Source organism: Mustela putorius, unplaced genomic scaffold (genome assembly GCF_011764305.1).
Source record: "Mustela putorius furo isolate JIRA1106 unplaced genomic scaffold, ASM1176430v1.1 tig00003850_pilon_pilon_pilon, whole genome shotgun sequence".
NCBI classification, from domain to species: Eukaryota; Metazoa; Chordata; class Mammalia; order Carnivora; family Mustelidae; genus Mustela; species Mustela putorius.
The window spans coordinates 12,805,342-12,870,079 of record NW_025422002.1 but is presented as its reverse complement, the minus strand read 5'-3'; the positions used below and the strand labels follow the sequence as shown (position 1 = coordinate 12,870,079).

Sequence of the window (64,738 nt, the reverse complement as noted above, 5' to 3'; positions counted from 1 at the left end):
GGGTTTTATCAACAAATCTTTCTCTTCACTCATATTGGTTCCTAGTCAGGACTTACAGTGTTGCCTGAGGAGACGGCCCAGGCAGCAGAACCAGCCCCTTTCCCCCAGACACCCCTCTGCCCCCGGGGTTATTTCACTTGGTCCTGTGGGGAGGCCAGACTCCCCTATGTCTCACTTCTGTCTGGATCTCAGCAAAACTCCCTGTCTGTCTCTTGGCACTCCATGTTATGAGATCTTAGCCCACTTCAGAGGGGCTTGGATGAATTCTTTAACTTACTGCAGGACTCAAAAGAAGCACTTACTGAGCACTCTTAGACACTTTCTCCTGTTGGCAGGTGACTTCTCCATTCATCTGAAGAAAATGTGGCTCAGAGAGGTTAAGCAATTTGACTCAACTCAGAGCTCAAATTGAGGTCCCTCAACTCTCAGCTCTGCACTATTTATAAGACTAAACCTCTTTCTGAGAGAAAGATGTTTGTGGCTTGAAGCAAATAAGGTTGAACTCTTGTTGCATCATATAACTGAGGAGTGAATGAGGCAGGCAGGTTGCTGGGAAAGATTGGCATCTCCCAGCTGTGGGAGGAAGCCAAGGATAGAAGTGAATGTTCCATCAAGCATTTACCAAGGAGCCAGGCCATTTGCAAGGCATAGGAGGATATAAAGGCAAGTTGAGCTTAGAGCTTAGAGCTCCAGCTTAGAATAATTTACTTTGTGGGAAGACAGAGCTAAGATTGAGTACCCTCTAGCTGTGTGAGCTTAGGCTAATGACTCAATCTCTCTGAGCCTCAGTTTCTACATCTATAAAATTGAAATAACAACACCCACCTCAGGAGGTAAACTTTTGGCAGAATACTTGGCACGTGGAAAGCCTGCAGTGAATGGTAGCTGTCAGTTTTTGCTGTATTATTGTCATGACACCTAGCAAGGGAGACATACACTGCCATTGTGTGGTGGCTGAGGAAGGATTATGGGAACACAGAGGAGAGAGGTGGAATGTCTGAGTCAGACCTTGAGGAGCGGGTATGTCCTCCAGGCAGAGCACTGGGCTGCCATTCCAGACACACAAGCTTGCATCTGTGCAACCTCAGGCTTCATCACTGGGTATCCTGAGCCTGCCCCTCACACCCACAGGACAGGTGTGTCCTGTGACATCTGGCCTTGAGCCCAGTCTGGACAGACTTGCAGGGAAGTCACTTCCCAGAGTTCTTAGGAGAATTCTCAGGCTAAGGCACTATCTCCTCCAGCAGAAATTACTTATTTCCAGACTCTTAGTCTTGGATCTCAAGATGCTCTCAAAAGCTTCCTCTTTAAAAATCTTCCTCCTGGAGCCTCTGGGTGGCTCAGTTGGTTGAGCATCTGCCTTCAGCTCAGGTCATGATCTCAAGGTCCTAGGATTGAGCCCTGTGGGCTCCCTGCTCAGTGGGGAGCCTGCTTCTCCCTATCCTTCTGCCCCTTGTGTTCTCTCTCTTGCTCTTGCTCACCCCCCCTTCTCTCAAATAAATAAATAAAGTCTTTTTAAAAAACCTAACTTCTCCCATCTTCCCTCCCTCCAGTTCATTTTTCTCTTTTCTTTTTTCTTCTTCCTCCTTCCCATCCTTTCTCCCTGCTCTCCTCTCTTCTTCCCATTCTTTCTTTCCGCCATAGAGGTTAACAACCCACACTTCCCAACGTACAGAAATGGGTGAACCTCTCCTATAGAACATGACTGTACTTGTGGGTCAGACAACACCAGGATGGGTTCACAGTTCACAGCCAGAGGTTCCACGACACTGTTTCTAGCTGGGAATCTTCTGGTGTCCAGTGTCTGATTGCTAAATATTTAAACACTGGGTTTAAACAAAGACATGGAGGCCACAGTCCAGTCACTATTAAAGAACAGGATCTGGGGCGCCTGGGTGGCTCAGTGGGTTAATGCCTCTGCCTTCAGCTCAGGTCATGATCTCGGGGTCCTGGGATCGAGCCCCGCATCTGGTTCTCTGCTCAGTGGGGAGCCTGCTTCCTCCTCTCTCTCTGCCTGCCTCTCTGCCTACTTGGATCTCTGTCTGTCAAATAAATAAATAAAAATCTTTAAAAAAATAAAATAAAATAAAGAACAGGACCTCTCTATCGCTGAGGAATGTGGGTCCAGTGACATACCGCATTCTTTTATTTTTTTAAGACTTTATTTACGGGGCGCCTGGGTGGCTCAGTGGGTTAAAGCCTCTGCCTTCGGCTCAGGTCATGGTCCCATGGTCCTGGGATCGAACCCCGCATCGGGCTCTCTGCTCGGCGGGGAGCCTGCTTCCTCCTCTCTCTCTGCCTGCTTGTGATCTCTCTCTGTCAAATGGATAAATAAAATCTTAAAAAAAAAAAAAGACTTTATTTACTTGGGGCGCCCGGGGGGCTCAGTGGGTTAAAGCCTCTGTCTTTGGCTCAGGTCATGATCCTGGGGTTCTGGGATCGAGCCCCGCATGGGGCTCTCTGCTCAGCGGGGAGCCTGCTTCCCCTCTCTCTCTGCCTGCCTCTCTGCCTACCTGTGATCTCTGTCTGTCAAATAAATAAATAAATAAAATCTTTAAAAAAAAAAAAGACTTTATTTATTTATTGACAGACAGAGATTTCAAGTAGCAGAGAGAGGAGGAAGCAGGTTCCCTGTTGAGCAGAGAGCCCCATGTGGGGCTCCATCCCAGGACTCTGGGATCAAGACCCAAGCTGAAGGCAGAGGCTTAACCCACTGAGCCACCCAGGCACCCCAACATACTGTATTCTTAAAGACTTTTATGATGGAAACTCAAACATACACAGAAGTAGGAAGGGTTGTGTGATGAACTCCCACCTACAAATCACCCAGCTTCAGCTCTTATCAACATTAACTCATTGTGATTCCTTTCTCCTGCTCCCACATTTTCTCCATTGTTGGAATCCTTTAAAGCACACCCCAGACACTGTCATATCACTAGTAATCACTTTACTCTGCATCACTGACAGATCACATTGTTTTTATATAACTGACTGTGCTATCATCACACCTAACAAAAATAACAATGGGCCTTAAATAATCTAATAGTTAATCCACATTCAGATCTCCCAGATTGTGTCCAAGATGTCTATTTGCAACTGGATTCTTAGGAAAGCATATTATCATCCCCATTCTACAAATAAGGAAACTGAGGCTGTCCTCCCTCAAGTCACAGAGTTAGTAAATAACAGATCTGTTTTATATCAAAGACACTGTCCTCAATTTTTATCCTGTACTGCTGATTTAAAGCTTCAAAAGCCCTATGAAAGAGAGAAAGAGAGAGACAGAGAGAGAGAGAGAGGGGGGAAGGAGGGAGGGAAGGAGAGAGAGGAAGGAAGGAGAAAGAACAGCCACTATCATCTGGAAGCTAGCCATGTGCTCACAGTTGGGCTGCGCTATTCTCTGCCAAGACATAAGCAGTTTCATGAAACACCAACCTTAGATAAGGTCCCTCTGGGACTGTGATAGAGACAAAGCAAGGCCACTTGACAACTGTGCTTCAGCCCAGACAAAACAAGGTCCCTGTGCCACCCACTAAATACCTAGCACCCCTCTCTTGGCTAAAATCAGTGGGAGTGCTACATCTTTATGGATCGTAGCTCCCCTCCCTGTAGATGAGGTTTATCAAGATCTCTCATCATAGGCTAGCCCCTCCTTTCTGGCAGCATCCAATCTAGTGAACCCCTGCTACCTCAGGCCCTCCCCCAAACCATCCGGCCAAAGCAGCAATCCTATAAAGGCTCCTTCTAGTACCCTCTATCAAGATAACCCATGGGGGCACCTGGGGGGGCTCAGTCCCTTAAGCGCATCTGCCTTGGCTCAGGTCATGATTTGGAAGTCCTGGAAGGGAGCCCCATGTTGGGTTCCTTACTCAGTGGGGTGTCTGTTTCTCTTTCACCCCCTCTCCTCCTCCCCCTCATCCTACCCTGTATACATACACTTGCTCTCTTTCTTTCCCAAATAGATAAATAAAATCTTAAAAAAAAAAAAAAAAAGACACCCCCCCATGGTTCCCACAGGTGTGTTCTCCCTCATCTCAATGAGTAGCAAACCCACCTTGTTTAACCACAGGTGGTTCCAGTAGCCTCTGGCTGGAGGACAGTGATGGCCCTTGGGGTTCCATTTGGCTCTGGATTCTGTAACTATGGCATTTCCACAGTTTTGCCTCCTAGACCAGCTGCAAGGCACACAGCAATAGGAAATGCATCACATCCCTTCTTCAAAGCTGCAGCTGGGTGCTGGACACAAGTAGGCCCTCAAGATGAGACCAGGTTCCCCCTAACCCAGTAGTGAGTTCAGCAGTCTTGGGCGGGGTCAGCCCTCGCTGTCCTGTTTCCCTGGAGGCCACTTTCTGCTCCCCCCAATTCCCCCACCAGAGCCGCAGGGTTCGGAGTTTTGCCTGTTCTTCCTGCTCTGCAAATGAAGGGCATTGCTATTTGGCGAGAACTGTGGGGCCCCAACTCCTGGAGCCTGGGATTTGAGCCCTCCCCCTTCTGATGGGGAACTTGATTCATTTCTCTTTCCCCTGATTCTCTGACCTTCAGGAAAAACAAACCCTAAGGACCCCAGGGCCCATACTCAGCCATAGGACCCAAGTTCCTAACTCACTTCTCCCCCTTTCTTCTAATGGCACTGCAGCTCCCCAGGACAGAGGACTCCCCCACCCTGTCCCTGATTGTCACTGTTCACTTTTCTCCAAGGAGTGCTGCTTTTTTCCTTTTTTTCCTGCTGGCTGAATGTTTATTCCTACCGGAGCCATTGAATACACCTGATTTCTCTCTTCCTTTCCTATATAAAGCCAGACTCAGAACTGAAAGGAAGGGGCTGTCAGGAGTTTGGTAACTGTGGTTCAACCCCAGATCTCATAATTTCATCACTTTGTGGCCTGGGGCAAGTTACTTAACCCCTCAGGGTTTTAGCTTCTCTCCCATGAAGCTTCTTGTGTTATATCTGCTCCAGGGTCAGACCCTTCCCTCACCTGGAGGAAGGTTCATTTTCTGAACACAGGATCCTTTTGGGAAACTGGCCCATCTTCAGGCGCAGACATCCCTCTTCTTTGACTGAAAGCCTCAATGAGGGCAACAGCTCTAGACTGTGCTTTGAGCACCTGAGGTAACAGTGGAGGAGAGGAGTGTCTCTTTTTTCTACAAAGTGGTGTGATCACTGGGCTGAGGGTCAGGAGTTCTGGGTTCTAGTCCCACCTCTGCCCCCAAACTTTCTACACATCGGTGGTCAGGTCTGTTTAATCTCTGGACCTCTGTTTCCTCACCAGTAAAATGTGTTCAAGAATGCTTGTTCAGGGGCACCTGGGTGGCTCAGTTGGTTAAGCATCTGCCTTTGGCTCAGGTCATGATCCCAGAGTCCTGGGACCAAGCCTGGAATCAGGCTCCCTGCTCAGCAGGGAGTCCGCCTCTTCCTCTGCCCCTCCCCCTCCCACTGCTCTCCTATGTACATGCTTTCTCTCCCAGTGAATAAGTAAAATCTTTAAAAAAAAAAAAAGAATGTTTGCTCAGTTTGCATCCTTGTTCAGCCAGATCCTGAGAACTGGAAGAGAAAATAACTGGCACTTTGAAGGGTGGCCCATGGACTGGGACAAAATATTGGCAAACCACATATCTAACAACTCAACAGTAAAGATATAAACATCTCAACTAGAAAATGGGCAAAAGACATGAGTAGACATTTCACCAAAGAGGATGTACACAGATGGCAAATAAGCACAAGGAAAGATGTCCAACATCATGAGCCATTGGGGAAATGCACAATGAGACCCATCAGAAGGATTCAGGTAAAACATGGCAGCAGCATCAAATGCTGGCAAGGATCTGGATTAACTGGATAACTTGTCCATGGCTGGTGGGAATGCAAAATGGTACAGCCACTCTAAAAAAGATTATGACACTTTCTTAATATACAAACAGGTAATAACCATATAACTTGATAATTGCATTCATGGGCATTTATTCCCAGAAGGGTGAAAATTTATTTCCATGTAAAAGCCAGTATATGAATGTTCGTAACAGCTTTATTCATAATAGAACTGGAAACAACCAAGTGTCCTTCGGTAGGTGAATGGCTAATGATCTATAACAGACCCACACCATGGAATAGGGCTCAGCAATGAAAAGGAGCAAGTTATTGATACAAACAACAACAGGAACAAATATAACAGAGAAGTAAGCAGAATGAAAGAAACTAATCTCCAAAGGTCACAAACTATATGGTTCCTTTATATAACATTCTTGAAACAATGAAATTATAGAAATGGAGAAGAGATTAGTGGTTGCCAAGGATCAGGGAGGGGAAAAGTGAGAAGAGTGGGTGGTGGCTCTCAAAAGGCAGCTTGAGGGATCCAGGTAGTGATGGAAATGTTCTGTATTTTAAGAGTGTCAATGTTAATATCCCTCTTTATGAAACTGTCCTGAAGTTTTTCAAGATGTTCCCATGGGGGAAGCTAGATAAAGGACATATGGGACCTCTGTATAACTTCTTAAAACTGCATGTGATTATCTCAAATAAATAATTATTTCAAATACATTATAAAAAGTTTTATTAAAGAAAAAAATGGTCAGAGGTAGTTTTTTTGTTTAATGTTTAATATTTAATTAATTAATTTATTTGAGAAAGAGAGAATGAGTGGTGGGAAGGGGCAGAGTGAGAGGAGAAGCAGGCTCCCCACTGAGCAGGAAGCCTGAAGAGGGGGCTCAAGCCCCAGAACTCAGAGATCATGATCTGAACTGAAATCAGCTGTTTAATTGATTTATCCACCCAAGCATCCCTCTTTATGAATTTTTATTCACGTTTTTTAAAGATTTTATTTATTTATTTGACAGAGAGAGAGATCACAAGTAGGCAGAGGCAGGCAGAGAGAGAGGGGGAAGCAGGATCTCCGCTGAGCAGAGAGCCTGAAGCGGGGCTCGATCCCAGGACCCTGAGATCATGACCTGAGCCAAAGACAGAGGCTTAACCCACTGAGCCACCCAGTGGGTTAAAGTGCCCCGTCTCTTTATGAATTTTTAAAATGTAACTTTGGTCTTCGTTTTTTAAAGTAGACATAGAGACCCTGGCATCTGAGAGTTAGAAGCACTGTCAGGGTCACCAGGTTCAAACTCTGCCTTCAACTAAGGCTGGTTTTCATCCTGCCCATTTTATAGGCAGAACAACTGAGGCCCAAAGGCCAGCATGAGTCATGCTTAATCTGGATTTAGGAATATTTTAAATTCCACCTCATATAGCATCAGCTGCGGATGTTGGTTCTCAGACTATGGAGTTGCAAAGATTCAAGTCTCTGCCAGAGGCTAACTCTTCAAACATGGATTTCAGTGACATATACAGGGGTTTCTAAACCAGACGTTTAGGTTGGGGTTTCTGCACAGAGGAGTGGAAAAAGTCCCAGCTTTGCAGTCAGGGAAACTGGGTTTCAAATCCTGACCCACCCAGTCAGTTTAGGCTTAGTTATGTGACCTGGAGCAAATCATTTCAGCTCTGATCCTCAGTTTTCTCATCCATGAAATGGGGCCAATGCCCCCTGACTTAGAGGATCCATTTAATATATGTTTCGAGGTGCTTAAGACAGACGCTGTCCTCACAGATATCCGTTTGGTGACTCAGTACAAGTTCATGTAGAGAACCAGGCTCCTGGGTGTGCGTAGTAAAGGAGGACGTTCTTTCCCCCCTACACCTGCATGGCATAACTCTCAGACCTAACAAGTCCATGGGGAGTTCCCATCTGCCTGAGGGATCCCAGTAGCCTCATCATAAGAACGCAGAGGCAGAGTGGGCTTACTGTGTGCAGGCATGCTTCCAAGCACTTTATACCAATCATGTCACCATGGATAGGGACTGCCATCTCCCCATTTTGATGGATGTGGAGACTGAGGCCGAGCTTTCTGTTGCCTCCAGAGTGCACAGTGCACGTGCTTGCTGAGTCAGGTGGGCCCCCAGCAGGCAGTTCTGGAATGCAGGGAAGCCGGATGCCACGCTCAGCTGCTGAGTTGGCTTCCCTGGGGCTGTCAGCTGTGTCCACAGGACAGTGGGAGGTTGTCTCATGAATCACCACCACCCCCATACACACACATAGGGCAGTGAGGTCACCTCGGGAGGGAGCTGAGCGGGGGCTTCCTGAGCACCTCTGGCAGCCCCGCCACAGCCCTGGTCATCTGGCCATGTTGGAGAGATAGGAAATGCCCTGAGGTTGTGCCTCCATCCTGTGTCAGGTCCATACAACCTGGTGCTACAGGTGAGGCAGGAAATAAACTCTTCATTTACTCAGAGAGGGGAAGTACCTTCACCTGGGATCAGGAAGCAACCAGGTGAAACCGGGTTTTTCTGAGCACTTACTATGTGCCAGTCCTTGAAACCTTTAAATGATATGAAGTATTCTTTAGTCCAGTGATCCTTGAACAAACATCAGAAGCACCTGGAGGGCTAGTTAAATACAAATTATGGGTCTCACCTACAGAGTTGCTCATTCAGTAGGACTGGGATTGGACCTGAGAATTTGCATTTCTAAAGCATCTTCACATGATGCTAATACTGTTGGTCCACATTTTGAAAGTAACTAATCAGTTCAACTTTCTTTCCCATGTTTAATAGTAGTCTTTAACTTTCTTCTTAGAAATCTCCAGAGACGGGGGATTCACTGCCTCTTCTCTCAACCTATCCCATTTCTGGATTGTTCTTACTGAAAAGACAAGAATTTTGTGTGTGTGCTTGTGTTGAGATGAAAACTAACTGTATTGGCCTTTCCTTGCAGCCCATTCTTTCTGCCTCTGGATTACAAGGTGTTATCAGCCAGGAGCAGCTGGGAAGGAGAGGAGATGTATAGTTAGACTGAGGGTCTCCCTTACCCTCCCAGTTCACCAACCAAGCCCTGCCTATTCTACCTTCTAGATCAGGGCTGTCCAACAGGAATACGTTGTGAGCTCTATGTACCTACAAAAATTTTTAACTTTCAAGTAACCTCATTAAAAATAGCAAAAAGAGGGTGCCTGGGTGGCTCAGTGGGTTAAAGCCTCTGTCTTTGGCTTGGGGTCATGATCCCAGGGTCCTGGGATCGAGTCCCGCATCAGGCTCTCTGCTTGGCAGGGAGCCTGCTTCTTCTTCTCTCTCTGCCTGCCTCTCTGCCCATTTGTGATCTCTGTCAAATAAACAAAATCTTTTAAAAAATAAAATAAAATAAAATAATAAAAATAGCAAAAAGAAGCAGGTGGAACCAATTTTAATCACATATTTTCTTTAACCCAGTGTATCCAAAATAGTATCTTTTTAACAGGTAACTAATATCAAAAATATTATTGAGCTCTTGTATATTGTTTTTCATAGCATGTCTTGGATGTATTTTACACTTTTAGCACATCTCAACTCTGACCCGCCACATTTTGAGGACTCTATAACCACATGTGGCCTGTGGCTACTGTTGGGGACTGGGCAGTGCCCCTGTCCCTAGTCCTTATCTCCCCTGTCATGGCTTGTGGATACCTGCCCCTCACAGCCTCCCTAATCCATAACATGGCAGCCAAATTGTCTAAATTGTAGATTTGATCATGTCCCCCTTGTGTGGCTCCCTGTTGCTCTCAGGATAACATTTGGCCTCCTTGGTCTGGCTCCCAAGGCCCTGCCTCTTGCTTTCCCTTCTCCCCTCTTCCAGGTCCCACTCTACTGCTGTGCTGAGTTATTTCCAGATCCTCAGGACAAGCAGTGTCTCTTCTTCCTAAACCTTTGCATACATGGTTCCCCCTGTCTGGAATGTCCTTGCAATTCTTCTTCGGCTTCCCTTTCATGTCACTCCTTCAGTCAACAAACTTTATTGAGCACGTACTATGTGTCAGACACCAGCCTAGGTCCTGGAACAAACAATACATAAGGAGGAAATGTGTATTACCAAAAACATATAGTATGTCAGATGACGAACAATAAATCGAGATGATAGGGAAAGGTGGTGCTGGCAGTTACTCCTTGTACCTGGTGGTCAGGGAAGGCCTCTTGGTGACTTTAGAGCAGAGACCTGAAGAAGTAAGGAAAGGAACCAGGTGGCTACTGGGGAAAAAGCATTCTAGGCAGAGGGAACAGCCAGTGCAAAGGCCCTGAGGGTAGAATCTAACTGGAATATTTGGGGCACATTCCAGTCTAGCTGGGCAGAGTGAGAGAGGAAGTCATTGGAACTAAGGTTAGAGAGAGCAAGAGGTGGGTCCCAGATAGTGGAGGGCTATGTAAGAACTCAAGTTTTATCCTGAGTGAGGTGGGAGTCCTGCAATGGTGCTGAGTGGAGGGGGGACATGAGCTGACTTGGGTTTTAACCTGATACTTCTGATTGCCATGATTAGGACAGCTACTGGGCTGAGGGTAGGAGTAGACAGACTAGTGATCATGTTCGCTAGACCAGCATGGTTGCCATGAGGTAGAGAGAAGAGGTTGGTTTGGGGATACATTGATGGGGGGCCAACAGGGTTTTCCAGATATGTCAGATACAGAGTATGAAAGAGCAAAGAGTCAAGGATGACTCAGATCTTGGCCTGAGCTTAGGATCCAAATAACTCCTCTTCCAGGAAGCCCTCCTGGGAACCCACAGCTCTCTGGGCCTTGCCCTAATGTGGCCTGTCATGGCCTGTCTCTAGCTTGCCTAGGTGCTTCCCAAAGCAGTATAGGACTTGTTTACTATTCTGCTTTCAAGTTGTTTGATAAGTGAGTAAGAAGCAAAGGCAGGCTGAGCTGGAGTTATTCTTGGACTCACTGTAGGTTAGTCCCCACCCCTCACCCCCTTGGGACCTGTGTTTTCCTGTCTGCACAAGGCAATGGATATTCTAGCCTTTGCCCAGTTTCCTCACTGGAGATGGCACTGCCAGTCCCATTCACAGGAGTCCCTCAGTCCTCAGTCCACTGGGCCTTGGGTCCTGCTCTATGCCCAACCTCACCCCTTGGGAAAGCACTGGGTTGGCCTACACAGCTGGGTCCTGAGTCAGTCTCACCAATGAGGTGGGATCTGGGACACACCCCACCTCCTCCCTGCTGACAGTTTGGCCCAGCCAAGCCCGGTGCAACCACCCCACACATCGCTGCCCCCTGACTAAGCAGTCATGGCCATGCTCAGGGGCTGGTTCTAGGGACTTAGCTGCCTCATCTGCTGTGCCAGGGGTGTCATGAGGAAATTTCAAATCAGACAGGAAGGCCTGGGGCCCGATAGTACCAGCAGGAAGGAATGCCACCCTGGTGAACGAGTGTGACCCAGGACAACTCATGCCCCGCCCCCTCCCTGTCACGGGGGTGTGGCCTGGCCTCTCCTGCCGCCCTCTTCCCCTGCCCAGTCTGGCATCTGCACAGTCCACACACGGCTTTCCTGGCAGCCAACACGGGGCTCCAGACCACAGGTACTGGGACACCTGCCGGGTGAGGGGCGGGGAGAAGGGTTAATTTTTAGAACAGGCTCTTCCACCGGCCTGATGTTTTGTGGTTCCTAGGTGGACCTGGAATTGCTCTGCACCTTCCTACCTGGGTGAGCACCTCAGTCTCCATCTCTGGAGGTGTCAGGGGAAGATGACAAATACTCACTTCCCTGGGTTGTTTTGAGGATTGGGCCAGCCCTTATCTGGTCATAGCAGGTGACCAACTCCTGTTTCTGTCGCCAGCTTGCTGCGGGACCTTCAGAAAAATCTTTGATGGCTCTGAGCCTGTTTCCCCATTTGTGAAATGAAGGGCCAAACTAGATCTCTGAAAGCTGCGTCCACTCTGCCCTTGCGGGACCAAACACTTGGGAGGACGAAGGTGTTTCCCTCCAAAACATCCCAGTTTCTGTGCTTTGACTAGCACGTGAAGGCAGCTGCCCTCCGGACATCCCCTCCGAAGGCGCCCTGGGCCGTCTGGGCTGGGCCTGATTGACTCGAGTAGATGAGGAGGCCTCTCTGCCTTGGGCTCAATAGCACCTCTGGGGAGAAAACGCTGAACTTGCAGAGCCGGGCCGTGGGGGAAGGGAGCCCTGTTGCGTGTCAGAGGCTCACCCAGGCTGAGGGGCCTGGGAGGGAGCCCCGCCCCCAGTCCCGCCCCCCTCAGTCCCGCCCCTTCAGTCCCCCCTCCCCTAACGCAGCCACCTTGGTCGCGGGAGCCTCTCCGCTGGTAGGGAGCGTCCCAACCCGTCTCCTCAGAGGTGGCCTTCAGGCCTTCAGCCAATCTTTGGTAAGGGGGACAAAAGACGAGAGTCCTGTGCTTATTATTTTATGCTGCTTTGTTTAGAAACTGCCAGAAAAGTTGAGTCAGGAGTGTGTTAGGGGGAGTTGTGGTGAGGGAAGGATGCGGTGTTCTGTGCGGGGTCCAAACCAAGCGGACCTGTAAGTTATGGGCCCTCTCCTGTCTCTGACACCCGTGAAACTGGGGCTAGTGCAGCCCTCTAAAACGCCTCTAAACCTGTGCTGTGAAATCCCCTCAGGCCACTCTCCTAGAGCGCTCTCTGCTCTCCCTCCCGCTCCGGCTCCGCCGCGGGGTCCCGGGGGTGGGGGTGGGGGCGTGCGTGCTGGACCTGGGGGGGGGTCTTCCTCATTCTTTTTTTCGTTCCATAACATCTTTACTGAGATATCATTCACATACCATCAAATTCACACTATTCAAGTGTACCAGTCAGTGTTTTTTTAGTATATTCAGTGTCCTGCACCCATCACCACTATCTAATTTAGAATTTAGAATTTTTATCACCCCCAAATAAACCCCAGACCCTTTAGCAGTCGCCCCACATTTCCTCCTTCCCCTGAAAACCTCTAATCTACGTTATGAATTATCTCTGTGGATTTGCTTATTCTGGATATTTTATATAAATGGAATCATTTAACAGGTGCTCCTTTCTGACTGGCTTTATTTTATTTTTTTCCACATAGCATGTTTTCAAGGTTTATCCATGCGGTGGCATGTCATCAGGACTTCATCCCTCTTTCTGGCCAAGTGGTGTTGTATGATTGTATCACATTTTATTTATCCGTTTATCAGTGAATAGACACTTGGGTTGTTTCTACTTTGTGGCTATTATGAATAAAGCTGCGTGGACATTCATGTGAAAGGAGTTTTTGTGTGGACATAGGTCTTCAGTTCTGTTGGATGTATACCTAGGAGTGGACTTGCGGGGTCATATGGTGAATTTATGTTTGACATTTAGAGAAGTCACTAAGCTTTCCCAAAGGAGCTGTACCATTCTGCAATCCCACCAACTATACATGAAGTCTCCCAATTTTCCACATCCTTGTTAGCACTGGTTATTATCTGGATTTCTTATCGTAGCCATCCTAGAGGGTATGAAGCAGTATCTCGTTGTGGTTTTGTTTTGTGTCTTTTTAAAGTTTTAGTTATTTAGGTAGTATCTGTGCTCAATATAGGGCTCAAACTCATGACCCTGACATCAAGTCATATGCTCCTCTGAATGAGCCAGCCAGACGCCTCTCATTGTGCTTTTGATTTGTGTTTCTCTTAATAAAGAGATGTCAAACATTATTCCAGGTACTACTGACCATTTCTTTAGAGAAATGTCTGTTCAAATCTTTTGATTTTCAAATTAGGTTGTCCTAGTATTGTTGAGTAGTAGGCATGCTTGTTTTTCCAGGGGAGGGCTCTGAGGCTCTGAGAATGAATGTGGTGTGCAGTGATCCCATTTAGTGGAGGGTGGCGGTGGGAACTCAATCCAGGTCTATTGACTTTCAAGACCCAGCAAGCTCCTTCTCTAGAACTGGATGCCTCCTTTCTGGTTTTCACTGTTGCCAAATTGCATCTATGTTGTAGGGAGAGGGGGAGAGAGAGACAAGAGAAAAAGATGAAAAAGAGAGAGAAACTTTGGTGACAAAATGAGAAGGGAGGCTGGAGTGGCTCTGGCTGTTTAAATAGGCACCCACCTCGGAGAGTCAGAGCTCGGGAAAACCTTTTAAGAGGTTTCGGTTTCTTCCCATTAATCTTCAAATGTTGTGGGGGAGGGGCTCAACAATTTTTACAAGGGGGCTCACTGCCCCCTAGTTTTTCTTAGTTCCTAAATCTGAAACAAATCCGATTCAACCTTGAAATCCAACCAGAGAGCAACATCCCCTAGTGTTTAGCTGTGTCCAAGGATCTGAAGCAATGGTTGCCATGCTTTTTTTTTTTTCCTCTTTTTTTTCGGGGGTGGGGGACAGAATATGGGCAGGGACAGAGGGAAAAAGAGAGACAGAATTCCAAGCAGACTCCACACCCAGCACAGAGCCTGAAGCAGGGCTCAATCCCACTACCCTGAGATCACCACCTGAGCCAAAATCAAAAGTCCGATGCCCAACTGAATGAGCCACCCAGGCGCCCCAGTCACACTTCTAGATTGCACAGCCTTCCCAAGAAAAAAGCTTTAGGCACCCCCAACAGATACATATTTATAGATTTGGAAATGATATACAAGGACTGTGATGATTAGCTAATGTCTAAAGGCCCAATATACACTCAGTGTGAATTTAATCACGAAAATAGTGGATGAAAGTCCACATTCTGAGTAGTTTTCCTATAGGAATTTCATTAAGCAATACACATTGTATTGTTATCCATGCTGTGGCATGTCATCAGGACTTCATCCCTCTTTCTGGCTGAATGGTGTTATACAATTGTATTACATTTTTTAAATCCATTCATCAGTTAATGAACACTTGGGTTGTTTCTACTTTGTGGCTATTATGAATAAAGCTGCCATGGACATTCACATGTGTATTGCTTACTGAAATTACCTCTCCACGTGTGTGAGATCCCATTCATTGTTGTTTTCAACATGGTAAGGTGGCTGATAAAGGCCTTGAGTGAGGAGCAGCTAGCAGTCTGTGCTGCACTTTTCCTGCTGCTTGCTTGCACTTTCTGGATTAGAGTTATCTCCCATCTGTGGTTTCTTTGTAGGAACTCTTTGAAGCCATTTTTCTACTCTGTAGAAGTTGATTCGGTTAAAATGCATTGTTTGAGCCTCAAATCCACCCAACCTGGCACCAGTGTATCCCAATATATGGTAATAGGGTGAATCTAGAGAAATGAAAGACAGGGTCACAACAGACCTATTGTGGGGCTTCCCATTGGGCTTGGGATGCCCACTTAGTAGGCATGACATTCAGTATCTGACATATAGCCAAGGGTGTACATCAGGGTTGAACTATATACTGTTAGCTATTTTTAGTTAAAAGTTTAGTAGAAATAGGTGGACTAATATGTCCCTCCTGTACTTTGGAGGTTATAATTTGAGAGACTGGTAGCTTCTGAGCTAAGGACATCTAGGCCAACCTCTGCCACCCTTCATGACAGGGTGCCCATGACCAACCAAAGCAGTTCTCTAAAGAATTTTAGAAAATTGTTCTTATATATTGAGCTGGCATCTGCCCTAGTGACATCCCAGGTCCTGGCCTCTGGAGCTCACAGCCCCATGTGGTCCCTCTGTCCTGCAGGAACCCCTGCAGATACTGGGGGACAGTGACCAAGTCTGTCCACGCAGTGCTTATCCCTAGGCTTCTGTTCCTCCAGCCACTTCTCTTGGCTTTGATCTTAATACCCCAGACATCCCCTGGATTATCTGTTTGTCTAGACCCTATTCTCTTCAGAAGCCAGGATTGAACATAGGATGGGAGATGGTGAAATATGGGTCACCTTCTTCACTGGAGTCTCTGTCTTTCTGTTAATATGACCTAAGAGTGTGTTAGCTTTGTTCTGTAGCTCTATCACTTTGTTGGCTCATATTACACTTTAACAAACAATGGTTATGCACCTGCTATCTGCTGGACACCAAGTTAGATGCTTATGCTAACATTTACTTATCTTTCAGAGGGTCTTTGAAAACTCCTAGGTCTTTCTGTATGAACAGCCTCCAAGCTGGGTTCACCCATCCTCTTTCTGCACAACTTGATTTTGTCCCTTTTTATTTTTCTATTTTATTTATTTATTTATTTTTAAAGATTTTATTTATTTGTCAGAGAGAGAGAAAGCACAAGCAGGGGAGTGGCAGACAAAGGAGAAGCAGGCTTCCCACTGAGCAAGGAGCCCAATGTTGGACTCGATCCCAGGACTCTGGGATCATGACCTGAGCCAAAGGCAGACACTTAATCAACTGAGCCACCTAGGCCTCCCGACTTTGTTCCTTTTTAACTTTCTAGGTTCGGCCTAGGTGCACTGCTCAGAGGCAACCTTAGGCCCTGGCTGCTTTGCTGGGTGTGCTGTGGCCAAAAGGTCACGTAGATTCATAACGGGTCCATCTGGCCCGTGGTCCACTGGCTGGGGGCAGTTTGCGTTGTTATCCCACCATTAAACTGCCTGGACAGACTTGAGACAGGATGGTGGAGGAGGTGGAAACTGAAGCATCTCCCTTCTTTCTCTCTGTGAGGTTCCCCTCATGCTTGACTTCAGACTCAGATTTGAGTTTATATCTAGACACCTTGCTGTGTGACCTTGGGCAAGTCCCTTTCCCTTTCTGGGGCTTGGCTTTGGTGTCCTGGCTACAACTCTGTGGAATTGTAGCTTGGAGAAAGGGAGAGACCAACCAAACCTGGGAAACTGGGGGTGGGGTGGGGGTGAGGTTAAAGAAGAAGGTGTATGAACAAGTAGTATAAAGGAAAGAAGGAGATCCTAAAGAAACTTTGTAGGCTGGCATTTCTCGAAGCTCTTAAATTCAGTACTCTTCCACTTCTTTTTATGAAGCACTTTGTCTATGCCAGGGACTAGAATGTAATAGAGAGCAAGAAAAACATGATTCCTCTTCCTAGGGAGCTCAGAAGTAAAGTCTTTTTAACTTCAATCCTCACAGCAACCCTGCAAACAAGGACACCAATCCCCATTTTACAGGCAAAGAAACTGAGGCTTACAGAGGTAAAGTGATTTACCCAAAGATTTACTACAGAGCTGGGAAGCAAAGTGATAAAGCACTACTTGAATGGGCTCTGTCAGACCCCATTGCCTCAGTGACTTAATCAAAATACCTCTCAGTATAATGTCCCAGCAAAAGACATGATAATTTTACCATGTACTTTCCTATCCACAACCCCATATGCACTCCAAAATATGAATAACAAGAGTGATGTTATTATCTGTCTTGCAAATGAGAATAAAAACCCAGAGGGTGGAAGTGATGTGCCCAAGGGCCCAGGGTGGGTTGGAGGCACGACCAGGACAAAGCTCTTGGTCTTATGACGGTTGAGTCAGTTTCCTCCCTCACCCTTGTCCCTGCCCTGACGGTGCTGAGAGGACTTATGAGCCACACCTTGGGATCCCAAAAGCTGATGATAAGATCATTTCCGTTTCAGGCCTCTGGCTTCCAAGGGTCTGTTCCTGATTCATTCCCCTCCCTAACTGTCCTGATGGTGGGATAGAACAGCTCCGGACCTGGGCATTGGCACTGTCCAAAATGTGCAGCAATAGTGCCCAGGCCTGGACTCCAAGATGGAAAGGCTGACCTGGAAGATGTCAGGGATTGAGGTCTGTGACATTTCCCAAAGCTGCTCCAAAATACACTAAACCATATTCTGGGGGAAAAGAGCTATGCTCTTGCATGCTTTAGGGAAGCATAGGAATAGGGTAAAAGAGCTTTCTCTTCTGCAGGCCTTTTCAGAGGATTTAATATGCAATTGCACATTTTAGAACTCCAAGGTGGGGGCTATGGAAAGCAGCGTCACACAAACATCTTTGAACACAAAATCTTGGGGCATTTCAATGGCTTGCTGTTCCCCACAAGAAACTAGATGCATCTTATTGTTAGAACTTGCTGTCCTGGGCCTTCCTGCAGGTCATATCAACCGAGTCCCAAAGTTCTTTGCTAACTGGATGAATCAGGTAGACATTAACTGGAGGAGAGCGCTAGAATGCCAAAGCTGAAAGAACCTTACAGAAGGCAGCCCAGCTTCTACATATGGGGTAACTGAAGCCTAAGGAGGGGCGAGGCCAGAGGCAGGCAGGGAGAGGTTCTGGTAGTCTAAGTGGACTACACTCTGCCTAGCAGGTGGTGGTTTTATCAACAATGCAAACTTCCTTGAGCCACAAACTAACCCTAACTTTTCTCCTAACAGCAGCTCCCTGAGTGGAAACCTCCAAAGGAAAGAGAGCTGGAAATCTGCCCTGTCAACGGTGCTCCTAAGGAAATTGGATTATTAGCCAAATTGGGGAGACATTGAGCATGGGCAAGGAGAGGGGATATTCTCATTTATTAAGTGCCATTATTCTGGGCTTGTTATAGTCACAATATCATTTAATCCCCACAACACTCTCAGGGACATATATTAATATCCCACTTTATAGATGGAAAACTGAGGCTGAGAGGAACCAGGCATCTAAGGGACAGGGATAAGAGCACAGTAACAACCAACTTCAGAGCCCTCAGTTCCCTTATTAGCTCTCTTGGGAAGGAGGCAGTGGGAACAGAAAGGCCAGGCCTCTTGAAGGGAAAAATGAGACAAGCTTGGGCTTTGGCTGGCTGAGGAGAAAGGAGCCAGGGCATCCTTCCTATCTTTGGAGTTTGGGGGCCCAGGAGCATGATGGAGTCAGAGAGGGAAACTGGTTTAAGAAAGCTGTTCAGGGGCACCTGGGTGGCTCAGTGGATTAAAGCCTCTGCCTTCCGCTCAGGTCATGATCCCGGGATCCTGGGGCTTTCTGCTCAGCGGGAGCCTGCTTCCTCCTCTCTCTCTGCCTGCCTCTCTGCTTACTTGTGATCTCTGTCTGTCAAATAAATAAATAAAATCTTAAAAAAAAAAGAAGAAGAAGAAGAAGAAGAAAGAAAGAAAGAAAGATGTTCAGCCTCTGCAGGGTTCCAGGCTGTGGCAGGCACTGGGGTTAGAGACTATGGCAGCCTGAATAATGGCCCCCAAAGATGTCTGCATCCTAATCTCTGGAAATGGACTAAGTAAGCTTACATGGCAAAGGAGAATTCACATTGCAGATGGAAGTAACGTTGCTCATTGGCTGACCTTAAAACAGGGAGTTGATCCTGAATGACCTGGGTGGCTCAATGTCACAGTGACACAAGGGTCCTTAAAAGTGGAAGAGGAAAGGGGCATCTGGCTGGCTCAGTCAGTACAGGTGTTGGAGAAACAGCAGCAGCAAGGAACAAGAGTAAGGAAACGGATTTTCCTCTAGAGGCTACAGAAAGGAATTCAGTCCTGCTGACCCCAGGGATACCTGAGTTAGACTTCTCACCAGCAGAACTGTGAGAGACTAAATTTGTGTTGTGTCACAAGTCATATTCCCAAAAGGGACAGGCTGATGGTCTTACCTGGGTCCAGGGCAGTGACTGCTTATCCTGGAGCTGTGTCAGCCAAACCAGGATACATTTGAAATTAGGGTGTATGCCTGTTTGGGGTGGCTTGGGAAGCCAAAGGAGATTCTGGAGCACTTTGGTATAACCTCCAGAAGAAAGGGCTTCAATCCCAGGTAGGCAAAAACAAGCTTCCACCCTTAGTCAGCTCTGTTCTCTGCAGGGCTACTGTTTCTGCTTCCAATTCCCTTAAATCCCTTTACTGCCCTGGGCCTGTTTTTGTGATTCAGAGGCACAAGGCTACAGTCTACCTACAGGGAAAGGGCCATTCGCCTGACATTCAAGTCCAGGATGATTTTCCCGACCTCACAGGCTTCCTACCCCTTCAACTGCCTGCCACCCACTTCCTCTAGTAAACTTTTATCCCCTTCTGCCTTTTGCCACCTGTTGAAATCTACCTCAGTCCCCTCCTCCAAAGTGGGGCAACAGGGGAGGGTAAGGAGCTCCTAAATCAAGAGTCAGGGCTCTGGAGTCAGCCTTGCCCCTAAGCTGCCTTGAGACCTTGTGCAAGTTCTTCTCCATTTCTGGGTCTCAGTTTCCCTGTTTATAAAATAGGACAAGAATCCCCTCTCTGCTTCCCTCCTGGTTCACATGAGGATCTGGGCTGGGAAAGCACTGTGAGTCTGTGATGGCTGGGTGTCCCCTAGTGTCCCTCCCACTCTGGGCCCAGGCCCTTTTGACAGAGGAGCTTAGGAAATGTGGGTTGAACTGAAAGGGAAATCCAGTTTAGCAAGACCTGTGGGTATAGAGGCCCTGGCCCCACCAGTGACTCAGCAGGGCTGGGCCTTTGGGAAAAATATGCTAGAAAGTCAGGCATTCTGTTTCCTTGTAGGACCAGCCTCGGATTTGGATGGTGGTGGGGAGCACCTGTGAGAGGGGATTTTAGGGGCCTCTAAATCAGAGGGATTTAGGGAATCCCTAATAGAGGGAAAGGGGCTTCTCTGCTGGGGGCAGGGGTTGGATTCGAGTACACACATCAGCTAGGAGACCTTGAACAAGTCACCTGTCTATCTGAACCTCAGTTTCTTCTGCATAAAATAAGACTTACATTCATGAAATAAGATCTTGGGGAACATGCCATGTTCTCTCTCCTCCTTTTGCTTGCTTCACTTCTCTTGTCTTAAGACCTCGTGGTTCATCTTGTTTCAGAGTGCACACACTGTGCCCTTGAGCTTTGGAAGCCCATCCCAGAAATCCATCGGCCAATGCCTGATGCTCCACCATTAGGTCTGCCCTTTTGAGTTAAGCATTGCTCCGCACCCCGATCCTTGAACTTTAATTTTTTCAAAACTCCATTTCTCCTTTCTCATAATAGAAATGTGGAGGGGGAGCGATGGGGCAAGGACATTAAAAGGAGAAATAGGGCTTCCCCAGGTCCCACCTCCATGATAATTCCATTTCCCTTGCTTCTGACAGATAAGCTGAGCAAATGCCTGAGGCAGTTCCCCGGGCCATGAGGACACTGCTCGGGGCTCCAGGATGACTGACTAGAGCCAAGTCAGCATCATTTGCATAGCACTCCCATGACTTAGTGGCTTCATTCCTGGTACTAATAACAGGGGCCTGAGGAGAGGTGACAGCTTCACTCCTTCCCATCTCCCAACACAGACTAAGCAACTCCCTTTGCTCAGCTGCTTACTAGCTCTGGCCCCAGGAAAGTTTCTTGGTCTCCCTGTACCATCTAGAAAGTGGGCACAACCACAGTGAGCCATCACAGAGTTGTGAGAAATACATGAGATGACACCTGTAACATGCTTAGAGGGTTGCCTGCAAGATGGGAAGTACTTGGTTGTTGTCGTCATCACCATAATCATCATTATTATCATCATCTTCATCATTTTTGTTTTTTGCCAGGCCTGGTGCAGGCTTCAGGTGACACAGAAATGAATCAGTTTCAGTCTCTCCCTTGATGGGTTCAGGCTCTAGTGGAGGAGACACACCCTGCTGAGTCCTGAGCAGAGATTTGTGTGTGACTAAGAACAGTGGCCGTGGAGTTGTGCAACAAGGTGCCCTACCCTGAGGAAGAAGAGTCTGGCACAAGGCAGAACTGATGAGGCTCAGGAGGGTGATATGCCTGGGGACCAGCTGGAGGTGCCCTCTGGGCCTCCCCCCAATCTCTTTCTTCTTTAGAGTTGCCTTCTGCAACTACTTCCCTTGTGGGACAAGGCCCTTTGCCTCTATGCCTTTGTACATGGTCCCCTCTGGCCCTTCTGAACTCACCCCAGCACTCTCTCCTTCAGGAACTTTCCCTGACTAACCCTGGTCTGACTTGGCCCCTGGGCTCCCACAGCTCCCTAGTCTACCATGAAATTCCTTGAGGACAGGGATGCAACTTGTTTATCATGTATTCCCGTTTTAGCACACAGTAGATGCTCACTTAACAGATGTAATATAGGAGAGGGAAAGTGTGTATCAAAGATCCGGACTACGAAGTTTCATTTTTTCTCAAACAACAGGAAAACAGGCAGCTGTTGGCAAGGACTCAGCGACTCAACAATGTCTCCACATTTGTTTTGGTTTTTCCTCATGGTCACAAGGTGGTCACTGGGTGCTCTTGCCATCACATTTATGTCCAAGTAAGGAAGGAGAGGCAAGACACACCACCAGCACTGTTGGCTTCTTTTGTCAGGAGAAGAAAAACCCTTCTCAGAACCCTAGCCAACTTCAGCTACAAGGAAGGATGACAAAACTAGTATCTAACTGGGACTGGAATAACAAAATTGTAGTTTCATTAGTAAGAAAGAAGGGTAGGACTGATGAGAGCAAGGAGGATTAAAGGTGTGGGGTAGGAAGGATGAGGACTGGTTAGGTAACTAGCATAGGGCTTTCTAAAGGAGGAGTTATTTTAGCTGTGCTTGGAAGGTCAGAAATAATTTTGACAGAGTGTGGGCAGGGTTGTGGCTAGACACCGAATATCTGAGGGTAATAGGAGGTCTGTAGAAGAGGAACCTCACATTCACTGAGCACTGCCATCCTTCCTCCCTAAGGTTCTACCATCACCAGTTCACAACTGAGGTAACTAGAGCCAAGAAAAGGGGACCGTTCTGCCCAAGGTCATCCTGTGTGCAGATGACTGGAATATGGTTGAACCCTGGTCAGTCTGATCCCAAAGCTCATGCTCTTGCTGTGACATACATACTGTCTTGATGCTACTCCTGTTGTAATAATGAACAAAACTGCAGTTTTGTTAGCAAGAAAGGACAGGGGTGCTGGGGGAAGGAGGATTAAGGGAGTGGGGTAAGGAGGGTGGCACTAGTCAGGCAAATAGCACAAAGTTTCATGAAGGAGGTGGTATTTGAGCTGTGCCTGAAAGGTCAGATACAATTTTGAAAATAAGAAAAAATGGCTTAGGTCTGGAGACCTGAAATCATCTCATCTGGCATTTATTCCATACCTGCTCTATACCAAGCCCTGTTGTAAGCACTTTACATGTTTTTTTTTTTTTTAAGTTTTATTTATTTATTTGACAGAGAGAGATGACAAGCAGACAGAGAGGCAGGCAGAGAGAGAGGGGGAAGCAGGCTCCCTGCTGAGCAGAGAGCCTGATGCGGGACTCGATCCCAGGACCCTGAGATCATGACCTGAGCCGAAAGCAGCGGCTTAACCCACTGAGCCACCCAGGCGCCCCAGCACTTTACATGTTTTAATTCATGCCATTTCACAATGACACTATGAGATAAGCACTATTATTGTCCCATGTTACAGCTGAGGGAACTGAGACAGCAAGAGGTTAATAATTGCTCAAGATCCCATGACCAAGAACATTAGATAGGATCCAAGCCCAGATGGTCCACCTCTCAGGCACAGGGAAGGATACTGCCTTGCCAAGGTCTTCATGGATTGAGAGTAGCTTCTGTACCAAAAACAAACATACAAAAATCCCAAACTCATAGATAAACAGAGAACAGATTGGTGGTTGCCAGAGGTGGCAGTGGTGGGTGGCTAATATGGGCAGTCAGAAGGTACAAACTTCCATCAATAAAAGAAATAAGTCATGGGGATTAATGTACAACATGGTGAATATAGTTACTAATATGGTACTGAAGGGGGTGCCTGGGTGGCTTAGTTGGTTAAACATCCAGCTTGTGATTTTGGCTGGAGTCATGATCTCAGGGTCATGGGATTGAGCCCTGCAGAGGGCTCCATGCTCAGCGTGGAATCTGCTGGCAATTCTCTCTCTCTGCCTCTGCCCCTTCCTCTGCTCATGCATGCACACATGCACGTACTTTCCCTCTCTAAATAAATCTTTAATAATAATAATAATAATAATGTATTGCATATTTGGAAGTTGCTAAAAGAGTAGATCTCAAAAGTTCTCATCATAAGAAAAAGAATTTGTAACTATGTATGGGAAGAGGTGGGAACTAGACTTATTGTGGTGATCATTCACAATGTATAGAAATATTGAATCATTACGTTGCACACCTGAAACAAATATAATACTATACGGCAATTACACCACAATAAACACTTTTAATACAATTAAAATTTTTAAAAAGAGTAGATTCTCTAGACCAGTGCTTCTCAATGAGTGGCGGTGATTTTCACCCCCACGGGACATCTGGTAATGTCTGGAGACATTTTTGGTCATCACAACTGGTTGGGGGATGCTACTGTCATCTAGTGGGAGGCTCAACATCTTACAATGCAAAGAATCCTCAGGCCCAAATGTAAGGAGTGTTGAGGTTGAGAACCCTAATCGAAACTAATCAGAGAGTAGTGAAGCTATCCCCTCTCCCAGTTGAGGACTTTGACTCAGAGCTGGGAGAAATAGGGGAGGCTTTAAGATTTTATTTATTTATTTGACAGGCAGAGATTACAAGTAAGCAGAGAGGGGGTGGGAAGCAGGCTTCCTGGGGATATGGGGATGCGGGGATGATGCGGGGATGATGCGGGGATGTGGGCATGTGGGGCTCAATCCCAGGACCCTGAGATCATGACCTGAGTGGAAGGCAGAGACTTAACCCACTGAGCAACTCAGGTGCCCCCAGGGGAGGCTTTAAAATGAAGCCTGTGCAACTCAGCTATGCTGCTGTAACAAATAGACCAAATCACGGGGCTCAAATAAAAGAGAAGCTTATTTCCTGAGCACATAGCTGATCAGAAGCAGGTTCAGGTAGCCAGGCAGCTTTGTGCGTGAGGTCTGGCAAGACTTAGATTTCCTTTTGACTTCTTGCTTAGGAATTCCCTGGGGTATTGACTTGTTCTGCATGATTGAGGTAGTTCACAACCCCCATCCCCCCACCCCTGAGTCTGCGAGTCTGTGAGTCTGCCGCTCCAGCATACACAAAAGCAGGAAAGAGGAAGTAGAAGGCAAGCAGATATGTCCAGGGCTGACACTGGGCTGTATTGCCTGTGAAAGCAGATCACTGAATCATTAAATCTTTAGGAATTTTGGGAGCCAATTGTTAAACCCAACCATTATTTAATTATAAAAATGTACAATTAAATAAATTCTATTAAAAAACAAAGTTAATAAGTACTCAAAGGGTATCATTTCCTGATTTATTTTACTACCTTCTACTATTAACCTAGGCACTTGAGATTTTCATACCTGTTTTATCAGTATGGTGGAAACATTGTATGGTGTGTTCTATGGCAGCCCTTCCCAGCTTCACACTCCATGACCACAGGTAGTTTGAAATCAGCCATGGTGGGAGTGTTTACACCATAGGGATCAGTAAACTCTGCAAATCAGAGCTCAATGTTTTTTTGTGGACTGCCTGCATTTTAGAAAGTGATCAAGAAAACACTAATAATGCAGATTGAACCTAAAAAACCACATTGCACCTATAGCCATTACATTGTGAGTAGCCTAAAAATCGAGAAAATATTCTTTCAGAATTTGAAAACTGATTCAATTCAGTGTTGCTCATATCACTGTCAAATCATGACAAGAAATGTCTTAGTTGATTTACTTTTTTCTTATTCATTAATGTGAAAGAAAACAGCAGCTAACATTCACACTGGAAATACTCCTGTTCATCACTGATGTCGGCAAGTTTTTTGCTGAAACTGGTAGTATTCAAAAATATATCAAATTTTGTGACCCTGTTGTTGGTAAAAACTGATAGTGGGTTTTGCAAGAAATTCCAAAGCACTCTGAAGTTATAGGTGTGTTGACTTTGTAGTAAAGACTGCTATATATTTTATTATTTGTGAACTGTATGCTATATGTTTTTTACATCAACAAAATTTATAACCTCTGTGTGTGTGTGTGTGTGTGTGTGTGTGTGTGTGTACTTTTTTCTTCCTGGAGAGCCATTAAACATTCTGGGCACACCACGACACATATCCCATCCACCCACATTCCATGAGCAGAAATGCAGTCAAATGGCCACACTTAGCTTCAGGGGATGCTAGCAGCCATAGTCTCTAGCTGGCTGGCCATGTGCCCAGCAAAAATAATGGCTTTGTAGGGGAGCCCCACTCCATGTGTTTTGCCCAGGGGAGAGCACTAGCTGACTGAAGTTAGACATTTGGATCTTCCAGAGTCACCATTATGGCCTTCTTGTGGCCTCACTGGAAGGCTGACCTCCAGAGTTGCCTCTAGCTTCCACTCAGAATTTCAGGAAAGTACAGAGTGTGGTGTCCTGAAGGGACAGCTTCCCAAACTTTGCTCGTCACTTCAAGTGCCTGCTTTCTGCAGTTAGGTTCACTGCTTGCATCCACAATCCTGACAGGCATGCTGGCAGGGACAGACTCCAGTTCTGTGCCCCCAGACCAGCCTTTTGGGGTGTATAAAACAGAATGTGGGTTCTGGAGTGCCTCTATAAAATAGGGATAATAAAACGTACTTGCAGCGTTATTGTAAGAATCAAATGAGACAATCTTTGGGGAAGTTTTGTTGTCTAGAAACTACAGTTCAAACGTGAGGAGCCATGAATCCCAATTCCTACCTGACTGGTTTGTGACAGCCTCAGATAAGCCCTTTGTAAAACCATGAAGGACTGCACTGAGACAAGATATGGGCATATTACATTTTTAAATACATAAGGAAAAGTTATTGGTGATTTTATATTTTAAAAATTTATTTTAGATTTTATTTATTTATTTGAGAGAGATTGAGAGAACCAGCGCCTGATGAGGAAAGGGACAGAGGGAGAGGGAGAGAGAGAATCTTAAGGTGACTCCACATTGAGTTTGAAGCCCATAGCAGGGTTCAATCCCATGACCCTGAGACCATGATCCAAGCCAAAATCAAGAGCCAGATGCTCAACAGACTGAGCCACCCGGGCATGCGTCCCTGTTGGTGATTTTATTATAACAAAAACAATAATGTTGAAAATTCGGACCACCACCCAGAGGTAACTACTATTTATATTTTGATATAGCTCCAGTAACTACCATCTCAGGCTCTTGTGTGCTTATTTGGATCCCTACCTATGTCCTTGGACTCCTCAACAAGATCATGTTGAAGAAAGTCCCAGATATCATATAATTTCATCATAAAAATTTCCGTATCCTTACATTTAAGGACACTTCAAATCAATACAATCTCAATATAAATATGACCTAAAAAAATACTCTGGTGAAGGTTGTTGATAATGAGGAAAGGCTATGTGTGTTTGAGGCCAGGGAGCATGTTGGTTAGCTCTGTTTATACGTTCCATTCAGTTGTGCTATGAACCTCAAACTGTTCTAAAAACTAAAAATAAATAAGTTATTAGTATTATCAAAAGATGACCAATTGTTCAAATTTCCCTAATTTTGTGTATTTTTTTAATAAGTTATTCACTTATACTTTTGAGGATTGGGTGTTTGTCTTTTTCTTCTTTATTTGCCAAACTCTTTATATGTTTAGGGGATTAACTAAGGTGGTACTAATTAATTACTTATTATTTTATTCCTCCAGAGAAAATCATGGAGATGTCAGGACCTTCCTCCCAGACTCCAGATCATAGTCGAGTCCATGGAGAAACAGAAGATCTAGACTGTATGTTTGCCTTCTCTTACCCTCTGGGCAAAGCCACATGGGAGGTAGAGTCCAGCAGTGGGTGGAACAGAAGAAGACCTTATTCCCCTCATGTGACATAATGGCTCAAGTCACAGCTGAATCCTCTAGAGAAGTAATGTTTTACACACACACATGCTTGGTCAGTCTGTCCCCTAGAACTTTCTAGTTTGTGGGACCTTCAGTTGCTCCCCAAATCTCAAGGGGGCTCTGGAGGCTTGGGCTGACACTAGGGAGGGCCCTGAGAAGGCAGGGAGGTTCCTGCACTACCCCAGAACTGGGGATAAAAAGGTTCACTTAGCCAGATCATACCTGCCCTGTAAATTACAATGAATCCTAAGTTGGCAACTATTATACACAGTCTAGTGGCCTCTGGGCAGAATGGGACGCTTAGAAGGCCCTTTCTGGTTTCCATATTCAGAGAAATTTATGCTTTGGGCCTTCCTTGAGCCCCTGGGGTCTCTGAGAGCTCTGATATCCTGCACCTTCCATTGGCCCTGTTTGTTTGGGAGAGTGTCCCAGATAATTCAGTCATTCCTGGCCTCCAAGTCCAAGTAGATGCCTGGGGTGGTCTTGGTGGACTCTGGGGTGGGAAAGACAAGAAACACTCATCCTTTTCTATGTGTGCCTCCCAGATGAAGAGATGGATTTCCACAAGCCAGACAGGGAAGCTGGACTATTTTCTCACGAACAACCCAAGAGAGACAAGTCTTCTACCTCGTCTTCCTCCTCCTCGTCCTCCTCCTCTTCCTCCTCGTCATCCTCCTCTTCCTCAGGTATAGCAATATTAACATATATGTATACATATATTCACAGTATTATTCAAGAAAAGCATTTACATGGAAAAACAATGCCCTGTGACCTCCCACCTTGATACTTTAATTCTATTTTTCCATATCCCCTTCCAGACCATACCTAACAGTACACATAACTTGTACACAGTTAAAACTACCAGACAGATAATTTTGTCCTCTGTTTAAAATGTTTGCTGGCACATCTCAGGTATTCTGACAGGTTATTCTATAATATGTTTGCAGCTAATTTTCATGCTTACATGCCTCGGGTCCTCATCTGGAATTTGGGAATGATAACAGAAGTTACTACCTCATAAGATTATTGTGAGGATTACATTTTTTACACATTTCAAGTCAGTACCTAGCACATTGTAAAAGCTCTAAAAAAAAGAACTGTACAGATTATCCCCCAACCTTCTACCAGTTTATCATGCTCATAGGCATCTTTGCTCAAAGGCTTTTACTTTTTGAATTTTTGGCACAAATTGTGTCCTCAGCATCGATTCCCCACAAGTCCTTCAGTGGGTTAACAGGAAGTGAACATTTCCCATTGAGCCTTGATTATAAATTGCCACATTATTCTCCCATGAAAATGGAATGTCCCTTCATTTCTGTTCTCTTAATTCAGAATGTTAGGCTGAATGGATAGCAGCAGCAATGTCATGGCTGGCATTCATTGAGCACTTACTATGGGCCAGGTACCATGGCAAGCCATGTAATAACTCAGTTCATTATCAAAGAGACCCGTTGAGGAAGGTGCTATTATTATTATTTCCATTTTACAAGTGAGGAAACCGAGGCACGGGGAGGCTGACTGACCTGCTGTCAGAGGGCTCAGTAACCAACTCGGGATCCCTGGAGGTCTTTCTGGGACTAGAGAGACTAAGGGGTGGGCTCTGGTTTACTCCTCCATCAGAATGCCTGCACTACGACATGCTTTACAGAGTGGGCTTGGGCCTGAGCTTTTATTTGGAAAAAGAATTCTCAGGCTAAATCCTGAAAAATGCTCGCAAATCCCTGGCCTCACATCCTCACGTTGCAAATGATGGGACTGAGGCTCAAGACCACAAAATCTATGCTTTTTCTCCAGATAGAGGAAAGTGAGTGATTGGTGGGTCCAGTGGGTTTATTTGTAGCCAGTCTCCTTGTGGGACTGGAAAGGAAGTCACTGTCCTTACTATTATTTTTTTAAAGACTTTATTTATTTATTTTTTTTGAGAGAGGGACAGACGGAGAGCTTGAGCAGGGGGAGGGGCAGAGGGAGAGACAGAGTAGACCCCCCTGCTGATCAGGGAGCCTAACATGGGGCTTGATCCCAGGATTCTGGGATCATGACTTGAGCCAAAGGCAGACACTTAACCCACTGAGCCACCCAGGTGCCCTGCCACTGTCCTTATTAAAAAGTACAACTGACCCGGGGCGCCTGGGTGGCTCAGTGGATTAAAGCCTCTGCCTTCAGCTCGGGTCATGATCTCAGGGTCCTGGGATCGAGCCCCGCATCAGGCTCTCTGCTCAGCGAGGAACCTGCTTCCTCCTCCCTCCCTCTCTCTCTCTGCCTGCATCTCTGCCTACTTGTGATCTCTGTCTGTCAAGTAAATAAATAAAATCTTAAAAAAAAAAAAAGTACAACTGACCCTTGAAGAACATGGGGGCTAAGGACCCTGACTCCCCGGCAGTTGAAAATCTGTGTATAACTTTTGACTGCCCCCAGCCTTAACTACTAAAGCCTACTGTTGTCTGGAAGCTTCACCAAAAACATAAACAGTGATTGCTACATATTCTGTGTCTTGTATGTATAATATGTGTATTATATCATGTATATTGTATTCTTACAATAACGCAAGCTAGAGAAAAGAAGTTATTGAGAAAAGGAAGAGAAAATATATTCGTAATACAGTGCACTGAAAAATCTGTGTGTAAGTGGACCTGTGCAGCTCAAACCTGTACTGTTCAAGAGCCAACCTGTTAGGGGTAGCCCTGGAAGAAGAGCTTCCAGGTGCAAGGGGGATCTTGCCTGTCCTTTTGTTTCTCCTTCTGGGTGGAAGGTGACATTTTGTCTAACGATTGTGGTTGATCCTCAGGGATGCTGCTCCCCTACAGATGTCCCCCCCCAAGTATGGCTCTGAACCCCTTCCCTCAGGTCTCCACATTGTACATGGTACTAGTTAGCAAAGCAGAACGCTAAGAAAAAAGCAACAAGAAAATAAACAGAAGCACAGAGACATACTGATATCAGGATTCTGATCTCTGGTCCACAGTGGCTGGCCTGCTGCTAGAACTCAGACCCTGCCCATTCTTTGGGCTTGGATGGCTCCCAAGGCCCTGAGCCTGGCTGGATACCTCACTGCAGCGCCAGCCTTCCTCCACACACAGGACCCGAACTCATAGTCTAGCATCCAGTACTGCTCTGCCTACATTTCTTTTTGTTTTTACTGTATCCTGTTGGTTTTTAATTAAAACTTTTTATTGTGAGAGGCACCTGGGTGGCTCAATCAGTTGGGTGGCCAACTCTTGATTTCAGCTCAGGTCATGATCTGAGGGTCATGAGATTGAGCCCCACATCAGGCTCTGTGCTGAGCATGGAGCCTGCTTAAGATTTTTTCTCTCCCTCTCCCCCTGCTCACGTGTGTGTGCTCTCTCTCTCTAAACAAAACAAGACAACTTTTTATTGTGAAAGGTTACACATAGAAACACTGTGGAAAATGTGGAGCATATAAGGAAGTAGAAAGAATAAAAAATCATCCTTTGCTCTGTCACCCAGAGATAACTACTAAACACATATTAGTGTGTTTCCTTACATTTATTCAATAAATATTTGTTGAGCACCAAATGCGCCAGGCTCTGGGATGGATACTAGGGGTACCAGCAACAAACTGTGACTCTTTCTGCCAGGGTTAATTTCTTAAGTAACTGAATTAGAAAGCACATAGAGTTGTCCTCATTTTATTTTTATTTTTTTAAAGATTTTATTTATTTATTTGACAGACAGAGATCACAAGTAGGCAGAGAGGCAGGCAGAGATGGGGGGGAAACAGGCTCCCTGCTTAGCAGAGAGCCGGATGCGGGGCTTGATCCCAGGACCATGGGATCATGACCTGAGTGGAAGACAGAGGCTTTAACCATTGAGCCACCCAGGCGCCCCTTGTCCTCGTTTTAGACAGCATATAATTTTATAATACCTTTTATAAAAAATACTTTTTCTAAATAAATCTTTTTGTTCATTTCTTTTAAAGATTTTATTTATTCATTTGACAGAGAGAGAAACAGCAAGAGAGGGAACATAAGCAGAGGGAGTGGGAGAGGGAGAAGCAGGCTTCCTACTAAGAAGGGAGCCCAGTACGGGACTCAATCCCAGGACACTGGGATCATGACCCAAGCCAAAGGCAGATGCTTAATGACTGAGGCATCCAGGAGCTCCCAAAAATACTCTTGATCTCAGCTCAGGTCTTGATCTCAGGGTCATGAGTTAAAGTCCCACACTGGGCTCCACACTTAAAAAAAATTATATATTATGAATATATCATAGAGAAAGCTAAAATAATGTTCATCTGCATGTGATCGAGGTTGTCCCTGGCAGATAGAATTTGGAGTAATTTTTGTTTTAATTTTCTGTCTTGTTTGATATTTTGCAAAATGCAATGAAAAAGCGCCCCCTCCTTTAAGATTCTATTTATTATTTGAGAGAGAGAGAGGGTGGTGTATGAGCAGGTTGAGTGTCAGGCAGGGGAAGAAGCAGACTCCCCACCGAGCAGGGAGTCCAACATGGCACTCGATTACAGGACACAGGGATCATGACCTGAGCCACTTAATCAATTGAGCCACCAGGCATTCAAAAAAGCATTTTTTTTTTTACACTGATTTATAAAATACAGAAAAGAAGAAAATAGAAGCCAACCCAAATCCTATCCTCTGAGGTAAATACTACTGTTGTAATCTTGATGTACTTCCTGATACCTTTTTCTCTGTATCTAGCTGAGATCACATATGCACTGATTTTAAAGCACAGTTAATCTGGCTTCCTGGAAATTTGAAATTTATCAATTGAGCAGGAGCTCCCCAAGCACACTGAGGGATATCAGCACTGCTGGAGCCATCTTGGTCATCCTAAGGAAATGGGAGTCCTCTGGACCTGAAACCAGGAACTTCCTGCAATGCTGATAGTCCAAGAGTGCAAACAAGTCTATCATTCTTCAGGTCTCAATCAATCTCCTCCTCCAGGTACCCTCAGAACAGTGAGGACCGAGGCCTTGTCCTTCAGGAGCTCAAGATGGTTGGAGAGATGAACACCACCACCACTGGCCCTCAGGCCCACCATGTCAAGCACAGACAGTTGATGCTATAGTAACCCCAAACGAAGGAGGGCCAAGATGAGCATGAGCTGGGGCAGTTGGAAAAGGCTTCCTACCCCTTAATCTTTAAGATAAAGGAGAAAAATGGGAAGGGCCTTCTAGGTGGGAGCAAACAGAGTCATCATGGTGTGGGAACACACCCCTGTGCTTGTCCTAGGATACCTTGGATGATCTTCTCTTATCTTCATTAAAGCAGCAATGGAAATATTAAATGATTTGTCCAAGATCACACAGAAAGCTTGTGGCCGATCTCCTACCCCTCTTATCCCCCCAAGAGCTATCTTTCTTCCAAACCACACTCATATAAGCTAAATTCTGAGAACACCAGAACAAATGTATTTCAGGCTCATTTCAGACCGAGGTTCCCCTATAGCTTGTGTTTGTTCCCTGCAGAGAGCAGTGATGAGGACCAGCACCCAGGAGTGACTGGGAAACATCAGCAAAGCCAGGGAGCCAGACACCCCCCAGGGACAGCTCACCTGGTAGGCAGTAGGCCTTGCCCTTTCTCCTTTGCCTGCCCAGTTCACTACTGAGTTTCTCAGTGGGACTGAGCGTGCCTGCAGGAGGGTGTTCCTCTCAGCTTTGTTGATAGTAGGCAGCAGTAGCAAGCAGCCTAAGGTCCAACACTGGCAAAGGACACCCTGTCCTGCCTATAGCTCTGCTCTTCACATAGCTCTGAAGTAAACGAGAAAGACATCAAGTTGTATGATTTGTTTGATCTCATACACACTCTAAAAATTCACACATACATGGTGATAAATAATACTGGAAGGAAAAATAGCAAAATGGAAGTAGTGGTTATCTCTGGATGGTTAATCATAGGTGATTTTTATTTTTGCTCTTTTGACCTATCCTATAAATATTATATAGTGAGCATGTTCTGTTTTGACAACCAGAAGAAAATTTTTTGAAAAATAAAAATTTTAAGTAAATTTTGGCCAAAATGGATTGTGGGAAGGAAAGAGCCTAGATTAATGCCTAGGATGGAACCTGGCACACATGAGATACTTAATAAATGCTGCCCTTGAAGCTGGAGTTGCCGTCTGGGTTATTTTTCTTTTCTTTATTTAAAGATTTTATTTATTTATTTGAGAGAGAGAGCGAGAGAGAGCACAGAGGCAGAAGCAGAGGGAGTAGCAGGCTCCCTGAGGACAGGGAGCCCAATGCGGTACTCAATCCCAGGAGCCTGGGATCATGACCTGAGCTAAAGGCAGAGGCTTAAGCGACTGAGCCTCCCTCTGGGTTATTTTTCTGAAAATAAAAGCGATTGGGGATGCCTGGGTGGTGCAGTTGGTAAAGCATCTGATTCTTGGTCTTGGCTCAGGTCTTGATCTCATAGTTTGAGAGACGGAGCCCCACCTCAGGCTCCATGCTCAGTGGGGAGTCTGCTTGAAGATTCTCTCCCTCTTCCCTACCCCTGCACATTTGCTTGTGCACCCTCTCCTGCTCTCGTTCTTGCTCTCTCTCTCTCTCTCAAATAAATATTTTTAGAAAAAGGATTAGGATTGGGGCACCTGGGTGGCTCAGTGGGTTAAAGCCTCTGCCTTTGGCTCAGGTCATGATCTCAGGGTCCTGGGATTGAGTCCTGCATCAGACTCTCTGCACAGCAGGGAGCCTGCTTCCTCCTCTCTCTCTGCCTGCCTCTCTGCCTACTTGTGATCTTTGTCTGTCAAATAAATAAATAAAATCTTAAAAAAAAAAGAAAAAGAAAAAGGATTAGGATTGCATGCTTGGGTGTCAGATCTGGGTTTGAACCCTGGAATTTCCACTTACTGGCTATGTTACTATGTTACCTTGAGGGAATAATTTAACTTTGTGAGCCTCAGTTTCCTTACTCATAAAATGGGTGAGGGAGAGGTACTAATACCTTCTTGATAAGATTTTTGTAAGGATCTAATGAAATATTAAATATAAGTTATTTAGTTCCATATTATACCTAGTAAGTGCTCAATAAATGGCAATGCTTTTTACTGACTTTGAAGGAGGCCCACTCAGACCCTCAATTCTTTTTCAGGAAAATGACCACAGTCACCTCTGAGTGTGTGTGGGGAGGCATAGACAGGGTAAAGGGGAAGTATTTGTAAAGCTGCCTTGTCTCTTGAAGACTGCCTGGCTCACCCCCAGCACAAACAAGGACTGCGTTACTTTTTAAGGCTTCAGATGTGCGGGAGATGGAAGCTACTCTGGGGTGCAGTGATGGGAATGCTGACTAAAGACGGTTGTCTCCACTCAGGTGCTGAGCATGAGGAGCCTGACCTTTTGAAGGATGAGCTTCAGCTCTATGAAGGTAAGTCATTGTCCAGTGGCTTTGGCGAAAATGGAGTTACACAAAGGACATGAGTGCTTTGAGTTTTGTTGGACAGAAACAAGTTCATGAGGGTGTTTCATGGCTGAAAAGTGCTAGGAAAATATAGGAGACATGGCAAGATGAATGGTTAGCATTAGCAGATGGAGATAGAGGCAAGCATTTTCTGCCATGGTGAGACTGTTCTGGATTCTCTTCTGAACTATAACCTTGACTTGTAGGGTGACTTTAGTGCAGTCACCCAATCATTCTAGGCCTGAACTTCCCAGCCAGCAAAATGGAACATGATTAGCACCTACTGTGTTGGAATACTGGGCTGTTTTCAGGTGCACAGGAAAATTAAGACTCTCATCTCTAAAAAACTCATGTTATTGAATAATTCTCTCCAGCAAGGAGATATAAACATTCTGGTACTTGCCTTGGAAGCACTTTGATGAAATGGGGACAATTTGTAGGAATGAACCAGTTTGCCAAAAAGACTAACAAATGTTAAGAAACCCAGTTAAGGGCGCCTGGGTGGCTCAGTGGGTTAAAGCCTCTGCTCAGGTCATGATCCCGGGGTCCTGGGATCGAGCCCCACATCGGGCTCTCTGCTCCGCAGGGAGCCTGCTTCCTCCTCTCTCTCTCTCTCTCTCTCTCTCTGCCTGCCTCTCTGCCTACTTGTGATCTCTGTCTGTCAAATAAATAAAAAAAAAAAAAAAAAAAAAAAAAAAAAGAAAACTCAGTTAATTTGTTTAATCCCTGGGGTACCTGGCTGGCTCAGTCAGGAAAGCATGTGACTCTTGATCTTGGGGTTATGAGTTCAACCCCCACATTGGGTATAGAGATTACTTTTAAAAAATCTTAATTTGGGGGGCACCTGCGTGGCTCAGTGGGTTAAGCCTCTGCCTTCAGTTCAGGTCATGATCTCAGGGTCCTGGGATCGAGCCCCACATCGGGCTCTCTGCTCAGCAGGGAGCCTACTTCCCCCTCCCTCTCTCTGCCTGCCTCTCTGCCTACTTGTGATCTCTGACTGTCAAATAATTTTTAAAAAATCTTAATTTTGTTTAATCCAACATTTCTATAATCTATGTAGTTTCCCAACACCTGATAATAACCCAAGAACCAACAAGAAACATAGACACATTCTAAGAAATGTAAATGAAATACATTAATTTCTGCATCAAGATATTACCCCTGGCTGCCTCTGGGTGGTAGCATTGTGAGTAATTTTTACACTGTTTTATTTGCTTAACTGAATTTCCTGATTTTCTTTCTTCCTTTTTTCTTTTTACACAAAAGCAAGTCTTACTTGGTTTAGAAAAAATGTTTTTAATTATTCAAGTAGTGTAAGAATGGTTTCACTGAGTGTAAAATGAGAGAGAGAAAAACTGTTACATTTACATATATTTTTAAATGTTTTTGGGGACACCTGGGTGGCTTAATCAGTTAAGCATCTGACTCTTTTTTTTTTTTTAAAGATTTTATTTATTTATTTGACAGAGAGAAATCACAAGTAGATGGAGAGGCAGGCAGAGAGAGAGGAGGAAGCAGGCTCCCTGCGGAGCAGAGAGCCCGATGCAGGACTCGATCCCAGGACCCTGAGATCATGACCCAAGCCAAAGGCAGCGGCTTAACCCACTGAGCCACCCAGGCGCCCAAGCATCTGACTCTTGATTTTGGCTCAAGTCATGATCTCAGGAGTCATGAGATTGACCCCCATACTGGGTTCTGTGTGCTCAGTGTGCAGTTTGCTTCGGATTCTCTCTCTCCCTCTGTTTCTCCCCTCCTCCCTCAAATAAACAAGTCTTTAAAAAAATGTTTTTGGGGTGCCTGGCTGGCTCAGTCAGGGGAGCATGAGACTCTTGATCTTAGGGTTGTGAATTCAAGCCCCACATTGGGTGTAAAGATTACTTTAAAATGAGATATTTTTTAAAAGGTTTTTTTTCTCATCATAAAAGTAATTCATATTTACTGTAGAGAACATATATTTCACCACAAATGGAGGGGTCTAGCTCAGGGGTAGAGCATTTGACTGCAGATTTCACCACAAACTTGTGAATCACCTTTCCTGCCCAAGACATTGGAGGTTACACTCTTGGAGTCTCATTTCATGCCTTTCTAGTAGGAATGTTCTCCTTACCTTCAGCACTGGCCACTCTTGGGTCACATGCTGATGATGCTTCTCATTTGCATATTAGCCATGCATAAAATCCAGCATGTTGATTTTCATGTGCCGAGTGTCCCCTTCTGGTGTCTGTGTCCTGGGGCTGACCCAAACAATGGAAAATGTACTACTAGTGGTGGGGTGGGGGTGCTACACGGGGTCCTGCCTGCCCTTGAGGGGAGGGATCTGACAGCCTAGGAGAGAGGTCCCTAGGAACTAAAATAGGCACCAAGAATAAGGGTAAATTGGTAGGCCACCCTAGACCAGATTAATGGGGAGGCTGTTGCTGCTTGGGACAAGTACCTAGAGCTCACATCACCCTTAGCAGCACAGACGGGGAGCTCAACACTCAGGATGTGGGGCTGTGGTTACCAGTGTGCAGCCTGGCTTGGGTCCCATGAACTCAGGGCCTCATGAGGCTGGGTCCACTTGCTGAGTGTCATCACCTGCATCTTGCATAGTCAAGAACAGGCACAGGTGGCAAACCGGTGCCCATGTGTGTGCAGGTGTGTTTTGTCTGGCTCATAGAGCATTTACTATTATTATTATTGTTATTATTATTATTACTACATTTCTGGGGTTTTTTTTAAGATTTTATTTATTTATTTGACAGAGATCACAAGTAGGCTGAAAGGCAGGCAGAGGGAGAGAGAGAGGGAAGCAGGCTCCCTGCTGAGCAGAGAGCCCGATGTGGGGCTCAATCCCAGGACCCTGAGATCATGACCTGAGCCAAAGGCAGAGGCTTAACCCACTGAGCCACCCAGGCGCCCTATTATTACTACATTTCATCAACTCATACTTTTTCACATTTAGACATCTCTGAAATCAGATGCATCTTAAAAATCACTGACAACTTACAATTAAAATTGGCAGTGGTTTTCCTTACATAGTAATGTGTATAATAATGTCATGTTTCATGAAGGATGACATCTTTGATTCTGTGGAATCCAAGAGTTTCCAACCTTTTTTATAATCAAGAAGTGGATGTGAAAACCTGGATTTCTGGCTTCTCGTGGGAAATTGAATAACCTATAACACTAGCATGGCAGATGGGTGGGGGCTGCCCCTTTAGAAGCAATAAGCTTCTAGCTTGCTCCAGTCACCCACTTGGCCCACTCAGGTCACCTGCAAAGTCTCTGAGTGAGATCTGCCTTCCCCACAGTGTAACTTCTCTCCACCCAGAATGTAAGGGATATATAATCACTGATTTTTCTTCCAAGTAGGTGCCCCTGGAGAGGTGGTGCCCTCTGGAGAATCGGGTGAGTGGCCTCTAGAGAATTGGGTGAGAGGGGGTGTCAGTGCTGATGATGGACAGGTTTGGGTACTTTCTTTCCCCTGGGAGAGCCAGCTACTGTTGGGTTCATGGGTGTAAGATAGAACTCCAAATCCACTTGGGGTCCTGGGGCTCTGACCTGGGCTCAGCCAGGCAGGGGTCCAGTGCAGATTAGAAAAGGGTTTCAGGCAAGAGGCAAAGGGATTACAGCCAGAAAGTGATAGATGGAAAGCTCCTTTGAGGGCTGCAGAAACTGACACGGCATTTTCAGAGGTCACCTATTTCCCCCACTGGGTTAGAGGCACTTGTTAAGTTCCCAACCTAGCCTGGCACTGATGTTGAGTTTCTCATTTCCAGGACTCCGAAGACGAGGCTCTGACCCAGCAAGTGGTAAATACACAAACTCTGAGAAGAAAGGAGGAAGGGTCTGGATTCCGGGGGTATAGAACAGGACCAGACAGCCCGAGAGGGTGGGTCAGTCACAGCAGGGATGCTGTCACCAGCCAGAGGGTCACCTTGATTCTGGAAAGGGACCTCTAAGCTCAGGAGAAGGGAAACAGAATGCAGACTCAGGCCTGTGCAGAGAAGAGAGGGGTGAGTGGGGGCCCACAGCTTTGCTCTGACTAGTCCTGGGGTGAGTGCCCTCCTACCCAGGAAGAAGAACCCAGGAGAGTCAGTCTCAGTGAAGCAGGGAAGAGAAAACCCCACGTGCCTCCCTCATCAGAGTTCAACACTCATCTCTCTCTTGTTCCTAAGGAGAAGTGGAGGCCTCTGAGTTAAGAAGACTGAATATAAAGAAAGATGGTAAGGAAATTCATGCCCCGAAGCTGCTTCTGCCTGTCTGGTCCCGATTTCTATGGGTAGAAAGTCGGCCAGTGGCAGACTTTCCAATGATCATAGCCCACCTCTGTTGTGTCCCCTGCTTGCAGACTCCTCAGCTTGCAATCCCCTCAGGAAGGTGGTATGATGACTCCCATTGTGCAGATATGGAAACTAAGGCTTAAGGATGGAGTGTGGACTTTCAGCTAGCAAGTGGCACAACCTGGGCTTGAACCCTGGTCCTGGGCTGTTTCTGCTATATGTGGAGTTCTAGGAATGATAAATGCCCCCTAGCCCTCTGGCCACAGGGGGTGCTGGTGGGGGGGATGAGGAAGCCATGAGGCTAGATTAGCCTTGACTCCAGAGAAGGAGCCATAAGAACTGGAAGGAACTCTTTCACTCTTAAGCCTGGGGTCTTTGGGGGCTTCAGGGAGGAGGGTAAGAAGGCGGCAGAAGCCCAGGGTGTGCGATTAAACAAATGGCAGTTGTCCTAGAAAATCTGGGGTTGTTGCAAAGCCCCACCTTCAGGGAGTGGGAGACTCCATGTGAGCCCCTAACTCTGTCTCTGTTCAGTAAATGAACCAGAGTTTTAGATCTTCCCTGGGCTATGAAATGTGCCTCATTGGACTAAAACCAGGACTCTTAAAGTGCAGAACATGACATTATATCCTAAACCAAGAAGGTGATTCCCCTTTCTGCTCTCCTTCCTAGAGCATGATCTCAGTTTGATACCCCTGTGCCTTTAATGCCAACCTGACCCTTGCTCATTGTCCTTTGGACACAGACAGCAGAGCCTCGACTAATCTCAGCCCCTCCACTGAGTCGAGGGCCCTGGGTCATCTCCCCAGGGACTAGCCCAGCACCTGACTAAGTGCAGGAGGGCCTCATTCACAGAGAACACTTGAACAACTGCTCAAGGCACAGAACCCACTTTCAGCGCCTCTCCTTGGAGAACCCTCCAAGCCTACAATTCCACTTCTAGGCATGGGGTCCACAGAAATATGTGCACAGAGATTCATGTGTAGTGGTATTTGGTGCAGCATCAGTAACAGTGAAAAATCAGACATGTGTAGTGGTATTTGGTGCAGCATCAGTAACAGTGAAAAATCAGACACTTCTAGTGTCAGTGGGGGTGCAGCATCAGTAACAGTGAAAAATCAGACACTTCTAGTGTCAGTGGGGGACCAGACAAATAAATTAGGTTAAGTTTATACCATGGAACACTATGCAGCCTTCCAAAAGAACAGTGCTGATCTACATATGTTCTGAGATGGAAAGATGGCCCTGATCTATCTATGAGAGGAATAAAATAAATGATGGAGCTGCAGGTGTACAAACTGGTCCTGCTTTTTAAAAAAAATTCAAGTATAATTAACATACAGTGATACATTAGTTTCACGTGTACAATATTATGGTTAAGTAATTCTATATATTACTCTGCTCATCATGATAAGTATACTCTTAATCCCCTTCACCTGTTTCACCCCTTCCCCCCCCCCACCTCTCCTCTGGTGACCATCAGTGTGTTAAGAATCTGGTTCTTTTGTTTGTCTCCCTTTTTTCTTTGTTTTGTCTCTTATGTTTGTCTTTCTCTGATTGACTTGGTACACATAACATTATACTTCATCCATGTTGTTACAAATGGCAAGATCTCATTCTTTTTATGGCTGGGTAATATTCCATAACATACACATACCATATTTTTCTTATCCATTCATCCTTTGATGGACATTTTGAGTTGCTTCCATAATTTGGCTGTTATAAAGTTACAATAGACATAGGGGTACATATATCTTTTCGAATTAGTGGTTTTTTTTTTTATTTGAGTAAACACCCGGTAGTGGAATTACTGGATTGTATAATAATTCTATTTTTAATTTTTTAAGGAACCCCCATAATTGGTTTTCCACAGTGATTACACCAGTTTTCATTCCCGACAACAGTACATGAGGGTTCCTCTTTCTCTACACCCTGCACATAGTTGTTATTTCTTTTCTTTTTTATTTAAGCCATTCTGACAGGTGTGAGGTAATATCTCATTGTGGTTTTCATTTTCATTTCCCTAATGATGAGTGATGCTCATCATTTTTTTATGTGTCTCTCAGCCATCTGGATGTCTTTTTTGGAAAAATGTCTGTTCATGTCTTCTGTGCATTTTTGATTGGATTATTAGTATTATTATTAATATTGGTGTGCGGTTATATAAGCTTTTTATATACTTTGGATATTATCCCTTATCAGATGTATCATTTGCAAAAGTCTCCTCCCATTCACTAGGTTTCCTTTTGTTTTGTTGATGGTTTCCTTTGCTGTGCAGCTTTTTATTTTGGTACAGTCCCATTTGTTTAATTTTGCTTTTGTTTCCCTGACATCAGGAGACATATCTAGAAAGAACTTGCTATGGCTGATGTCAAAGAAATTACTGTCTATATTTTCTTCTAGGAGTTTTATGGTTTCCTGTCTCTCATTTAGGTCTTCCTTCTATTTTGAATTTATTTTGTGTATGATGTAAGACAGTGGTCCAGTTTCATTCCTTTGCATGTTTCTGTCCAGTTTTCCCAATACCTTTTATTGAAGAGGCTGTTTTTTTTTTCCATTGGAAAGTCTTGCCTCCTTTGTTGATGATTAATTGACCATAAAAGCATGGCTTTATTTCTGAACTATCTATTTTGTTCTGTCTATCTATCTGGATATCTATTTATTTATGATTTTATTTATTTATTTGACAGAGAGAGACACAGCAAGAGAGGGAACAAAAACAGGGGGAGTGGGAGAGGGAGAAGCAGGCTTCCCACGGAGCAGGGAGCCTGACATGGGATTCCATCCTAGGACCTTGGGGTCATGACTTGAGCTGAAGGCAGATGCTTAATGACTGAGCCACCCAGGAGCCCTTACTTGGTTCTATTTATCTGTGTGTCTATTTTTATACTAATTTCATACTGTTTTGATTACTACAGCTTTGTAGTGTATCTTTAAATCTGGGATTGTGGGCGCCTGGGTGGCTCAGTGGGTTAAGCCTCTGCTTTCGGCTCAGGTCATGGTCCCGCAGTCCTGGGATCGAGCCCCACATCGGGCTCTCTGCTTCAGCTGAGAGCCTGCTTCCTCCTCTCTCTCTCTACCTGCATCTCTCCTGCTTGTGATCTCTGTCTGTCAAATAAATAAATAAAATCTTTAAAAAAAAAAAAAATAAAATAAAATAAAATAAATCTGGGATTGTGACGCCTCCCTGCTTTTGGTTCTTGTTTTTTTTTTTTTTCTAAGACTTTATTTATTTATTTGACAGTGAAAGATCACAAGTAGGCAGAGAGACAGGCAGGGTGGGGGGAAAGCAGGCTCCCTGCTGAGCAGAGAGCCCCATGCCGGGGCTCCATTCCAGGATCTTGAGATCATGACCTTAGCCTAAAGCAGAGGCTTAATCCTCTGAGCCACCGAGGCACCTAGGCGCCCCTGCTTTTGGTTTTTTTGAATGTGCATATATATGCCTGGAAGCTGTCTTTAAGGAGGGGGATTAGAGAGGGAAAATGGGGGATTGTGAAACTTTTAGGTTTGACACATTTGCATTTTATACAATTGTCTTCTTTAATATTCATTTGACAAACAAAGTATTGGGCAGCTCTGCACGCCTGGCAGTACTTTAGTCTCTGAGCAAAATTCCTACCTACCATTCTACTGAGAGGAACAGAGAATAAATCTGTTTCACTTTTTTTGTTTGTTTGTTTTTTGAGAATAAGTGTGGAAATAAATAAGTTGAGTGGCGTCAGTGTCAGAAAAATAATAAAAAGAGATAAAGCCTGGAAAGGAGTGGGGCTGGGGTGATTTTTTAGTTGGGTTCTGAATAAAGTTACATTGGAGCAGAGACAGCACTACTTTTAGTAACAAAAAGAAAAAAGAAGAGAGAGAGAAAGAGGCAAATAGTAATTTCCCACCTCTGCCTTTACAGATGAGTTTTTCCATTTTGTCCTGCTCTGCTTTGCCATTGGGACCTTGCTGGTGTGTTATCACTATTATGCAGGTGAGGACCATGGAAACAGGTGGGGGGATAGGAGGGTCCAGACTTGCAGGCTGACACTTCTCTCCCTTGCTGCCCTTCCAGACTGGTTCATGTCCCTTGGGGTCGGCCTACTTACCTTCGCCTCCCTGGAGACTGTCGGCATCTATTTTGGGCTGGGTAAGCTCCCCCCCAGCCCCCCCCCCACACACAGACTCTTTAGGGGTGGTGACTGGACGCCCACAGATGCCCACCAAGGGTCAGAAAGCCACCACATAAACATTTCTTAAAGATCTCCTTATGCTTATGTTTTCTTCCTGACCACTTTCAAGGTCATGGTGAGGTCATTGGCAAAACCCCACGGAAAAAATGGGTAGCTCCACAAAAATGCAACAAAAACAGTTTAAAGTGGCAAACAAACAGAATTAGCCAGAGATGGAAAACAGGGCAGTTTAGGAGCGGGGTACTGAATTCACTGAGTTTCCTGGCACTGTTATTGCTATTGGAGGTCATTGTTTTTAATAATAATAACTCCAGTACTGTTATCTAAGCTCAACCTGCTGCCTGAAATTCCACTGCTAATCCCTGTGTGTGTGGTTTAAGCTTTTGTCTGCGGGTGGGTGGGGGGTGAGCCTGAGTCCCTTGTTGGGGCACAAAGGTCAAACTCCTTTTCTTTGTTTGTGAGCAGTTTACCGGATCCACAGTGTTCTGCACGGCTTCATCCCGCTCTTTCAGAAGCTTAGGCTGATGGGTAATGTTCCCACCCTTCTTTCATTCACCCTCTTTCTCCCTATCAGGGTCTCTGGTGGCAAACGAGGCTTACCCTATAGGAAAGAGCACAGAGTCTGGAGTCAGGGGCCTGGGTTCAAGGGCTGCTCTTGCTGATTCACCAGCTTTGGGGCCCAGGATCATCTTTCAGCCTCTGTTTCCTCCACTGGATGATGGGTGTAGTAATACCCACTGCACAATGGTGTCGTGCAAAAGCATGTGAGAAACAGAGGTGAAAGTTTTCAAGTGTAGAACACAGTAGAAAAGTGAAGGGAATCTGGGTGTTCCTCATTCTCTCATAGACCTTTGCATTTACCCAAACACCATTTTTGCCAGGATTTTATTTGCCTACTAAGTGTGCTGCAGTTATGTTGCAAAGGACTGATGAGGGAACTGAGACCCAGAGAGGTGGAGTGATTTGCCAAGGGTCACACAGCTAGTGTGGTTGGGCTAGGCTAAAGGAGCTAGCTCCTCTTTCTTTCTGACAGCAGCTCTGTGCCTACCATGATGTCTCAAAACTGAGAGGCCAGGGGGCTGTGTGGCTCTATGCTGAGGCTGTCTCCTATAACCTATTTAATTTATGAAAGGGAAATTAATTGCAGTGGCTGCAGGTGATGGAGAGCCATGGCTTCTAGGGTGACCACATTATTCCAGCTGTGAGAAGTATCTGGGCAACTGAGGGGAATAGTATAGATGAGACCTTGCTGCCTTCAGAATCCCATGCCATCCTGTGGGCTTTGCTTTCCAGGATTCAGGAAGACTGACTGAGGCCAGTGCTGGGCCAGCAGCCACGCTGGGCCCCAGTATGACCATACTGCATCTCCTGAGTGCACAAGGGCAGAGCGCCGTCCTGGGAGACACACGGGCGGGCCAGTCTAGAGCAATAAAGAGAGCGCTTTTCCTTCCATGTAGTCTGAACGCTGACACCAGCCTGGACCCAGGCATCATTTGGGCGGTACTGGCATTCAATCCAGCTGCCAGGTTGGAAGGCAGAGGAAAGGTACCACACCTATGCCCTTCATGGTTCCTGGATCAGCAGGAGGATTCTAGGATGTTACTTTCTCAGAAGACAGTAGGAGACCCCTGGGCCCTACAAGCTATAATCCGCGTGAGCCTCTTATTCCTCTCAAATTGCCAGGCCATCCAGGTGGCCTCTAAGCCTTACAGAGTCATCCAAAGAAAGAGAACCTACTGCCCTGAGGCAGGGAGCCATCATGCCATGCCCCTAGGGTAAGCCTGATACAGGGAGCTGCTGGGGACTAAAGCCACAGCATCAAGGCATCTTCTCTAGCCCCATTGCCTAGTGCCGGCCCTGCTGCTTTGGATTCCAACAAGATTCAAATAAACGTTTTCTTCCCTGGACTAAAAAAAGAGTCAGCTAAATGTTCCTTCAGGTTTCTTAAGTATGAGAACACATTTGGAGTCTCCTTTGACCCCATCTAGTCAGGGAAGGCAACTTGTCTATTGGATAAAGTATAAAAGAGAATAAATGTACAGCCCCTCACTTTAGAGCCAAGACTCCAATTGCACAAGTTCAGAAAGAGGGTTTTGCAAACATTCCTATGAAAAGATCTGGGGCTGTTAGGTACTCTAAGCCCAACAAATACCAAAGGAATGAAACAGAAGCACACATACACAAAAATTCACTACAAACTTGGATTGCATAAATGGAGGTACAGAGTCTAGATTGAAGGAGGTGATAGTAGTTCTTTATACAGCTAGTCCACACCAATAGCATGTATTCAGTTGTAGATTCACATCTCAAGAGCAATAGTGACAAACTAGAGAACATACAGAAGAGACCAGAGTGGGACTATAAAGAATGACTGAAGAGATAAGAACTCTTCAGTTTACAGAAGAGAAAAGTGGAGCCTTCCCTGAGCTCACAGACTCTTAGATGATACTTTCTCAAGCATTTATGATGGTTCAAGTACAGTCACATGTTATCTGATTTAATTCTCACAGCACCCTTGACATGTCGATCAGCCTAATTTTGCAGAAGGAGAAAGAGACTCAAGGAACTTGAGTAACTTGCTCAAGTTCCCACAGTAAGCAAGTGACAGAGCCGCCATTTGAACCAAGCTTATGTTCTCCTTATGCCAAGCTGCCTTATAGAGCTTGGCCAACCTAGGCCCCCACTCCAGGGAGAGCAGCCCCAAGGCAGCTGCAGTTTTCCCCTGTGTTTCCCAGACCTTGGGATTTCTGAGTTAGAGAGATTTTTGGGTTTTGTTTGTTTGTTTGTTTGTTTGTTTGTTTTTTAAATGAGGGGAGTGGTGTCTGGCTGGCTTAATTGATGGAGCATTCAGCTCTGGATCTTGGGATTGTAAGTTCAAGTCCCGTGTTGGGTGTAGATATTACTTAAAAATAAAATATTAAAAAATAAATTCAATAGCCTGGGTGGTTCAGTTGGTTAAGCAGCCAGCTCTTATTTTGGCTCAGGATCCTGAGATCAAGACCTGCATCTGGCTCAATGATGGACGTAGAGCCTGCTTAAGATTCTCTCTCTCCCTCGGCCCCTCCCCAGCCTCCACTTGCAGGTGTTCATGTGCACTCTCAAGTGAATAAATAAATAGTCAAAGGAAGGCTACCAACTCTTTCTCTTGCTGATTGAAGACAATAACAACATCAGCATCATTTTATAAAAGAAAGAATAGTTTCACATCAAAAAAGCAGGGAAGGGGAACCTGGGTGGCTCAGTCAGCTAAGCGTCTGCCTTTGCTCAGGCATGATCCTGGGGTCCTGGGATCAAGCCTCATGTCATGCTCCCTGCTCAGCAGAGAGTCCTCTTCTTCCTCTGTCCCGCACCCTCTCGTGCTCTCTCTCTCAGAGAGAGATCTTTAATTAAGATATAATTAAAATCTTAAAAAAAAAGGAGGCAGGGAAGTTATCATTGGAAACAAAAGAGGGTTTTAAATGAATAAATGAAGCTTTATGAAAACTTTACTGTGTGTCCTTTTTCCTCGAATCACTGTGGTCTGGTGAAAAAGTCATCTCTCAGAAACCACAAAACCAGAGAATTTCCAAGGACTTTTAAATTTTCATTTTTCTACTCTCATTCTAAGACACCTCTCTCAATGAAGCTTAAGGAATTATTTCAGAAGAACAGTGACCTCTGAGTAGGGAATGTTCTCAGTAAGCAGGATCGTGCTGTCTCAGCATTCAGCTCTGATCCCGGCCCTGATGTAGATGCCTGGGGCACTCCTCTTCCTCAAAATTGTTTTGTTGTGCTGGGTCCCTTGCATTTCCACATGAATTTTAGAAGCAGCTTATCAACTTCACAAAGAAACCAGTGGGAATTGTGATAGGATTGCACTGCATCTGTAGATAAATTTGAAGGGTATGGTGCTGCTGCTTCTTCTTTTTTTTTTTTAACTGATTTATTACCTTTTTAACATTTACATTAGAAAAAAAAAATTTGCCCCAAATCCCAGCACCCAGAATCAACCACAGTTAATGTTTGGGTGCGTTTCCTGTGAGTCTTTAGTGCATGAGTTATTTATTTTTATTTTGGGCCCTTTTCTCTTGCACATAGGATAAGGATTTTTCCATTACATAATAAGGATATTTCCATAAGCATCATCTCCACCCACTGTGCATTTCATGGTTTGCATAATAATCCTTCCAGATCTAGGTAATCATATCAATGGTTAACATCTGTTCAGCCCTTCTTATGTGCTGACTGTGGAGCCAGGCACTTGGTGAACACCATATCTTCCCTGAAACCCATGTGAGTGAGGTAGCATCTGTCATGATCTCCATTTTAGAGATGAGAAAATGAAGACACAAATCTAGGTCAGATATTTACCAAACAGTTATAGAATATAGATTTTTATGATAGAAAAAGGAACCTACTGACTCAGGGACAGTGTGGTTAGCCTCATTTCGTGAGAATGCTGTGTCCTTGTGACTGGCTCTGCTACAGCCTGGCAGGGATTTTGGCCAAGTCCTTCTCTGTTCCGAACTCAGTGTCTCCTTCTGTATAGTGGGGATCAGAGCAGCACCACTTCACAATGGTGGCAAGGACTACTTGGGATTAGTGCATAAAGTATTTATTTTTATTTTTTTAAAGATCTTTATTTATTTATTTGACAAGACAGAGATCACAAGTAGGCAGAGAGAGAGGAGGAAGCAGGCTCCCTGCTGAGCAGAGAGCCCGATATGGGGCTTGATCCCAGGACCCTGGGATCATGACCCGAGCTGAAGGCAGAGGCTTTAACCCACTGAGCCACCCAGGTGCCCCTACAGTCTTTATTTTTAAAGAATCATCCATACAGATTATTATTAGATGCCTAGCTTTATGTCTCATATATTATAATAATTGGTTTTATTAAAACCCTATTATTTGAGAATTTTCTTTCAGGTTTATATTCTCTTATTTGAAATCCTTTTTGTGGGTTTTTTTTTTGTTTGTTTTTTGTTTTTTGTTTTTTTGGTGTCTGCTTTTATTATTTGAGTATAGTTGATGTATAAAGTCTTATACATGGTCTCTGGCACACAGTAAGTTGCTCAATAAGGAGCATCTCCTTGGAAGGTACTTGATCAGAGCAGGGGCACACATCTGATCTCAGGCAGGCCAAGTTAGCTTGAGGTAGAAAAACAAGAAGTCAGGGAAAGGTGACCAGGCAAGATGATACCTGATCTGGGGGGGTCAGCCGCTGTCCAGCATCACCAGGCAGGAATAGCAGCCAAGTGCTACAGGCCAGAGCCAGCCAGGAAAATGGAACCATACCAGGTGTTTCAACAGACAGATCTAATATAGGGGATATTTTAAACACATACATAAGGAATGAAAAGGCTAAAGGGGTCACTGAGGTATCACAGAGCCTACCTAGGGCTGGGGAAGAAAGGAAAGAAGTTTGAGTTCTTACAACCAAGAAGCTCAGGACAGGGCCCCACAGAGCTGCATCCCAGCCCTTTGAGGAGGGGGCACTGCTTTTGTTGGACTGGTGTCTCTCCAGGGAACCCAGTGAGGCTGGCTCAGGACCAGTGATATCAGAACTCCATCCAATCTCTCAACAGAAGCGGAATTTTTAAAAATTTTTATTTTATTTGATGTTTTTCAGTGTTCCAAAATTCATTCTTTATGCACCACACCCAGTGCTCTGTGCAATATGTGGCCTCCATAATACCCACCACCAGGCTCACCAACCCCCCACCCTTCTCCCCTCCAAAACCCTCAGTTTGTTTCTCAGAGCCCACAATCTATCATGGTTTGTCTCCCCCTCCAATTTCCCCCAACTCCCTTCTCCTCTCCATCTTCCCATGTCCTCCGTGTTATTCCTTATGCTCCAAAAGTAAGGGAAACCACATGATAATTGACTCCCTCTGCTTGATTTATTTCACTTAGCATAATCTCTTCCAGTCCCGTCCATGTTGATACAAAAGTTGGGTACTCATCCTTTCTGATGGATACATAATACTCCATAGTATATATGGACCATATCTTCTTTATCCATATGTCCTTTGAAGGGCATCTTGGTTCTTTCCACCTTTTGGCGACTGCGGCCATTGCTGCTATGAACATTGGGGTACAGATGGCCCTTCTTTTCACTACATCTGTATCTTTGGGGTAAATAACCAGTAGTGCAATTGCAGGGTCATAGGGTAGCTCTATTTTTCATTTCTTAAGGAATCTCCACACTGTTTTCCAAAGTAGCTGCACCAACTTGCATTCCCACCAACAGTGTAAGAGGGTTCCCCTTTCTTCACATCCTCTCCAACACTTGTTTACTGTCTTGTTAATTATGGCCATTCTAACTGGTGTAAGGTGGTACCTCAATGTGCTTTTGATTTGAATCTCCCTGATGGCTAATGATGATGAACATTTTTTCATTTGTCTGATAGCCATTGAAGAAGTCTCTGTTCATGTCTTCTCCCCATTTTTTGAAGTGATTATCTGTTTTGTGTGTGTTGAATTTGAGGAGTTCTTTATAGATCTTGGATATCAGCCCTTTGTCTGTAGTGTCATTCATGAATATCTTCTCCCATTCCGTGGGTTGCCTCTTTGTTTTGTTGGCTATTTCCTTTGTGGAGCAGAAGCTTTTGATCTTGATGAAGACACTTCAATCCAAAACCTATGGGATATGGCAAAGGCGGTCCTAAGGGGGAAATACATAGCCATCCAAGCCTCCCTCAAAAAAATTGAAAAATCCAGAATACATCAGCTCTCTTTACACCTTAAAGAACTGGAGAATCAACAACAAATTAAGCCAACCCCACACACAAGAAGGGAAATAATCAAGATTAGAGCAAAGATCAATGAGATAGAAACTAGAGATACAGTAGAACACATCAGTGAAACTGGAAGCTGGTTTTTTGAAAGAATCAATAAGATTGATAAACCATTGGCCAAACTAATCCAAAAAAAAGAGAAGAGGACCCAAATTAATAAAATTATGAACGAAAAGGGAGAGATCGTGACTAACACCAAGGAAATAGAAATAATCATCAGAAATTATAATCAACAGTTAGTTGTATGCCAATAAATTAAGCAATCTGGACAAAATGGATGCATTCCTGGAAACCTATAAACTTCCAAAACTGAATTAGGAAGAAATTGACAATCTGAATAGACCAATATCTAGTAACAAGATTGAAGCAGTGATCAAAAACCTCCCAAAAAACAAGAGCCCAGGACCTGATGGATTCCCTGGAGAATTCTATCAAACACTCAAGGAAGAAATAATACCAATTCTCCTGAAGCTGTTTAAAAAAAAATAGAAACAGAAGGAAAACTTCCAGACTCTTTTTATGAAGCCAGCTCTACCCTGATCCCCAAACCAGGCAAGACCCCACCAAAAAGGAGAATTTCAGACCAGTATCCCTGATAAATATGGATGCCAAGATTCTCAACAAGATCCTAGCTAATAGGATCCAACAGTACTTTAAAAACATTATCCACCATGACCAGGTGAGATTTATCCAAGAAATGCAAGGGTGGTTCAACATTTGCAAATCAATCAATGTGATAGAACAAATCAACAAGAGAAAAGAACCACATGGTCTTCTCAGTTGATGCAGAAAAAGCATTTGACCACATACAGCATCCGTTCCTGATTAAAACAATTCAAAGTATAGGGATAGAGGGAACATTCCTTAACTTTACAAAATCTATGTATGAAAAACCCACAGCGAATATCATCCTCAATCGGGAAAAGCTGACAGCCTTCCCATTGCAATCAGGAACATGACAAGGATGCCCATTCTCACCACTGTTGTTCAACACAGTACTAGAAGTCCTAGAAGTAGCAATCAGACAACAGAAAGAAATAAAAGGTATCCAAACTGGCAAAGAAGAAGTCAAACTCTCTCTCTTCACAAATGACATGACACTTTATATGGAAAACCCAAAGACTCCACCCCCAAACTACTAGAACTCATATAGCAATTCAGTAATGTGGCAGGATACAAAAACCAGTTGCTTTCTTGTACACTAACAAATTTTTTCTAATGCTGGTAACTAATTTTTTAAAAATTCAAATTCTGTTGTGAAAAATGGTTCCTCAAAAAATTAAAAGTATTATTCTACATGATCCAGCAAATCCACATTGAGGCATATGCCCTAAAGAATTGAAAGCAGGGATTCAAACAGATATTTGCACACCCCCATTCATAACAGCCTTAATCACAATTCTAAAAGGTAGGAACAACCCAAGGGTCCATCAGTGGATGAATGGATAACTAAATGTGGTCTATCCATAAATGGAATATTACTCAGTCTTAAAAAGGAGGAAATTCTGACACGTGCTACCACATGGATGAACCCGGAGGACATAATGCTAAGTGAAATCAACCAGTTATAAAAGGACAGATACTGTATAGTTCCTCTTAGATGAGGTCTCTAGAGTCATCAGATTTACAGAGACAGAAATAGAAAGGCTAATGCCAGGGGCTGGCTGGGGTAGGGGAATGGAAAGTTCCTGTTTGATGGGTACAGTTTTAGCTGAGGAAGATGAGAAAGTTCTGAGCATGGATGGTGGGGCTGGCTGCATGACATTTAACGGTTCAGTGTCATTGTACTGTACACTTAAAAATGGTTAAGATGGTAAATTTTATGTTATGTGTATCTTACCACAATTTTTAAAAAAAATTCAAAATAATCTGTGACCAAACAAAACTGGATCCAGCCTGCAGGCCCTCTCTGTTGGGGGTTTCTCCAGGGTGTGTAGTTGGAGGTGCACACAGAATGGGAGAGAACACCAGAGCAAGAACAAGGACACAATCATTTCTGCTCCACTTTCCAACTTTGGGAAGCCTGACCATGCTGTGGGGACATGAATTCAGTCCCTGGTCTACCTCTGGTAACCTTGGCCTCTCTGAGCTCCAACTGTCAAAAGAGGGGCTCAGTGGGTCAGGTTGTAGGAGCACCTCATGCCCTGAAAGAAAGCACCCCCACCCTCTGGAGCTCAGTAGAGGGTTCATCTGTCCTAGTGTGCTGCCTCCCAGGGGCCCCAGCCCCCAGTATAGCCTTTGAATCTTCTCATGGTTCCTCTGCCAAGATAGAGCTCAAGGCTAGTGCCACCCCAGAGTCTGGTTACACCTCAGGCGTCAAGCAGATTCCCAGTCCAGTATGTGGTCTAAAAATAAACCATTACATCCTAAGTCCAGGAAGGCAGGACTGCAAGTGGAGGAGGGAGAGAGAAAGCCCTTGGATCGGGGTGGGCTTCAGTCTCTGGTTGCCCTGGATTCTGTGCAGTGGGTTTCTGTTGCAACCACTGGAGAGAAGATGGCGGTGTGAGACTGTTTTGAGGCCATATAAGCCAGCTTGTTCTGGGAAGGTAGGAGCAAAGCCCGAGAGGACAGTGATAGTTGTTTGCCCCCTTCTTCTGTCACAGCCACAGGAATCTACTGTCTACTCCAGAGGATGCGGGCCTGAACCAGAGATAGAGCCAGGAATGCTGCTGACTGGGAAGCTGGAGAAAGCACTTGACATTGAGCTAGGCTTTGATGGGAGAGATGTAAGGAAGGACTTTCTAGGCAGAGGGCACAATGTGGGCAAAGGCATAAGGGAATAGAAGAGAATATACATCTGGGAAGCAATGGATAGTCTGTCCAGTGTGGTTGAGGGATATAGGCTGTGTTTAATAGTGAGGATTAGTGGGCAATGGACTTTGAGAACCAGGATAAGAATTTAGGGATTTTAAAAGATTTACCCTGAGGACACTGGGGAGCCATGGAAGGTGTTTGAGCACAGTGAGATTGCATTTTACAAAGATCACTCTGGCACCTCTGTGGGGGTTGTGGGGTTCAAGAAAATGAGCCTCACGGACCTTGAACTCCAGAGACTGTAACTGACAAAGGGTTGCTGTGCTCTTTGTTTGCATCAAGGCCAGGCTTCCCATGGGATGCGCCAGCCAATGACTTAACACAAGGGGTTTACTAAGGCAGGTCCCTTCCTGGGAGACATGGGACTGCCTGACATTTACCAGACCTTCTTTAGACAATCTGGCAGGATAGATCCTTCTACCCAACCTTCCTTCCCTCTCTTCTTCACCTGGGGCTAGATGTATATCACAGCTTGACAGCTCTCCCAGCCTTCCACTCCCTCCTCATTACCTCTCACACGGGTGTTTCACCTAATAAAAATCCTTCTATAGTTTATCCTGTCCTGGCATTAGCTTCTCAGAGGGCCCAGACTAACAGGGTGAGACTAGAGACAGGGGCTACTGGTGGCCACAGGAACAGAGAGGAGGGATGAATTTGAAGGCATTTTAAAGGGCTAAGCCATGGGATGTCTTCAACTTGTACACCCACCCTCAGCCCCCCTTGGCTTTCCTTAGGGTTGTAGCTCTTGACACCCAGCATGAGGATTATCTATGTCTGTATTTTTCTCTCCCACTAGATTCTGAGTTTCTTCAATAAATAAATGAATGAGTGAATGAGTGTGCGAGTGAATGAATGAATGGATGGATAGATGAAGTAAATTAAAAAGGAGAATCTCAGATGATCCTGGAGCTCTGGTTTGGGCCTTTTAGTGGATGGTTGTAGTTGTTATTTGCTATTTGTCTCCCTGGTGCTTTTTGCCACTCCAATTTTCCTTCAAAGAATAAGCCTACACCCTTTTGTGCATCAAGAGAGTGGAAAGACAGCCCATGGAATGGTGGGGGTGGGGGAAGTATTTGCAAATTACATATCCAATAAGGGGATAAATACCCAGAATATATAAAGAACTCCTACAACTCAACAACCACAAACACCAAATTCAAAACTGGGAGGGAAAAAAGGCAAAGGCATTAAATAGACATTTCTCCAAAGAAGATATATACAAAAGGTCAATAAGCACAGGAAAAGGCGCTCATTATCTTTAGTCATTAGGGAGATGAAAATCAAAACCACAGTGAGATATCACTTCACACCCATTAGAATGGCTATTGTATTTATTTATTTAAAAATATTTTATTTATTTATTTGACAGACAGAGATAACAAGTAGGCAGAGAGGCAGGCAGAGAGAGAGGGGGAACAGGCTCCCTGCTGAGCAGAGGGCCCTATACAGGGCTTGATCCCAGGAACCCTGAGATCATGACCTGAGGCAGAGGCTTTAACCCACTGAGCCACCCAGGCATTTTGGCTATTGTATTTAAGACAAAAACAAAAAACCAAGAATATAGCAAGTGTTAGCAAGGATGTGGAGCTGGATGCCTGCCAGACCTTCCTTGTACGTTGCTGATCAGAATGTAAAATGACGCAGCCACTATCAAAAACAGTTCAACAGTTTCTAAGAAAGTTAAACATAGAAGCCAGCAATTCATCGCTCAGTCGGTTAAGTGTCTGCCTTCAGCTCAGGTTGTGATCCCAGGGTCGCCCAGGAGTCCCATATCAGGCTCCCTGCTCAGTGGTGAGTCTGCTTCTCCCTCTGTCCTCCTACCCCCTCCACCTGCTTGTGCGCTCGCTCTCTCTCGCTCTCTCTCTCTCTCGCCTTCTCTCAAATGAATTAATAAAATCTTTTTTTTAAAAAAAAGCTGGCAATTCTACTCCTAGATGTACATTCAAAAAATTTAAAAATAGGGACTCAAACAGGTGCTTGCACTCCCATATTCATAGCAGCATTATTCACAGTAGCTAAAATGTGGAACCAACCCAAGTGTCCATCCATTGATGAATGAATGCATAGAGACAAAATGCACTCTACCTGTACAATGGAATGTTATTCAACCATAAAAAGGAAGGATATGCTGGGTCTCCTGGGTGGCTCTGTTGGTTGACTGTCTGCCTCCTGGTTTTGGCTCAGGTCATGATCTTGGGGTTGTGGGATCCAGCCCCACACTGGACTCTGTCCTCAGTGCAGATCTGCTTGCCCCTCTTTCTCTGATCCTTCCCCCACTCAAGGTCTATCTCTAAAATAAATACATAAAATCTTAAAAAAAAAAAAAAAAAGGAAGGAGATTCTGACAAATGAGTATTGTATGGTTCCACTGATAGGAGATACTAGAAGGCAAGAGATGATGGTGGCTCAGCCAACTGAGACCAAGCAGACTGGGATGGAATAGAGGAGTGGGGTTTGCAGTGGGGTAGGGGGAGTGTGGTTGGGAAGAGCAGGGTTCTTGCTGTAGTGTGTAAACTTTGAGACATTAACAGACACCCATGTAGAAATGTGGGTGGCTGATTCTATGAGTCTGGAGATCTCGGGGTGGTCTGGGCTGCAGATACATGTTTGGGAGACATCAGCATGAGGATGGAATTCAAGGTCCCAAGACTGGATGAGGTCACCAAAACTTCAAGTATAGAAAAGAGTCTTAACCCTCCCTGGAGAGGCCCTATCATCCTTCATTTGTTCCCCACCCCCTAACCTCATGTGCTCCCAGATGGAGAGGTAGGGAAAGGGTGGTTCAAGAAGAAGAAATAATGTGTGCAGACTTGGAGGCTCTCTGATGCCTATGTGGTCACACTGAGCACTTCTGAAGAGGTCAGAGTTTGGGGCCATGGGGGAGTAGCAGGAAATACAGTGGCCCAGGGGGGTGGGGCCAGATGTCAAAGGGCCTTAATTGGGGAGGAGCTGGGGCTTTTCCTAATGGCTGTAAGGGAGCCACAGAAGGAAATTGCAAGAGAGGGGCACAAAGCACTCAGCTCTGAGTCTGGGGGAGCTCCCTCTGGCTATAGGCAGGGAGAAGCTGGATGGAGCCTGGATGAAGGGAGACTGACATAGAGAAAGGGGGATATTAGTCCAGAGGATGTGGGGGGCTTTGATATGTGGCAGGATGGGGGCGGGGGTAGGGTGAGAGGGGGAAGGATTGGACAGCAGCAGGCTGGTGCTGTCAGTGGCCCAGCTGCTGAGCAAAGGATTCTGGGAGGATGCCCTACCTATTGGGAAAGACCCAAGGCTACCAAGCCTAGGGAGCTGAGCCAGTGTTCAGAGTGGACCAGCCAGGGCTACTGCAGAGGTGGCCCAGCTGTGGCAGTTCTCCACAGGTCTGGCCTGAGGCAGGGGAGAACCGGGCCTCTTGAAGAAGCCAAGACCCTGCCAGGATGTCCTGTGTGCCTTCAGTCAAGACATTGCCCCTCTCTGAACCTCAATTTTCCCACCTGGAAAATAGGCTTCCAAGAGAGTACAAAATCTCGAGAGGAGAGATTAAGAGTGGGGCTCAAAGAGGCTTCTAGTAAAGTGGAAAGAAACTGGATTCTAATTCTGACTGGCTGTGTGACTTTGGGTAAGACACTTTATCTTTTCCAGCCTTGACTTCCTTATCTGTGATATGGGATGATAATATTACTACCTCATAGAGCAGTTGTAGGAATAAAGGAGGAGCACTTCACACAGTGCCTGGTACCATAGGGGCTCAACAGAGGTTAACGATACACCTTGCTCCCCTCCCTCTTCTCCTTTTTTTTTTTTTTAAGGGAAAAAGGGAAATATTTTACTGAACATGAATGACAGCATTTTAAAAATTAATATATAATGTATTATTTGCTTCAAGGGTGCAGGTCTATGAATCTTACACAATTCACAGCACTCTCCGTAGCACATACCCTCCCCAATGTCCATCAACCCATCACACTATCCCTCCCCCTGCCAGCAACCCTCAGTTTGTTTCTCGAGATTAAGAGTCTCTTATGGTTTGTCTCCCTCCTGATCCCATCTTCCATCTTGTTTCATTTCTTCCCTCCTTTCCTCCAACAACCCCCGCCCTCCCTCTCTAATTCCTCATATTGGAGAGATCATATGATAATTGTCTTTCTCTGATTGACTTATTTCACTTAGCTTAATACCCTCTAGTTCATCCACATAGTTGCAAATGGCAAGATTTTGATTTTTTTTTATTTAAAAGATTTTATTTATTTATTTGACAGACAGAGATCACAAGCAGGCAGAGAGACAGGCAGAGAGAGGAGGCAGAGAGAGAGGAGGACTCAGGTTCTCCTTGAGCAGAGAGCCTGATGCAGGGCTCGATCCCAGGATACTGGGATCATGACCTGAGCCGAAGGCAGAGGCTTCAACCCACTGAGCCACCCAGGTACTCCAAGATTTTGATTTTTTATGGCTGCATAGTATTCGTGTGTGTGTGTGTGTGTGTGTGTGTGTGTGTGTGTATACCGCATGTTATATACACCGCATGATATATATATATAAATACCACATCTTCTTTATCCATTCATCTGTTGATGGATATCTAGGTTCTTTCCATAGTTGGGCTATTGTGGACTTTGCTGCTATAAATATTCGGGCGCATGTACTCCCTCAGATCACTACATTTGTATCTTTAGGGTAAATACCCAGTAGTGCGGTTGCTGGGTCATAGGATAGCTCTATTTTTCAACTTTTTGATGAACCTTCATGCTGTTTTCCAGACTGACTGCACCAACTTGCATTCCTACCAAAAGTGGGTTCCCCTTTCTCTGCATCCTTGCCAACATCTGTCATTTCCTGATTTGTTAATTTTAGCCATTCTCACTGGTGTGAGGTGGTATCTCACTGTGGTTTTAATTTGTATTTCCCTGATGCCAAGTGATGTTGAGCACTTTTTCATGTGTCTGTTGGCCAGTTGTATGTCTTCTTTGGAGAAATATCTGTTCATGTCTTCTATCCATTTCTTGATTGAATCATTTGTTCTTTGGGTGTTGAGTTTGATACGTTCTTTTTTTTTTAAATTTATTTGACAGAGAGAGATGACAAGTAGGCAGAGAAGCAGGCAGAGAGAGAGAGAGAGAGGGAAGCAGGCTTCCCGATGAGCAGAGAGCCTGATGCGGGACTCGATACCAGGACCCTGAGATCATGACCTGAGCCGAAGGCAGTGGCTTAACCCACTGAACCACCCAGGCACCCCTGATACGTTCTTTATAGATTTTTGGATACTTTATCTGATATGTCTTTTGCAAATATCTTCTCCCATTCTGTCAGTTGTCTTTTGGTTTTGTTGACTGTTTCCTTTGCTGTGCAAAAGCCTTTGATATTGATGAAGTCCCAATAGTTCATTTTTGTCCTTCCTTCCCCTCCCTTTGGTGATGTTTCTAGGAAGAAGTTGCTATGGCTAAGGTCGAAGAGGTTGCTGCCTGTGCTCTCCTCTAGGATTTTGATGCATTCTGTCTCACATTGAGATCTTTCATCCATTTTGTGTCTATTTTTGTGTGTAGTGTAAGGAAATGGCCTAGTTTCATTCTTCTACATGTGGTTGTCAAATTTTCCCAACACCATTTGTTGAAGAGACTGCCTTTTTTCCATTGGATATCCTTTCCTGTTTTGTCAAAGATTAGTTGACCACAGAGTTGAGGGTCCATTTCTGGGATCTCTATTCTGTTCCATTGATCTATGTATCTGTTTTTGTGGCAGTACCATACTGTCATGATGATGACAGCTTTGTAATAGAGCTTTAAGTCTGGAACTGTGATGCCACCAACTTTAATTTTCTTTTTCAACATACCTCTGGCTATTTGGGGTCTTTTCTTATTCCATATAAATTTTATGACTATTTTTTCCACTTCTTTGAAAAAAATTGATGGTATTTTGATTGGGATTTTATTAAATGTGTAGAGTTTGTTTTAGGTAGCATACACATTTTCACAATATTTGTTCTTCTGATCCATGAGCATGGAACATTTTTCCATTTCGTTATGTCTTCCTCAATTTATTTCGTGAGTACTTTATAGTTTTCTGAGTACAGATTCTTTGCCTCTTTGGTTAGGTTTATTCCTAAGTATCTTATGGTTTTGGATGCAATTATAAATGAGATTGACTCCTTAATTTCTCTTTCTTCTATCTTGCTGTTGATGTATAGAAATGTAACTGAGTAACTGATTTCTGTGCATTGATTTTATATCCTGACACTTTACTGAATTCCTGTATGAATTCTAGCAATTTTAGATTGGAGTCTTTTGCGTTTTCCACATGAACTATCATAGCATCTGCAGAGAGTGAGGATTTGACTTCTTCTTTGCCAATTCAGATGCCTTTTATTTCTTTTTGTTGTCTGATTGCTGAGGCTAGGACTCCTAGTACTATATTAGCAGTGGAGATAGTGGACATCCCTGCCGTGTTCCTGACCTTAAGGGGAAAGTGCTCAGTTTTTCACCATTGAGAATGATATTCGCTGTGGGTTTTTCATAGATGGTTTTTATGATATTGAGGTATATACACTCTATCCCTACACTAGGAAGAGTTTTGATCAAGAAAGGATGCTGTTCTTTGTCAAATGCTTTTTCAGCATCTATTGAGAGTATTATATGGTTCTTGTTTTTTCTTTTATTAATATACTCCAGCACATTGATTGATTTGCAGTTGTTAAATAAAACTTGCAGTCCAGAAGTAAATCCCACTTGGTTGAAGTGAATAATCCTTTTAATGTACTGTTGGATTCTGTTGGCTAGTATTTTGATGAGAATGCTTGCATCAGTGTTCATGAAGGATACTGGTCTGTAATTCTGCTTTTTATAGGGTCTTTGTCTGCTTTGGGGATCAAGTTAATGCTGGCCTCATAAAATGAGTTTGAAAGTTTTCCTTCCATTCCTATTTTTTCAAACAGTTTCAGGAGAACATGTCTTAATTCTTCTTTAAATGTTTGCTAAAATTCTCCTGGGAAGGTGCCTGGCCCTGGTCTCTTGTTTGTTGGGATATTTTTGATTACTCCTTTAATCTCCTTACTGGTTATGGGTCTGTTCAGTTTTTCTATTCCTTCCTGGTTCAGTCTTGGTAGTTTATATGTCTCTAGGAATGCATTCATTTCTTCCAGAATGTCAAATTTGCTGGTGTATAGTTGCTCATAATATATTCTTGTAACTGTGTGTATTTCTTTGGTGTTGGTTGTGATCTCTCTTCTTTCATTCATGATTCTATTAATTTGGGTCCTTTCTCCTTTCTTTTTGACAAGTCTGGTCAGGGGTTTATCAATCTTATGCTTTCAAAGAACCAGCTATATATATATAGATATATATTGAAACAGATACATATCTATCTATATATATATATCTAGATTGATAGATATATCTATCTATATCTATATTTATCTATATTTATATCTATATCTATATTATTATCTATAAATATCTATATTTATATCTATATTTATATCTATATCTGTATCTATCTATCTATCTATATATATTAGACTGGTGAGTAGAATAGAGCTGTACATTTGATTTGAGGTGTATTTTGCTCTGTTAGAAGAAACTGCCTCCCAAAATTTTAAAGAAAGAAAAACTTATATATACAAAATAACAAAATATACAAAAATAAGGGTAAACATGATGAAGGGATGGAATATGACTGTAAAGATGAGAATTTAAAAAGATTCTAAAAAGGAATTGATAAAAGTTGGTTCAAAAAAGAAAAAAAAAGAGGAAAGAGTGTGATCAGGCTGGAGGCCAGAACAAAGCCATGCACTAGATATAAGGTATATTTTGATCTGTTAGAAGAAACTGTATCCCAAAATTTTATTTTATTTTAAAGATTTTATTTATTTATTTGAGGGAGAATGAGTGAGAGAGAACATGAGAGAGGAAAAGGTCAGAGGGAGAAGCAGACTCCCCAAGAAGCTGGGAGCCCAATGTGGACTCAATCCTGGAAGTCCGGGATCATGACCTGAGTGGAAGGCAGTTGTTCAACCAACTGAGCCACCCAGGTGCCCTATCCCAAAATTTTAAAGAAAGAAAAACCTATATGTATACAAAAAATAAGGTTAAATACAATGAAGGGATAAAATATGACTATAATAATGAAAATTTTAAAAGATTTTTTAAAAGGTATTGATAAGATAAAATAGTTTAAAAAGGTTAAAAGAGGAAAAGGAAAAATTTTAAAAATAGAATAATAAAAAATAAAATTAAAAAAATTTAACTTTGAAAGACTAAAGAATCATGGAGGAAAAGCCATGAATTCTATGTGGTGTATTCCTGTAGCTCTGAAGTTTTGCCATTCTCATTGATCAGTGAACTTGGTCTTGGCTGGATGTTCTTGCTGATCTTCTGGGGGAGAGGTCTATTGCTGTGATTCTCAAATGTCTTTGCTCAAGGTGAGATTGCACCATCCTTGCCAGGGCTAAGTAATCTGCTTGGTTCGCTCTCCAGAGCTTTTGTTTCCTGAATGCCTTCCATACAGCTTTGGAGGACAGTAATGAAGATGGCAGCCTCCCAATCTCTGAGGAGCTAAGAGCTCAGGACCCCATACCTCAATGCACCCTCAGAAAAAAAGCAGTGAATCCCTCCCGACTCCCTGGTCTCCCGCCACAATCTGAGCTCACCCAGCCTGTGACCAAGCATTTCTATCTCTGGTGCATGGCCCCATTTGGAGTCTCCAAACCCAGCAGATTCCTGCAGCACGCTCCCGTGATGCACCTCCCAGAGGAGGAAGGTGAGTCTCTCTGGACCTGCCACTTGTGGGATCCCTGCTCCAACAGCAGTGCCCCGACTGTGCCTTGGATCATGGTTGAAGGGAACCCCGTTCTGATAGAGCACTCCTCGGCTCCATCTCTGAAGCCAACTTCCCCCCTCTGATATCTGGGGGGTCTGCCACACTCATGCACCCTGGTCTTTCTTGACCCTGTGTGTCCTGAGATCACACTGTCCCCACGAGGACTCCACCCCCGCTTAGTCTCTGGAGTGACATCCCTCAGAGGAGCAGACTTCTAAAAGTTTGAATTTTGTGCTCCATTGCTCCACTGCTTACCGGGATCTGCCCCACCCCCCACTGTCTCTCTTCCCATACATCTCCTCAGATTCACTTCTCCACACCTCCTACCTTCCAGAAAGTGGTCGCTTTTCTGTTCCTAGAATTGCTGCTCTTCTCTTTGATCTCCTGTTGAGTTTGCAGGTGTTCCAAGTGGTTTGATAATTATCCAGCTGAATTTAGGTCTCCTACTTTTATGCTATCCTGCTTCTCCCCTCGCCATCCCTTCTCCTTTAATGTGGCCTTTATAGGAGAGAACAAGGGCCTGAGAGGTGGACCTCTGCATACCAAGATTGCAGTGAGAGGGAAGCCTCTAGGGTCTCAGAAAGAAAGAGCTTAGAGGCCCTGGGTAATTTTACCATTGGGAGGGGAGCCTGGAGGTGGGAGGAGGAAAAGGAGAGAGAAGGATATCTGGGAGCAGTGGGGGTGGGCAAGGCAGGTCAGGGAGTGACCTCATCTCCCACCCCTTCCTTTGTAGGGGGTCTGGGGAAGGAGTAGAGAGGGAAGCTGCCTTGCCCAATCTACCAGGTCAGTGGGCCATTCTCAGCATTAGTAAGTCAGAGGGACAGCAAGTATGCCCTGGTCCCAGGAGGTGAATTTAAGGAATTTTTAAAGTTTCAGAAAGCAAAATAAATGTTGGTTTGGAATAGCCTAGAGTAGTTGTATGTAGTTGTAACTTGATTGTTCCTCCTGCTACAGCAAGAGCTCTCCAAGCGTGGTCCCAGAACCACCCCCAGTCAGTATACCACCATCATCATCACCTCAGAACTTGTTAGAAATGAAAAGTCTTGGGACGCCTGGGTGGCTCAGTTGGTTAAGCAGCTGCCTTCGGCTCAGGTCATGATCCCTGAGTCCTGGGATCAAGTCTCACATCGGGCTCCTTGCTCCGTGGGGAGCCTGCTTCTTCCTCTGACTTTGCCTTCCACTCTGCCTGTGCTCGCTCTCGCTCTCTCTCTGACAAATAAATAAATAAAATCTTTAAAAAAAAAAAAAAAAAAGAAATGAAAAGTCTTGGGTTCCCTAGGTGGCTCAGTGGGTTAAGCGGCCACCTCTTGGTTTCAGCTCAGATCATAATCCCAGGGTCGTGGGATTGAGCCCCATGTTGGGCTCCACACTCAGCAAGGACTCTGCTTATAGATTCTCTCTCTCTCTGCCCCCCGTCCCTGCTTGCACGTGCTCTCTCCCTTTCTCTAAAATGAATAAATAAATGTTAAAAAAAAAAAAAAAAAGGAAAGAAATGAAAAGTCTTGGGTCCTACCCTGGACCTACTGAAAAACTCTGTGGGGGTGCCTGGGTGGCTCAGGGGGTTAAAGCCTCTGCCTTTGGCTCGGGTCATGATCCCAGGGTCCTGAGATCAAGCCCCGCATCGGGCTCTCTGCTTGGCAGGGAGCCTGCTTCCTCCTCTCTCTCTGCCTTCCTCTCTGTCTACTTGTGATCTCTGTCTGTCAAATAAATAAATAAATAAAATCTTTAAAAAAAAAAAAAACACAACTCTGTGGGGTAAAGCCTGCAATTGGTATATGTGATTTTGTTTGTTTATTTATTTATTTATTTTTTACTTATTTGAGGTGGGGGCACAGCAGAGGGAAAGGGAGAAAGTCTTAAGAGTCTTAAGCACACTCCATGCTGAGAGTAGAGCTGGACACAGGCTCGATCCCATGACTCTGATATCAGGATCTGGACAAAACCAAGAGTCAGAGGCTTAACTGATGGCGCCACCCAGGCCCTCTGCATATGTGATTTTTAAAAAATATTATTTTATTTATTTATTTGACAGAGATCACAAGTAGGCAGAGAGGCAGAGAAAGAGGAGGAAGCAGGCTCCCTGCTGAGCAGAGAGCCCGATGGGGGGCTCCATCCCAGGACCCTGAGATCATGACCTGAGCCGAAGGCAGAGGCTCAACCCACTGAGCCACCCAGGCGCCCCTGCATATGTGATTTTTAAACAGTGTTACTATCTATAAAGAATGTATCAAGCTCAACACCCAAAGAACAAATAATCCAATCAAGAAATGGGCAGAAGACATGAACTGAGAAGAAGTCATCCAAATGGCCACAGAAACATGAAAAAGTGCTCCACATCACTCAGCATCAGAGAAACAGAAATCAAAACCACAGTGATATACCAACTCACACCAGCCAAAATGGCTAAAATTAACAACTCAGGAAACAACAGATGAGGATGCGGAGAAAGGGGAACCCTCTTACATTGTTGGTGGGAATGCAAGCTGGTGCAACCACACTGTATAACAGCACGGAGGTTCCTCAAAAAGTTGAAAATTGAGTCACCCTATAACCCAGCAATTGCACTACTGGGTATTTACCCCAAAGATACAAATGTAGTGATCTGAAGGGACATCTGAACCTTATGTTTATAGCAGCAATGTCCACAATAGCCAAACTATGGAAAGAGCCCAGATGTCCATTGACAGATGAATGGATAAAGAAGATGTGGTGTGTATATACAATATGATATTAGTCAGCCACCAAAAAAATGAAATTTTGCCATTTGCAACAATGAGGATGGAGCAAAGGGGACAAAAGAGTGTTATGAAAAACAGAATATGTCAATCTGAGAAAGCCAAATATCATATGATCTCACTGACATGTGGAATTTAAGAAACAAAACAGAGGATCAGGGACGCCTGGGTGGCTCAGTTGGTTAAGCAGCTGCCTTCGGCTCAGGTCATGATCCCAGCGTCCTGGGATCGAGTCCCACATCGGGCTCCTTGCTCGGCAGGGAGCCTGCTTCTCCCTCTGCCTCTGCCTGCCTCTCTGTCTGCCTGTGCTCGCTCGCTCTCTCTCCCTCTATCCCTGACAAATAAATAAATAAAATCTTTAAAAAAAAAAAAAAAAAAAAAAACAGAGGATCATAGGGGAAGAGAGGAAAAAATAAAACAAGAAATACTCTTAATCCCAGGAGACAAACTGAGGGTTGCTGGAGGGGAGGGAGGTGGGGGATGGGCTACCTGGGTGATGGATATTAAGGAGGGCTCATGGTG

General features: G+C 44.8%; 1 protein-coding gene across 3 annotated transcripts; it reads left to right on the top strand.

The window, feature by feature from the left end:
- Nucleotides 1–11,259: 11,259 nt before the first annotated feature.
- Nucleotides 11,260–45,995, top strand: TMEM40 (transmembrane protein 40). Of its 3 annotated transcripts, none has more exons than XM_045063332.1 (11): nt 11,260–11,364; nt 27,106–27,186; nt 27,840–27,980; nt 34,581–34,634; nt 38,019–38,057; nt 38,429–38,461; nt 38,828–38,875; nt 42,831–42,902; nt 42,984–43,058; nt 43,567–43,629; nt 44,395–45,993. In XM_045063332.1, exons 2-11 carry the CDS (start codon nt 27,114–27,116, stop codon nt 44,412–44,414), a joined length of 618 nt encoding a protein of 205 aa, XP_044919267.1. In that variant the 5' UTR covers nt 11,260–11,364; nt 27,106–27,113; the 3' UTR covers nt 44,415–45,993. The 3 variants fall into 3 exon arrangements, with proteins under 3 accessions (XP_044919267.1, XP_012910203.1, XP_044919268.1); XM_013054749.2 differs by having other exon boundaries at nt 38,022–38,057; nt 44,395–45,992; XM_045063333.1 differs by lacking the exon at nt 11,260–11,364 and adding an exon at nt 12,079–12,166 and having other exon boundaries at nt 44,395–45,995.
- The last annotated feature ends 18,743 nt before the right edge of the window (nt 45,996–64,738 follow it).

Bases quoted from the DNA above. Each gene is read 5' to 3' on its own strand.
- TMEM40 (XM_045063333.1), top strand. From the start codon at position 27,114: ATGGAGATGTCAGGACCTTCCTCCCAGACTCCAGATCATAGTCGAGTC. The intron at 27,187-27,839 runs GTATGTTTGCCT...TGTGCCTCCCAG, and splicing joins AGAAACAGAAGATCTAGACT to ATGAAGAGATGGATTTCCAC. The intron at 42,903-42,983 runs GTGAGGACCATG...CTGCCCTTCCAG, and splicing joins GTGTTATCACTATTATGCAG to ACTGGTTCATGTCCCTTGGG.